This window comes from Prosopis cineraria, unplaced genomic scaffold (genome assembly GCF_029017545.1).
Source record: "Prosopis cineraria cultivar Desert tree isolate PC_DT_omini unplaced genomic scaffold, ASM2901754v1 PC8, whole genome shotgun sequence".
Classification (NCBI taxonomy): Eukaryota; Viridiplantae; Streptophyta; class Magnoliopsida; order Fabales; family Fabaceae; genus Prosopis; species Prosopis cineraria.
Genome location: NW_026555339.1, coordinates 21,178,743 through 21,250,831, shown reverse-complemented (window position 1 = coordinate 21,250,831; position 72,089 = coordinate 21,178,743). Strand labels below are relative to the sequence as shown.

Sequence of the window (72,089 nt, the reverse complement as noted above, 5' to 3'; positions counted from 1 at the left end):
TGCATATTATTTTGGAAATTCAATCCATGGCTCTATTTTGGTTTTTTCAAGTTAATTTATCAATATTTTGGTTTAGGGTATGTTGGGGGCATTTATGGAAATCAAGTGATGTATTAGGATGCATTAAGATGAAGAAATTAGGTGCAAAGGTGATTAATCATGTTGTATGGAAGAAGAGAGCAATATAGAGAAAAGTCATGACCAAAGTCACGACTTTGTTTGAAACTTTCACTACTAAAAACAAAGCATTGCATTTTATTTAGCTAAAAATATTAGGGTTTGATGTGTATGTGTTGCTTGCTCAACTCAAAACTCATTCTTCAAACTTTTGGAGTTAGAAGTACTTGGAACAAGGGAATGAAGATTTGAAGCTCCATTCTCTTAGTTTTTCGATATCTTCTCATTTTCTCTTTTCTAATATGATATTGGTTCAAATGTTTTGTGTATTTATAACTTATAGATGATTATAAGTAACTAAACACTTTGCTGTAAGATTATTTTGAACCCTTATACGCATTAACACAAAATTTCTCCTTTCTTTTTGTGATTAATGATATAAGTGTCTACTTTACTCTTCTTTTAATGTTTATAAGTGATTAGCCACCATTTAGATGTTTTTTCACTTAGGTGATGCTTGAGTGTAAAACTTGGGTAAAATAGTGCAAGAACTTGAAATTTGCATGATGAATGGATGATTTTGTTAGTAGAAGAGATATACTTACTAACCTTGCATCGCTACAATCGGGTTGGAGCTTAAAATTGGGTTTTATTAATTTAACAAGAGATTGAGCAATTTAATTAAAGTAAACACTTGTTCATGACTTGAGAGGGCTTGCTCAAATTTTTTTAGAACCCTAAGTTAGCACTTATTTTCATTAAAAATATTTATAAGAGGAGGTAATTTTAGTGCTATGAGAAGAAAGAGGGATAGATGATTCTAGGTCCTATTTTCACCTTGAAGTCTAAGAATAATTTTTTTTCTTTATTTTCTATTTTTAATATAATTTGCAAAATCAACTTGTCCAACTAATTTGTTTTCTTGAACTTAATTAAATTTGTGCAATCTTTTGCTTGACTATATTTTTAATACAAATCTTTGCAAGAATGATACTTTACTTATTTTGTATTACTTGTTATGATTCGTGCACTTGCAAAGCACAACACGTGTTATTTGAAGTTATTTTGTGTTTCAAAGTTAGTGACTTAGATGAAAATAAGATTGCATGTCTAAAGCATGATAGGCCCCATATATAGATTTATATGTTCAAAAGCTGTGCGAACACTTAAAATCATCAATAAAATTATGAAATATGTATCTTTAATTTTTATTCTATGTTTTGAAAACAATTTAATCTATATTAGCCTATTTATTTATTTTGTTATTTTGATGAATTGTACTTCTTGATAAATTAAGTTTAATAAAGGTTAACGATTTTTTTAACTTTTCATAAAAAAATTTAATTTTAAATAAAAACGAGCTTGTTTAAATGAAAATAAAGGACAATTCCCATTAATTACATATGGTTTTGAATTTCTATCAATCCCAAATGATATTGTGCAATTCAGATATATTTTTAATCAAGAAATTAAAGTTGGTGAATATTTGATATAACCTGTTAAATTAATTTGTAATACAAGTTTGAAAAGCTGTGGGTCGTTATCTAAATATTAAAATAAAATAATCAATTTTCCAATTCCTTGAGTAAGCATATATTCACTATATATACCTGTTTAAGGTTAATTAATACTCAAAAATAGTATCATCTATGTTTATAAATTTCTTGAATTTGAGAGATTATCTGTTTATTGTAAAGAAATACACTACAAAAAATAGTAGATTAGTGACAGAATTTTTATTTCATCACTAATTCAGTTGCTAAATTAGTAACAGAATTTAGCAACGGAAGTTTCTATCGCTAAAATTTTATCATTATTCCATCACGATAATAGAATTTACTGATGAAAAATTCCATTGCTAGTGGCTAGGATATCTTATTCTAATTTAGTGATGGAATTTGTGATGAAAAATTTCATCACAAAGCTCTTTGTCATAATTCTGTCACTAATTATTTTTAATTTAATTTTATTATTTATAATATATATTTATATATATTATTATGCTATAAATAAATAATTTAAAATAATAAAAATAATTTATTATTTTAAATTATTTGTATATTATTCATAATAATTTAAATTCTATACTTAATTATTCTTATTTAAAAATAAAATAGAATAAAATAATTATAAAATAAAAAATTAGAATATTATATATTATATAGATACAAATTGTAATATAATATATAATGATAATAAAATATTTTTAAATTTAATTTAAATTTATTATCAAAATAATTTTTTTTAAATAAAATATAATAGAAATAATTATTATATAAATTAATTTTTCCATATTCATAAATAATATAATGTTAAAAATTAAGTAAATTTAAATACTATATTTAATAATAATTTAAATAATATATTTATTAATATATGTGTGTGTGGTTAAGTATTATACATTTAATTTATCAATTAGGACTGAAGATTCCTTTCAGCTCAACTGGCAACAAGGTGGATGCAAAAATACATGAGAGTATGAGGTTGCAAGTTTGAACCTAGCCAAGACATAATTGAAAGTAATAATATTTGACATGACAGTGACAAATAACGTGGCGGTGATGTGCCACTAGTCCACAGGGTGACTAGGACGTGGTAGTGACATGGCATGAGGTGATATGGTCCATTAGGTGACTAGATAGTGGTGAGATGGCATTGATCCACCAGATGACGTGACAAAGATATTTTAGTCCACCTAATAAATTTGCGACGGAATAAGCCCGTTGGAAAATTAGCAACGGATTAGCGGTGGAATGTATTTCATCACAAAGTCAGAATAACTTTATCCTTATTTAGTGATGGAAAATTTTTGTCGCTATTTTGTCAGAAATTTGTGACAAAATTGCATTATGTCACTAATTTCATCTCTAATTAGCGACAAAATTACAAATTTTGTCACTAATGAATAAGTAACAGTGTTTTTACTGACAAAATATTCCGTTGCTAATCCATTTAGCGATAGAATTTTCATTGATTAGCGATAAAAAGCTGTTTTTTGTAGTGATAATCTTTTGCAATATGGTAAAAAACCAAAATAAAGTAACTCTATTGCTCATGCGTAAAATATCATATAATTAGCAAAAAATTAAGCAGAACTAGCCTTTAATATGATAAAAGTATATATACCTTCTAAGTTGTTGTTGTCTAGAAATAACTCTTGAAGCCTAGTGAACTTGCCAATGCCTCTTGGTATGTGACCAGACAATTGATTAGCACTTAAGTAAATGCTATTCAAATTTGTAAGATTACTTATTTCATTGGGAATATCTCCTGCAATATGACAACACAAATTTGTTGCATGAAACATTCTAATTCCACGCCTCTCACCTCCTGCAATTTTAGTTTATTTCAGAAACAAATTTGATCGAGTGTATTGAATTTCTTTTATGATTTAATATTTTGCAAAAAATAATTTTAATTTAAAATCATAAAACATGATGAACTCCTATGAATTTATTTAATGACTTTTAAGAATCACATAAAAAGAAGTTATGAAATTATAGTAGAGATTTAATTTGGGGCACATTTGTTTGATTTTTTTCCCATAAAAATCATTTATTTTTAAAAAATATATTTTTTTGAAATTTTATTATATTTGTTCAAATTTTTGAAAATATTCAGAATCAAAAAAATATTTCTAACTATTTTGAAACGTTTTTGAAAATAATCTGATGTGTTATATCAGAGAGAATTCCATGAAAAACAGAGATATATGAAATTATTATAAATTTTAAAATAGCTTAATAAAACTATATTTTTAGAAATGGATTTGCATGAAGATAACATAAAATATAAAAATAATTAAATGATAACATTTTTAAATATTATAACTAAGAAAAAATAATATATACTTTTTATAAAATTAGATATCTAAAAAAGAAATGGATTCTTATAAAATATGCATACTATCTAAAAATCACATAGTTTTTAATATTAAATAAACAGACCTTTGATTTATTTTGTAGGATAAACTTATGAAAAAGGTAGCTCTTAAATATAACCATAGAAAGTCAACATGACATATATTTGAAGGGATTCTTCTCTAAAAATTATAGCCACTCAAAAAAAAAAAGTCGTTTATGATGATGCTCGTTAAGAAATAAAAGAAAAAACAGTAGTTAAAAATTATGATTCGTTAAAAATGTACCTTGGAAGTTATTGCTTGCAAGATATAAATTTTCAAGCATGATCAATTTTCCAATTCTTGGTACTTGGCCTGACAACTTATTCATACCCATGTACATATTTTTCAGATTTGTAAGCTCATTCATTTCTTTGGGAATATGTCCTGCAATATGGCCAAAAAGAAAAATAACCTTGTACTTTTTCATGAGTTTCTGATAATAAAAAACAGTATTAACAAAAATTGAGTAGCACATGTAATTCTGGGAATGCATTATTGTTGTATCTCATATATGTATTCAGTAATTTGTTCTTTGGTCATTATTACTGACCAGTTAATAATTTTTATAAGAAAAATAAAAATTTCCCTTTTCTCATTACATGTTTTCTAAATAAATCTAAAAATAATTCATTAATTTTACCAAAAAAACCACAAATTCTCATGGTATCTTCACTATCATATAAATTTCATAACGAAAATAACTTGTCAAGTAAATTACAAACATAACAATTATTATTTAGAATATACAAGTCCTTGAATATGCAAGCTATTTATATTAAGACATGAAAACAACATTAGAGTAATAAATGAAAACTTAAGTCAATCTAATATGAGCCTCTTTTTTTTTTTTTAATATCTTTTCACGCAGCCTATTGGAGCACTTTCCACATAGTGCTCTAATAGGCTAGAATTTTTTGATGGAGATTATGTTCTTTTTTAAATTTTTTTGGTGTCCTACTAGAGCATTTCTCAAAAAAGTGCTCCCACAGAAGAAAGCACTCCAAAATGGACGCTCCCCTAAACTTTTTTGTAGTAGTGTGACAAATGCAAATGGAATTCCAAAAATTATATAGTGTAAAAAAAAGTGCCTAGCTGAAAGAGAATTCCAAATAACATTTAATTAACTTGTCTATTTTAAACAAAAATATTTTTTTGTTGGAGATAACTCATTCAACGAGTAATTTTTAAAGAATAGTCAAGTTTGTTCTGGTGATGATAGCTTAATTATAGAGGTGTAGCTAATTTGTTTCATGTAATTGTAAAATGTTTGAGAATTTTCAGTTCAAAGTCTAACTTTGAAAAGACATTAAATAGCATACCCCAAGTTAGATTGACATCAAGTATAAGACTGATATAAATGATTACAAAAAAAAGAAGAAGATAAATTCATCAATTTTGAAATAGAATAAATGTATCACAAATATATTATACAGGACATACCTTCTAAGAAGTTGAGAGACAATGAGATGTGTTCAAGTGATGATAAGTTAGAGATAGTTGGAGGTATCCTTCCTGAAAGCATGTTTCTAGAAATGCTTAAAAATTTTAGATGTTGAAGTCTTCCAATATCCACCGGAATAGATCCATTGATAGAATTAGACTTTAAATCCAAGGTCTCCAAGTTAGACAAATTGCATATACTTGGAGGAATGAGACCTCCAAAACTATTATTGCCAAGACTCAAGCGTTGAAGCATAAACAAGCTCCCAATCCAAGTTGGAATAGCTCCACTAAATGCATTATAACTCAAGTTTAGAATTTCTAGTTTGCGCAGTTGAAGCAACTCTTTTGGCAGCCGACCATGAAAGTTGTTGCTTTGTAGTTCAAGTTTCTCTAGGAAGGACAAATTTCCAATTTGTGATGGTAAGGTGCCCTCAAGACCCATCTCAGGAAGACTCAATATTCTCACTCTCTCATTGTTACATGTGACTCCAAACCAGTGGCAAAAGAAAGATGATGAGTTGGACCAACTTTTTAAGTGATTGTAGGGGTCCCTAATAGATGATTTGAAAGCAAAAAGTGTCAATCCATCGAGGGTAAAACTGGAATGACATAAAGATGGAAAAACCATGAGAAAGAGCATGGAGAAAATGGAGGAGAAGAAATGAAAGCATAGATTTGCCATGTTGGATAGGCTCAAAGCTTCTTAGGATGAAGAAAAAGGAGAAGAAAGGTTCACTATATATAACTTTGAGAGTTATTAACTGATCAGCTCTGAAATAAGAGCAAGGATAATATTGTAATTAACTGTTAGCTTATAATAGATAATTATAATGAACAAAATAATATGCACAAGGTTGTTATGGAAAAATATTGAGAAATTTTGACTGTCGCCGCATATGGTCAAATGTTTAGTGGTGACTTTTAAAATCTTCGTAAATTGTTTACTTTCATCAACAACTTTTTATTTGTCGTGACTAAAAGTCTATCTCTCTCTTTTCTTATAGTGGCTTCTTAGGTTGAAGAACAATAGGAGAAGAAAGATTCACTATATATACGTACTTTGAAAGTGATAGGCTGATTAAGGGTAATGATAACGTGTAATTAATTTGTTAGCGTAAAAATTATGGGGCGTAAATTACCTCATGATGTTGCTGGCAACGAATCTCCCAAACACTTCATCGTCTTCCTTCCCTCAAGATATTGCAGTGTCATGATACTCAGCATATAATAGGAATGTTCCTCTAAGCTTCTCGTGCCCAACTTCCAGCATATAACTACGGGCATTAAAAATCAAGTCTCGGGACTGATTCCAATTATGCAAGCTTTCTTATATCCATTTATTAGCCTTTTTTTTCTTATTATTTAATTCATAAACCAGTTAATCTTGTTGTTTTGAGGCAATTATGGCGGAGGAGGGAGTTGGATTCAAACCTCGAAGGTGATGAACATCAATAATCTAAGCGGCAGTGGAAATCAAGAGCTGTCAGTTCAATTTCGTTGCTGAAGGCTAGCTGCTGCTGAAAATCACGCAGATGGAGAAAACATGAAGGCTATCTGAAGAAGAAAGAGGTTAGAAAATCGAAATCCCTAAGTTTTTCCCTTTTTTTTTTGGTTTTGTAATCGTAAAATATGATAATTATAATGAACAAAATAGTATGCAAAAGCTATTTTGCAATGGAGAAAAATACTGGGAAATGTAAGATTGGTGAATTTACTTGACCCAAAAGCTTAAAAAGCGGAGCCCATTGAAATTTTCCTATTATAAAATATTAGCACTGTTGATTTAATGCTAATATATGTAGCAAATTTGTGTGTTTTCTGTTTTTTTTAAAATTAATTACACTTGAGGTAATAATAAACTGGCGCCTAATTACTATTGAATCCATAATTTTAAATAAATTATAAAACAAAAGATCAAAAGCTTGACTTAGACATGTTATAAAAAAAAATTCTAAACCAACCAAAAAAAAAAAAAAACTTTGTGGAATAAGAAGGCAATTGACTTGGCCAATTGGAAAATAAGACGACAACTGTGTGGAAAACACAGAATGGCAGTTGCAAGTCGCATTCACCAATTAAATTTCGCATTAGAAAAAGGACTGGTGGGATCCGCAATAATAATGTTGTTTGTAATTTTTATTTTTTGAGGTATCTCAATTTCAAAATTTATATTTGGCTAACCTAACACATATAAACTTAGCTCGAAAATCAATTGTCACTATTGCTGCGATAGATTACTGTCCAAGAGATCAAATCAAGTGATAAAATTTTTAATGTGAAATATATTCAAACTAAAATTTGAGCTTTTGACCTCTCACCTTTTAAATTTTAAATATTTTTTTATCAGTTAAATTAAAATGCACTTATAATTATTATATACAAAATTAAATATATATTATTTAACTACATACACATATATTAAATAATATATTATTAAAATATATACATATATTTTTATTTTATTTTCATTTATTGACATGCTAAAATAATTTCTATGAGTGTGTGTATATTATATTTACTAATAAAATATTATTTTTGTTATCAAAATAAACTTAAAATGAAATAATTTTTAAAAATTGAATAATTTTCTTATAAATATTTTTACCAATTTTAAATTTTATTTTTATTTTTTTAATGAAATTAATTAATTATATAATTTATTTATAAGTATGTATTATATTAGTTTATGTTAAATATCTTCTACTTTTTTTCCCATGTTTTTTCTCAAAAATTAATAAATAAATTATTAAACTTTTATCTTCTCCCAAGTTAAATGCTTCCCCTTCTTTTATTAAAAATAAATTTAATCTATAATTTTTTAATTATCTTAAAAAATATTTTATAAAAAATATTTTAGTCATATTAATTTTGTTAATAGCCATTTTGAATAATTATTTTTTATTATTTTTGAGATATAAAATGGGTGGACATGTGATAAACTAAAAGTATATGCTAAAAAAAATCTAAATTAAAAATCTAAGTGGATATTTCATAATTAAAATAAAAGAAATCTTTCCTTGACTCAATTTAGATTAGTTTGAATCTTCATTAAAGTCTCTTTAACATATTCAATATAAGGATAATAGGAAATACTTTTCAATAACCTTACAATTTAAAATAAATAAACTTTAATAAGTTTATACATAATTTCATCTATAACTTAAAAAAACCATCAAGTATTCTCTACCTATTTTGTTTGTTGCTTATTTAAAATAATCGTCAAATATGAAGCGTTTATTTAAATAATCCTATAATAGTGAAAAGTAGGGCTCAACAAATGGAGTAGACAACATATATATACTAAGACAATCATCAAGTGCGTAATATGTTAAGTACTTTGCAATGTTATTTATATATTACAACATCTATATAACTTTAATATTTTAATGCTATTTATATATATATATATATATGTAACTAAGTAAGTATTTATGTATAACTTTAACATTCCCATGTTATTTATTAATTATTTTTTCTATGAAAACACTATTGGTGATGATAGTTTGTCACTGTTAAAAAGTAATTACAGAAATTATTTTTTATGAAAATACTATTGGCGGTGACATTTTGTCACTACTAAAAATAATTACATAAATTACTTTTAATTTTTTAATTTTTTTTATAAAAATACCTTTGATTTGTTATTACTAAAAATAATTACATAAATTATTTTTTATTTTATAAATATTTTTTATAAAAATACTTTTGGCAGTGATTGTTTGTGACCACTTAAAGTAACTACATAAGTTTTTTTAATTTTTATTTTTTTTTTGAAAATACTTTTGGTGGCAACAGTTTGTCATTGTTAAAAATAATTATATAAATTATTTTTAATTTTTAATTATTTTTTATGAAAATACTTACTAAAATAATTACATAAATTATTTTTAATTTTTAAGTTTTTTTATGAAAATAATTTTGACAGTGACAATTTATCATTGTTAAAAGTAATTTTTGGCCACAACAATTAAAAATCACTGGTAAAATGTGGCCTTTCAAAAGTTTACTTTTGGAGGCAATTTTTAAATCGCCGCCAAAAGTAAACATTTCGTGATGAATTTTTTTATTGCCGCCAAAAATAATTTTTTTGTAGTATTGTTAGCTTAAAAAAATTCAAAAACCAAGAAAAAAAATGAAAATATTCAAATTCTTACTCAGAATTAAATATCAACTTCTTTAGCCTGACCATCATAGGAAAGAAACAAGAAATGTCAGATCGGCAGTTTTTTTTTTTTTACTGTGTGCATATATCTTTTATTTATTGCCTTCTTCACAATTTCACTATCAATATTTATATTACTCTTGTTTTTTTCTCTCATCGCTTGCTCTGATCTCTCACCAATTGAAGAACAAAAGTAAATTTGTCACTCAATCTTTTTTTTTTTTTAGCTTCAAACCTTTGTAAGTACTTGTAAAGCTGAAGGTCTGTTCTATTTTGGCGAGCCTACAAAATCCAACTCACATGTATTTTTCTTATAAATTAACAAAAATGAAATTCGAAATATATGGTTTTCAAAGTAAAAAGGAAGAGATTTTTTTAGTCTCTACCATGAGGGAAGAAAAAAATAGGGAGGCCATTTTATATTTTCCCTAATTCTTAAGTCAAGTCTATGCTTTCCTTTAATTTTTGTGGAAACATGGCACAATTATGTTGAGTCTCTAGACTAAGAATAGTTGAATAAAACAACTAAAGTTGGTGAGTGGTAGGGACTCCCAATAAAAGATATAATTTCCGTTATTACCGGAGCATAATTACTATTAAAAAATGAATTGATTGATAGGTTTTAAGGGATTCAATTCATGATTTGTTCAAGAAGTTATTTGTCGAAAATATCGATGATGACGGAATCAAGTATAGGGTAACTTTGTCACTCTTGTAAGTTCATAATTAACCAAAATAATTTTAGTTGTTATCAATGAAATAGCTAGACTTAATATATATTCATATAATTGAACAGTGATCAAAAAGTAAAATTATGCTTTTTTGACAAAAAATAAAATAAATTTGTACTTGTTTTGAAAATAATCAATCTTAATTCGATTATCTCTTCCCTCAGGTAATTCTTTTTTTCATCTTTAATATATTGGAGTAAGTACGAAATATATGCCACATTATTTATAATATAATTTGTTAATTTTTCAATTATTTATTGATTTTATATTGATATTTCGTTGACCAACATTGATTTTATAGGGAGAATGTTGATGAAGGACCCTAAAAGAATTACCAACAATTTGTTGTTGGTTTGAAAGGGTAGTCATCCTTAATTTGATGGGAAAATTGTGCATAGATTTCATAGAGCAAATTTATTTATATATAAGTCCCATAAAATTTAGAAACCACAACCAGATCCTTTGAAACTTGAGTGTAATTTAAAATTAGGATGAAAAGACATAAAAATACATTAAATTAATCAAATAATTTAAAACTACTTCGTTAGTAATTTACAACTATTATTTCAATTTTTTATAACAATAGCTTCATATATCTAATAGCAAAACAATCATGCATTGTTAAAAAATTTTAACACTAATTGTTTATAACTAATTTATCAATAATATACAACTATTATTTTAACTTTTTATGATGGTAACTTCACATATTTAATAGTTAAATTGATTATGCATTACTAATAAAGTTTAACACTAATTATTTACAAACTGGTCAAAAAAATTATTTACAACTATTTTATCACTAATTTACAAATATCACTTCAACTTTTTACAATTGTAATTTCATATATCCAATAGTTAAAATGTTTGAATTATTGATGTAAAAAGTTGAAGTTATAGTTGCAAAAAATTTAAGTGATAATTGTAAATTATTGATAAAGTAATTGTAAATTATTTAATTTACATAATCAATTTTTAATACGGGCATTATTGTCTCTATATCCTAATTTCAAATTACATTCAGGTTCTAAGGGACTTGATTATGTTTTCTAAATTTCATGAGACTTATTTATAAATAACTTTACTCCATGGAACCTATACATAATTTTCCCTAATTTGATTTTTTCCTTTTATTAAGTATTTCTATTTGAGAGATTAATTCAATCTAATATGGTGTTTCCAATTAATAACTATCTCTTGATTAAATTAAATTAATTAAAAACCTTGAGCGATGATGTTACTTTGAGTTGTCACAGTTATTTTAAGTTTAACTAGCTAGATTAATGATGGTTTTCTTCTTAGATCTAGAATCAACACATTTCACGTGCTAATTCTTCACTTAATTCCTATGATAAGATTATATGGCATTCAATGCATAATCTAGTACTAAGCACTTGGAGTATGAACAGAAAAGAGATCAGAGCTCCAATTGTTTTATAAAATATAAATTTTAAACCCAATAGCCAAATGTATATAATTCAAAAAAGCATTGTCCAAACTCTTAAGAGGCTTTCATTGATGGAAAAACTATTGAAGTTGTATAAATAAGATTTTCAAATCTTTTACTACTCATTGATGGGTCCAAAGAAATTACATTGGTATTTATTTCAATAATTTTCAAATATTTGGAACTTGGGGAAAATTTTTTTGGAGCTTCTTTGAATGATAAAAATTAATATTTTTGAAATTATGTGAATGCAGATGTTTTTACAACTATTCATATACTCCTCCAGTCCTCTAGGAACCTTCTAAAAAGATTATTTGATCCTTAATATATACAAGGCATATGGAGAGTTATTTATGACCATTTTCTAATTTTATCCTTGCTGTAAATTTAATTTTATAGTTTATCATATACTATGTATTTATCTGTTTTTTATTTTTAAAAGGGGTAAATTTAATTTTTTTAATATAAAAATTTTTATTTTTTTCATTTTAAGAGAATTTAATTAGTTAATTATCATTCTTTAGTAGAAAAGAAGTTAATAGTGTCTTATAATAGGAATTGAAGGACATATAGTTCATTCATATCATTAAAAGAAAACAAAATACCATTTATTTGGGTTCGAGTAATATCCTTCTCATCCACTTACTTTTATGAGGAGTGAATGATAAAGTGTCATTACTAGGATAAAAGTTATAGCTCTTAATCAAGGTATAATTATATTTTCTTATAGCTCTTAACTGTTAATCTGGCCTATGCAGAGTACATCTGGATGGTCAATATATATTAATTATAAAAAGTTTAGTATTAAATTAGACCCTCTAAATTAAATCTAGGCCATATTAAAAATAAAAAATTTATTAAAATTATTTTATAATTTTTATATATTTTTATTTTAATAAATATAATATATAATAATGTTTGAAATCTGGACCATCCAAATTAAAATCTGAATGGTCCAGATTTTACCATAGTGATGAGCACCGAACCATTCCTTCTCAACATTTAAAGCAAGTTGGGGTATTTTTTATTTTTATTATTATTATTATTTTCATCATCACGTACGTTATTTGTGTAAATATTAGCTAGCAAATATATAAAGTTTGAGATCCTCCTCAATTCGAAGAAAGTTCACTTTTTTTCCCCTTTACTTTTAACTGTAAGTTCAATTATATATAAGGATATATTTAATCATCATCTCCCTTTAACGTTGTATTTTCATTAACTATATTTTTAATCAATTTTTTTATATGTGTTATTAACCTAATAATTGATTTCCCCCCCCCCCCAAAAAAAAATCACATGTTGAAAATTGAATGTTTTCTTTAACTAGAGTAATATGAAATAGTGAAATTTTTTTATGTCGTCTTTGCTTTCCGTTCCCATTATGATTGTCAATCTCTATTTTCTCATCCATATATAATAAATGTGTGAACTCACAAAGCTAATTTAGCGCAAATCAGCTTGACTAGCAGCTGACTCAGATTCTGAATGGTAGCTAGAAGCTAAAAAAGAATAAAAGAAGAAAAAAAAAATTATTGCCTTTGCGAGCAATCAAAGACACAGAGCAATCACGTTGGGACCCCCCATTACATGAAACACTTCAATATATAACGCATCTATCTTCAAGCCCCATTCACACGCCTTCTCATCCGCATCTATAAATTTAAATTTATAGCTTATTATATACTATGTATTTTTTTTAAATTTTTAATAGGCGTAAATTTAATTTTTTTAAATATAAAAATTGGATTTTTTTTTCATTTTAAGAGAATTTAATTAATTAACTATTATTTCTTGACAGAGAAAAAGTTAATAGTGCTTTATAATAGGAACTGAAGAAAATATAATTCTTTCATGTCATTAAAAGAAAATAAAATTTCATTTATTTGGATCCCACCAACGTCTTTCTCATTCACCTACCTCTATTAGGAGTGAATGATAAAGGGCCATCACCATACTAAAATTATAGCTCTTAGTCAAGCTACAACTTTATTTCCTTGAACCTTCTTGCCGCTTTGCACCAATCACTGGTGGCACGAGTTGGAATGTTAAGTCCCTTCAATTATAGGAGAAAGTTTCATCAAACCTCCGCCAGGGGCAACTTTTCATATAAGAAAGATAAGGTGGGCTCCATTAGTTGTGGATGTATTCATGATGGATAACCCAACCCTCTTTTTTTTTTTTTTTTTTTGACCAAACAACCCTCCCCTCACGGCTGGAAAAATTGGAGTGGCAATATTATTCAATGTTTGGTAAGTAGAAAACTTTTTTAAAAAGAAAGAGAAAAATTCACCTATTTACTTTTCCCTTTTTCTTTTTAAAAAATTACTTTTTTATATATCAAACGAACACTTTTATTTATGCTTTTTCCATACGTTCAGGTTCAAGTCAATGCATGCCTTATAATTCTAATGGCACAATAGAACAAGACTGTATATCGAAATTCAGTGACTCAAGACATTAGTCTGTCCCTCTTCACTTATCAATGAGATAGCCATACGTATAAAAGAAGCAATTGATTCAGGATCAGAAGACAACTAGTACGTACTAAGGAAATAATTATTTTATTCCTTGACTTCTCCCTCATCCAATTTTACCAAGCGTTTGCACATGAGGAGCATCTCGTCAGCTTAAAAGCTTATTTGTATCCTTTATTTCATTCCAAAAAGATCTATACCATTCACTTTAAATATTTTAAATATTATATTTATTAAAAAAATTGTAAAAATTATAAAAAATGTAATATTAAATCTATACTATCCAAAGTGCATCTAGATTATTAATTTATAAAAATGATAAATTTTTTTATTAAATTAGATCATCTAAATTATGCTTGTACTATTCAAAGTATATTCAAATAGTCAATTTATAAAATTAAAAAATAATATTAAATTAGTTTGTCTAGACTAAATCTAGACTGACCAGATTGGTAATAAATAGATTTACTTAAAAAATTTTAAATTTTAAGTCTGATTGGAGGGATAGTGCGAGTTACTCAACATTTGATCGTGATAGTGGGATATATGATGTTGACCGTCTTGATGAAATGATTGATGTGATTGAAGAGGATCTTAGGGACTATCCTGAGATGTTTGAGAGATTGAAGAGTGATGCTGATAAACTATTATACCTCGGTTGTAAAAAATTCACAAAACTATCAGTTATTTTGAAACTATACAACCTAAAAGCAGCGAATGAATGGAGCGATAACAGTTTCATGAATTTGCTTGAACTCTTATATAAAATGTTATCTGAGTACAACGAGCTTCCACCTAATACTTACGAAGCTAAAAAAGTGTTGTATTCTATTAGGATGAGCTATGAGAAGATACATGCATGTCCAAATGATTGTGTCCTCTTTCAGAAAGAGTATTCAACCTTAGATAAGTATCCGAAATGTGATGCATCACGGTATAAAAGAAATGGATGTAGCCCAGCGAAGGCATTGTGGTATTTTCCAATCATACCAAGATTTAGACGCCTATACAGCATTGTAGAAGATGCTAAACACTTAACATGGCATGTTGATAAGAGAATTAAGGATAGCAAGCTACGGCACCCTGTAGATTCTCCTCAATGGAAAAAGTTTGATCTTATATACCCTGAGTTTGGGGTTGAGGATAGAAACTTATGCCTTGCACTAGCCACTGATGGAATGAACCCACATGGCATGCAAAGCAATACTCATAGTACATGGCTTGTTATTTTGATGATCTACAACCTCCCTCTAGCATTGTGCATGAAGCGCAAATTTATGATGCTGTCATTGTTGATTTTTGGGCCTCGACAACTAGGAAATGATATAGATGTGTACTTAGCTCCTTTGATTGAAGATCTGAAAATTTTATGGGAGACAGGTGTGGAAGTTTATGATGGGTATAGAGAAGAACACTTCATCCTGCGAGCAATATTGTTTGGCACCATAAATGACTTTCCTGCCTATGGCAATTTATCAGGATGCAGTATCAAAGGATGAGATACATGTCCAGTATGTGAAGAGCACACTTGTTCAGTACGGTTGGAACATTATAGGAAGAATGTCTTCATTGGTCATTGATGATTTTTGCCGCAAACACATCATTACCGACGACTAAAGAAGGCCTTTAATGGCCACCCGGAGAAGGGTAAAGTTCTTATGCCATTAACTGGTGAGCAGCTCTTTGAAAAGGTCAAAGATTTAAATATTGAATTTGAAAAACCATTTGCAAGTAAGATTGTTAAGAATGGTTGGAAAAGGAAGTCCATATTCTTTGAGCTACCATACTAGAAGACCTTAGATGTTAGGCATTTCCTGGATGTAATACACATTGAAAAGAATGTTTGCGATAGTCTTATTGGCATATTACTCCACATTTCAGGAAAGAGTAAAGACAGTATTAATACAAGGATGGATTTGATTAGCATGGGGTTAAGAGAAGAGTTAGTACCAGAGAGGAAGGGAAAACACACTTTTTTACCTCCAACAGCTCACACCTTGTCTAGAAAGGAAAAATTAGCTTTCTGTGAATCCTTGCATGAAGTTAAAGTGCCAGAAGGATATTCTTCGAATGTAAGTAGCCTTGTATCCATGAAAGACCTTAAACTAGTAGGTCGCAAGACTCATGATTGTCATATCATCATGGAAAATTTATTGCCGGTTGGTATACGATCCATTTTGCCGAAGAAGGTGCGAGCCACGATTACTAGATTTTGTTTCTTATTTAAGGCAATTTGTAGCAAGGTGATTGACCCAGAAAAATTGCCAAAGCTAGAACATGAAATAGCTAAGATTTTAAGCGAGCTGGAAATGTATTTTCCACCTTCGTTCATCGACATCATAATTCATTTATTATTTCACTTAGTTAGAGAGATAAAGTTGTGTGGCCTTGCTTATTTGAGATGGATGTACTCAGTAGAGCGTTACTTGAAAGTATTAAAAGGATATGTAAAAAATTGAAGTCGGCCTGAGGGATGTATTATTGAGAGGTACATCATGGAAGAAACAATTGAATTATGCACTGGATATCTCTCTAATGTGGATGCCATTGGGTTGCCAAAGTACACAAAAGAAACCATAGGTGAACAGGGTGGAATCATTAGGAAGAAACTTATTAGCATAGACAAGACACAATGGGAGCAAGTTCACTTGTATGTTTTACACAATACTGAGGAAGTTCAACCATATATCAACAAACACAAGGCAATAGTTAAGAGCCAGAATAAAGGTAAAAATGAAACATGGCTATCAACATATCACAACTGGCACTTTATATATTGGTTTAGAGCTCGCATCTCTGAGGAGTCTCACCCATCAGAAAGGTTGAGGTTTTTAGCTAGGGGTCCTGGATTTGAAGTACTTTCTTATACAGGTTATTTAATTAATGACTTTACATTTTATACGAAAAGCAAAGATGCTCGGAGCACTATGTAAAATAGTAGTGTAATGCTTAAAGCTCAATCAATGCATGTCTCTAGTTTTAAAGACAAGAACTTAATTTATGCAATGATGTCATATTTTGGGATTATAGAGCACATTTGGGAATTGGATTATATCAAGTTTTGTGAACCTGCCTTTTGTTGCACGTGGTTGACAAAAAAAATGGCTTTTGAATTAATGAGTTAGGTTTTATTCAAATAAATCTTAATAAGGTGGCTTATAAAGATGAACCATTCATTTTGGCATCACAACCTCGACAAGTGTTTTATGTGTCAGATCCAGCACATAAAAATTGGTCGATTGTTCTTTTAACAAATAAAATAGTGGGTAATGAAGAGGATGAAGATTTCAATGTTGAGGATGACCCTTTCATGGGAACATCACGGACATTTGATGTTTCAACAGGGGATAATGCCTTCTATATCAGAGAAGATCATGCTGAAGGGATTTAGATTGATGAAGGATATGTAGAACACACAAAAGAAAAAACAGAAAAAAAGAAAAAATAAATTTTAACACTTGTAAGTTCTTTATTTAAATTTTCTTTTAATTGTTAAAAATTTATTTTTAGTTGTTAAATTTTTTTTATTGCTAAATTTTTTAGGTATATGGCTACCTCACCTGAGAATAGTAGTGATGCTCCACCCACTGAAGAAGCATTCAAGGAGGTTAAACGGGGTAAAACTGTTATGAAAGCAGTAATACGGGCTCGAGCAGCTGGTCGTAAATTACCAGTAAATTGGAATGATAGGGGCTAATTAGTTAAGTCTCCTCAGTTAGCCAGTTACATAAGGGTCTTAGCTCGTCATTATGTTCCTTGTTACATTGCAGACTGGAGAAAGAAAAATGACCCACAGCTTGAAGAAGCAAAAAATAATATATGGGAAGATTTGTGTATATCTTTTGACCTAGATAGAGTCATAGGCATTATATCATGAGAAAAGCAGTATATGCTCATAGAAAGTTTCGAGCTACCCTCACAACATATTATCTAAAAGATGCAAATGAAGAATTCACTCCTCATCCTCCTAAAATGTATCCAGAGATCCAGCAAGAGCATTGGGATGAATTTATTAAAATGCGCCAACAGCCTGAATTTCAACAGATCAGCCAGGTCAATCGCTCTAGAGTTGTGAGTACTCCTTTTCAATATAGAGCAGGAAGAAAGAGCTATCCAGGTATTGAACATGGTTTGGTAAGTTTCAATTAATATCGTCTGTTGATATTACTTATATATATATATATATAAGGAAATATTTTTTAATTATCGCAATATCTTCTTTAAATAGAGGGAAGAAGTTGGACTTAATGCTCCAATTTCCCGAGCTCTTGTTTGGAGGACTGCTCGAGAAGATAAAGAAGGAAAATTACTTGATGAACGCACTTGAAAAGTCTGGGAGGATTGTGTGAGTATTAATATTTTAGTGTATTGCTTTATTTACATTATTTACTTAATAATTAGTTTACAATTTGTTCAACAGGAAGCATTATCACAATCAATATCACAAGATGATGTAGGGGAGCATGTGGATGTCCTTGGTAGGGCATTGGGAGCTCCAGAGGTCTCTGGTCGTGTTAGAGGAGTCGGATTTGGCATTTCTCAGGGCACCTACTTTGGACGTCGGTCTAAAATTTTTACTGAAGATGATTTTAATGCGAGGATGGCAGAAATGGAGGCGAGAATGGAAAAAAAATTTCAAGCTCAAATGGAAAAGAGATTTGAGCAAATGATTGGAGTTATAAATGTGCCACAAGGTAGCCTTAGTGATAAAGATAGTTGCTCCTTCCATACTAAAGAAGACTTTCCTAAGGTTATAATTTTTCTTTCTATTATCTTCTTTTTATTCACAAATTATGCTTCACATTTTTTTAAAATATTAATTTTTAATTTTAAGGTGAGTCTCAATGTCAATTATGGTTAGAATCACCACATTGTCGTGTTGTGGTACTCGGATCTGTGTATAATGACAACAGTGTTATTATACACTCCAGACCGTTGCCTGCTGATCACTTAAAGGTGACTATAACTATTCCAATAGAAAATGATGCTGAGTTGCCAGTGCAAATAGAAGATGAGGATATATTCACGATTTTTGATGCTGTTGGAACTTATGTGGCTTGGCCTTCAAAGCTCATTAAGTTACAGGTATAATAATTGATGGTTCTTTAAAATCATTCATATTTTTTTACAGCCTTACCAATCCATTTTACATCTTGTACTCCTCAAAATTTAAAAAAGTTGTAAAGAAGCCAATCAAAGCGAAAGGAAAGCGGTCGAAAGGATCTACCTCTGTGACTAAGGCAGGGAAGACCAGCACAAAATCTACTCAGTTGAAATATTCTCATCAAAATGAACATGAAGTGATTATGCCAACAACATTTAAAAATGAGATCTGTGAAGTAGAATTTGAAAAAGAGATTTATGGTGAAATAATTAGCGAAAAATTAACAGTTGAAAATATTAACGAGATTCTGACTAAGGATTGGCTACAAACTATACAAATTAGTTTATACATCAGGTACTTTCTCAATTTTATTACTTATTGTGGTATTTATTTAATTTTAGTTATGAATGATTCTATTTGTTTTCATTTTAGGTACTTATATCATACTTTTATGGTGCCGGGCTCATTGATAATAAAATTTTCATTTATTATCCTGCACAACACTAGTACCTACAGTGTTGAGTACCATTCTCAAACTATTACTGATGCATTCAAAGCCAAAGGCAAAAGAAACATGTTATTTTTAGCTCCTCACAATCCAGGGTAAATTGTTATTATTGTTTATTTTTAACTTTAGTTGATATTTTAGTTAATGAAATATTTTATTTTTTCATGCAACATTGGGTGCTTGTTTGTATCAATCCATTCGTTCCTGTGATTTATTATCTTGATTCATTAAGAGATAGTGACTTTAAGAACTACAAATCTATGAGAATATTATTTAATCAGTAAGTTTTTAGTTCTATATTCTTTATATATGTTTATTATAACAATTAATTTTTTACTTGATATGCTTAATCATTATATAATAGGGCTGTAGCACGTTATCGAGGAGGTGAAGGTCTCCCTCCAAACACCAAAAAACCTGATCTTGTTGAGTTTTATTCATGAAAAAGAATAAAGGTTTGTATTATTTTCTTAATAAAAAAAAGTTGGTACATATCTAAATGATTGTTTGATTGATATTTTATATTTTTTATTCTGAATATGTTATTCTGGATTGATGTAGAATTTTTGGAAAATTCTGGAACTTTCAAGTTATAGGAGAGACTCTGCCGGATTTTCAACAGCAAATACTTGTATCATTTATATAACTTCATCACTAAAGTATTTTAAATTAAGTTAGAATTTATTTCTACCATATTTTGATAATAACATCTTTTATTGTTTTATAGGTACCTACACAATTACAAGGTTGGGAGTGTGGATACTATGTTATGAAGTTTATGAGAGAAGTAATCACACAACAAGAGTTGATCATTCCTGAAAATGTAAGTCAAAAGTTTTGAAATTAAGTTAATATAATGTTAATTACTTATATATTGCTTTTATATCTTGTGTAGTATTTTGTTGGAGCAAGATATTCGCATTTTACTATGGAGCAAATAGAAGATTTAGTTGAAGAATGGTCAGAATATATTATTAGCTGTTTGTGATAGGAAGTTAGATTTCAATGTTAAAAAATAACAATAGTTTCATTTGTTAGGCTTGTTAGAAATTAAACTAGGTTAGTTAGAAAATTGAAATTGTTGTATCAGTTTCAAATTCTTTTCTTGTATATAAATTTTTATGTTGATATTATTTTTAAATTAGTTTTTGATATTATAATTTGCCATTGTTAAAGATATGTAAAAGGAGAAATTTAAAAAATTTGATTTAAAAAATTAAATATAATATACGGGAGCGCTCATTTAAAGAGCGCTCCTGTAAAGTAACTTACCAGAGCGCTCCTTAAGAGAGCGCTCCGGTAAGTTGTCAGCATACGGGGCGCTCTTTTTAAGAGCGCTCCCGTATGCCTCATTCAGGAGCGCTCTCTTAAAGGAGCGCTCTAGTAAGCATCATACAGGAGCACTCTTGTAGAGAGCGCTCCTGTATGCATCATACAGAAGCGCTCCTATAGAGAGCGCTCCCATACATAACGGTCCGGAGCTTTCTTACGGGAGCGCTTTTTTTAAGCGCTCCTATATATTTCAGAGCTCTCGATACGGGAGCGCTTTTAAAGCGCTCCCTAAGATAAAAAAAAGCGTTCCTGTAAGCTTATTTTGTAGTAGTAGTTTTCATTATAAGGGCTAACAGTGAAAGTTGGTGACACTAAGTAAAAGGTTTTTTAATTGATTAAAAATTATATAAATTGAAAATTAGCCTAGTGATGGCTAATAAATAATTTTGGTGGTTAAGTGATATTATGTAATGGTTGGTTTAATATATGGACCATTAGGATAGATTATGACTCATTGACCTAAGTTGTGTGGCATAGCTATAGTCTTCATTAATGCTATTTGTCATGATAAGTGATATGGATTACTTATATGTTGTAGGAATTGTTGGTAAAACTTATTGAGAAGTTAAGGAACAAGCCAAGTCTTATTTTATACAAGAGGGAACTCTTTTGGTATCAAAGTGTTGAGGTAACAGGGAAATTTATATTTCTTATTGCTTTGTTTAGCTATTTTTGAGTAGATAATATTATCTAGCATGTATTACATGTTTAAAATAATTGAATGCAAATAAAATGTGTTTTAAAAGGGATTATGGGGTATTGCTTTAATAATAATGCATCTATGTTTACTATCTATTTAGTGATGATGTTATTTATGGAAATAAGATTATTAGCATGCATTGTGATCATAAAAAAATTAAGACTTGTACTTAGGGAAGTGCAACTAGGTTTGGTATCTTAAATAGGCTAAGGAACCCCTTAAGAGATGAATTATGAGTGTTATACTACCTTGAGTGTTGGAGTGGTCAATATTCAGGAAAGGTAGAAAAAGGGTAGGAGGCATGATCTCGGTGGGAGTTCACTAATGGGGAGATGTGGTCTTGTGATATTCTATGACTCATTGTCAGTACTCAGTGTTGCCTTTCGTATTGTGGGCTCAGTACACCAAAGTGGTTAATGGATTGAGTGTTTGACACCTCTCAATGGGAGAGAAATCTGGCATATGAAGGGTGAGGTTGAGTGCCTAGGCCAAGGTAGCCCTCATATAGAGAGTAAGTCGGGCTGGGTCTGGGAGGGAATTAGATTTGACTGCTCAGGATTCACGTCAAAGGGGCACAGGCAGTTCGTTGGATTAAATCATGCCTTAGTTTATATATTGTGCCTGTGGAGTACGATGGGTACAAGGTTCACTTACAAGTTAAAGAGTGTCAGGGGGCATTCTATTGGTCAGGAAAAGCTATATCAGCCTATGTCATGCATTTAAGCATTTTAATTAGTTAATTATATATTTTTTGAATCTATTATTTATTTACTTGACCATAGCTTTCCTTATAATAAGGAATATCAATTTTTCTGTTACTGAGACTGTGGTTGTCTCACCCCTTTCTTTACAATATTTACAGCTCCAGACAAAGGATCCATTAGTGGATGAGGAAAAGAGCTAAGTTAGGGGTTTGCTTATGATTTGTAAAGAACTGCAACCCCTTTCTTTAGAGAAAATCTATTGTAATGTATTTAGAATTAGGGTGCCAGTAAGATGTGATTATGTATATGTGTGTGAGTGTGTGTGAGTATGTGTGAATTGTATGGCTTGTGTATAAATTTTTATTTGCTTGTAGACTTGTGGCCAGGAAACTTGGTTATGGTGTGTGGTTTTGATAGATTTATTTAGTAGACTAAGTTTTCACTACAAGCAAATATTTATTTTGGTATGGGCAAATGGTGTGTTATGGGCAAACATATACCTTGGACAGAGGGAGTGGGTGCGTGGGCCCCACAAAGATCTTTGAGCCAAGTGAAAATGTTTAGTGTGTGTATTCATATGTATATATGATATTTGGAATAGTTTTTAGCTACTCTTGTGTGATTTATGCATTTTGGAGGTTTAGGGTCCATTTTGGGAAATGGCACCCGGGTGGTCAAATTATGGTATAAAGGGTTTTTCTATCATTTAAATATTCTATCAGGTGTTTTTAGTCCTATTTGACGTGTCCAAGATGTTCCCACAGGTTTGTGACCATTAAGATGAGATTTGGACAATTTTGAAAATGGTGTTTACCAAAAAACTGCACTTTTGCATTCGAGTGTCCAAATCTTAATCCGACCGTTGGATTTCTCTAAAATTTGGGTCACAAGTAAAACCTTTTATAAGCTTCATGTGGAATTTGGAATCATATAGATTGGATATGGGATAGAAAAATGGCGCACTCTGGAATTTGATCTGGAGGAGCTGTCATGACAGCAAAAGTGCTGTCATCACAGCAACAGTGATGATGTTGTAACATGTACGAAATTCAATACATCCATTGGATCTTTCCAAAATTTGGTATGCTAATAGTACTATTTAAAGTGACATGTGGGCTTTGGAATCACTCCAATTAGAGGTCGGATGATGAAATGGTGCACTTCGAAGTTAGTCTGGAGGTGCTGTCATGACAACTTTCATGATAGCAAAAATGACTAAACTCTTAACATATCTAATTTTTAATCTGACTGTTGGATCTTTTTAAAATTTGGTACACTTATAGTACCCTTTGAATGTGACGTGTGAGCTTTAAAATTATTTCGATCGGGGATTGGATGGCAGAACGGCGCCTCCGAAAAGTTGACCCTGGAGGGCTGTCGTGATAGTAATTTAATACTATCATGACAGCATCTTTTTTCCCGCTTTCGCCTAGCTTGCTTCCGTACACTATAGGTAAAACCTATAAATTATTTATTTTAAAAAGGTTTTAAATGTTTATTTTGCAATCGTGTATTTACTTAGTGATTTAAATGGTTTGTTTCCTATGTTGGTTTTAGAATTAACTCCTTAACCACACTTAGTTTATTTGAATTGTGTGATTTTTGAATAACACTCAGGGCAAGTGTTACAACCTATAAGAAGATTGATCTCAAATCAATATTTTTAAATATTTTAATACTAGAACATAGAAGAAATAGTACTGAACTTATAAACTTTAATTGTGAAAAGATCCTAATTTGATATTAATTTTCTTTTCAGACACTTACTTGTCATTTACCCTTAATTAGAATTACTTATTCCTTTTGGTCCTATTTACAATATCATATCCATTGATTCTTAAAACAATAACCTTTACAAAATTTAATAAAACATTTATAACTCATTTTGAAAAATGTCCTTCTTGATGGATGCCCAAACCCTACAAGGTGAGCAATCAGTAAGCATTTTTATAAGCACTATTTGAGCCTAGAAGCATGCTTTATGTAATGATCCTAAATTTTAAATTAAACAAAATTTTCTTCAATAAATATTTTATTTAAATAAATTTTATAGCAAGTAAAAAAAAATTGACAGCTTATAGGAATTTAAGCAAGAAATTTTATTGAGGATCCAAAGTTCAAATTTTTTTAAGCAAAAAAAAATAGTTTTAAATTATAAAAAATTTTGTGTCCTTTTTTGTGATTTTTTTATGCTCTTTATTGAAAATTTTCCCAAAAGTTCTTCAATTAGGAAAACAGAGCACGTGTCCTTACCGCCATTTGAACTTCGTTGAACCTTCTAGAAATAGATTTATTTGTTTCTCTCCCGTCTGATTTCATGTTTTACATGAGCTAAGAGAGTATGACAGATCAAAGATTTGTGAACCTTCACCCTCAGCTCTTCTTGAATCCCACCGACATTCTCCACCCTTTCCCTTCAATCTTCAGCATCGTCGGTGTGGGTGTGTTAGAGTGCGCCGTTCGTTGCCATTGTTGAGAGCTATTCCTCTTTCTTGCTCTGCCTTTGTTCAATTCGACCCCTGCACGTGCGTCTGTGTTGGTTGCTGTCCGTCTGCCAGTCATCTCGCTGTCATCGACAGGTGTGATGGCTCTGTTTCCCTCACTAGTGTGAAGTTCCACTGTGAGTTTTCTCCCCTGGTCATCTTTGTTCGCTGTTTATGTGTGTGCCACAGTTTGTTCTTCTTCCTTTTTGATTCTTTCCATCAGAAACTATGATCTCCTGTCTAAGCTGATATGGTTTAGTGTACCAAGCTCCTTTCCTCATCGTCACTTTATGTGTGTTTCCGAGAGACGTCCATCGGCTACAGCAAGGAACTTAGAAAAAGTCACAATCTCTTCCTCCCTGTTCCTGCATTATAGTCGATCTATCCTCCACCCTACCTTTGCATCGTTGCTGTGCTCGTGAGTATGACAAGATTCTTCATCCTCCTCCCCTGTTCTCCCTTGTTCGTGCATTGGGCCCTTCCCCCTGGTCATGCTTTGAGACATTCAAACCTCTCCTTCTTCTCTATTCTTGCCAAGGTGCGTTACAGACCTTTCTCTTCCTTGATGTTGTGTCGTACTGTACTAGTGCAGTAGAGGGAGTTTTGACTTCTTTCCCTTCATTTCTCCTATGCTCTTAGGGTGCATATTGTTCCATTTTATTTCCTCTACCTTGGAGGACTTGTGTATGTGTGTGGGTATTAGTAGTATGAAATTTCTAAAATTTTTCTTCTTAGTTCCGTTGTTGTTCGTGAATGTAAAGAGGTGAGGATTCAGTTAGGCTAAATACTCATGTTTTGAAGAGCACATCATTAATATGTGATTTGATTTGAAAACTCTGATTACTATAAGAGGAAAATGAGTTGATTTTCTTCAAGCTTGAATTAGTTTTTCTTGGAGATAGAGATTGATTTTATTTTAGGAATAGAACTCAAGAAGCTGAATGATTCTAATAATTAAATTGGAGAATTTTTGAAAAGGAAATTTAAGAGAGAGAAAATTAGTATTATAAATGAGTATTAATACCTGTAGGAAGAGTTTTGTTTAGTTATGTATTTTTTAAAATCGCATTAAATATCCTAAAATATATATATATAATTAGCTCGGGTGCTACTATTTGTGTATTAAGCTTGCCATCGTGAAGAAATTGGATTATGTAACTATTTAGTTTGGATACTATTTAAGTCTGAATATAATTTGATTTTTATAAGAAATTTGTTAATAAGGTTGCTAGTGTGTAATTAGTTAGATTCTTGAGAGTCCTATGGTTGGGTAGATGTGGGTATATAAAATATTGAAAGGATTGAAGAATTTGAGAGCTAGTTGATTTAATTATGAGAAAGTCTGACTGATTATGGTGTTGTCAATATTGAAAGATAATTCATTTAACTAGAATAAGACCACTAAACCTTCCTTTTATATTGGGTAGTGTATTTAGAGGAAGGAAGAGTTTATTGGAGTTGTAAGAAGTGAATTACGAATCTTGAGAATACTATTACTAAGTGGATAGCGTCTCAATTAAATTTTTTTTTTCAATCAAAATTTTCTTTACTAAAATATTACATTTTTTTGGAAATCATTTTAATAGCATTAATGCGATTATTGAATATTTGTTTATTAACATTTCTTTATTTTGAAAAATTAGCTTTACCAAATTTAAATGTTATTTGATCAATTAAGTCAGGTTGGACTTTGATTAGGAGATTTTTATTTTATCAAATATTGGATTGATACAGAGAATGATTCATGTGAGTTCGACGTTGAAATTTTTTTTATTTAATAAATGCAAGCATGAGCATTGGATATGAAATTTGATTCTGGAAAGTTTTAATGCTTAAAAGTATTCATGTGAGTTTGATTTTGAGAATGAGAACTATATCTTAAAAGTGATGATTTTCTTGCATGTTTGAAAATGGTTTTGAAAAGGGACTTTATATAGAACACTGGTCGCTAATAGCAGTTTTGTTAAGCCCTCTAGCAGAGTGTTTATAGGAGGTGCTAGCCCCATGCGATGACCAATGCACGTGGAATGGAGGGATGGTTATTCGTGAGCATCGTACTCACGTTTGTTTCATGGCTTCGACTGCGTTTGGTTACTTACCCTCATAGACCATGTGTCCACATTTGTTTCATGGTTTCAGCTATGCTTGGTTACTTACGCTCGTGGATTGTGTGTCCATGTTTGTATTCGTGTCATAAGCCGCGTTCGGTTATTTATTCTCATGGATTTTGTGTCCACGTTTGTTAATTATTCTGATAAGTTTCTATAATATAAATTTGATTATTTGATGATTTTACATTCCATTGGTTTTTAATTAGTGAATTATTTATAATTATTTATTTTATTTATTTACTTTCTTGTAATCAAGTGATAATAATATTTGATATGATATTTTAATAGTTCAAGATTTTATTTAAACTTTATAAAATTATTTTATTTTTGAAGTTTATTAAATTTTTTATGAAAATTGTTGCCTCTTTGAATTGCATAATTATTTCAAGTTTTCCTTTTATTCATGTTCAATTATGTATTGTTAGGATGTTATTCACTGGAAAGGATATTTTGGTCTCAGATGGTATAGTTGAACTCGTGACTCGAGATATCCACTGAGGAGTTTTATTGCTGAATTGAAGCAGAAGAATTATTTTAGTTAAATCTTAATTTGATAAAAATTTGAACTTTATACCTACGTTGGCGTCTGGCCTTAGGTGCTTTACGTAGACTATAGGTAGGATCCTCACATTTTTTTAAAATTGAATATCTGATTTAATATTGTAATAATTTTAATTACTCTATTAGTGTGTTTAACGTATTAATTTTAGAGTTTTTCTGATCACGGCTTATAGGATGTGAGTTTTGAGCCCATATCCCGTGCCGGTCACACTTGATTTTTGGGGTGTGACACTTTAGTCTTGGTAAACTTTTAGGACCAAGCTCACCTAAATTTTTTGTCAGAAAAAAAATGTCCTTGTCTCTTTAACTCTTAGCTTAATTGATAGTTTTTCCATCCTTTCTTCCTTCCCTAATGAGCTATAATATATCAATTAAAGGGTGATTTTGAAAAATTGTAAAAAGAAAAATTACATTAAACTAATGGGAACTAATTTTCTTAATCTTATGGAATTAATTAATAGGGTCATTTCAAATAGACCAGAACGTGCATTGAAATCCAAATTTTGAATTACAACTTGTTTAAGTCTTCAATGACATCAGTAGTGAGGATAGCTTTAGAATTGTGACAATATAGAAGGCCACTCCTTCAGACATGCTTTCTACACTTAGAGTATATACACTCCCTCTATGTCATGCTCCAAAAATAGAGGGTGACCGGCATGGGTGTGAACTACATCGTGCATTCTCGAAAGACTTAAATTGAAGAAAATATTTTCCTTTTAGTAGAAATTATAATGTATTGAAAAAAATCATCATAATAAATTATTTAATATTTTTATAGAAATTTCGACAGAACCTTCCCTATAAATAGGATCTCCTAAAAATTCTACAACACAATATTTTACATAAATTATAATATCAATTAAGAACTCAGCTATTTTTGGTTAGCAGACAACATATATCAAAATAGATACCTATCTATAGGCTATGTGGAGCATCTAACCTTACTTCTAAAATAAAATATGAAATCAAATATTTATTCCAAAGGAGATAATGCTAAGCAAAATTTTACCCAAAACAGTTGTATACCCTTTAGAGGTCAGTAATGAGATCAGTATTAGCTAATTAATCTAAGATCAAAATAAATTTTTAGTGAATAGCAGCCCAACAACAAATAATTAAATTTGTGTAAAAGAAAAATATAGAATAATTATAAATGCTAAAGATGACAATTTTTGCAACCAAAATATTTAATAAAATTGGGCATAATTGGATTCTATATAACGTTAAATAAAATCCTGATTCATTAAAGCATAAGATCAAATGTCATTATCATTTATTTTTAATAAAGCAAATAATTTCATAAAAAATAATAATATGTCATTAATCAAAACTAAAAAAAAGATTAATCAAATAATTAAAATCTCATAATTATGGGAATTTATCAGAAAAAGTAACAAACATGGACACACAGTCCACGAGGGTAAATTACCAAACGTGGCTTATGCCACAAAATCGAATATGGGCACACAGTCCACAAGAGTAAGTAATCAAATATAGTCGAAACCACAAAATAAATGTGGACACACAGTTCATAAGGGTAATGCTAACCAAATGCAGCTTGAAGCCAAGAAACAAACTTGGACACACAGTCCACAAGGGTAAGTAACCAAATGCGGCTCGAAGCCACAAAACAAATGTGAGTACGAGACTCACGAACAACAAATGTGAGAATAGAGCTCATGAAATTCAAACTAGCTAGTTATTAACCAAGGAGCACAAAGGCCTAACAAAACTGCCGTTAGCAACCAGTGTCCTGTATAAAATCTCTATCAATCCATTTTCAAATATGCGAGAAAATTATCGTTATAAAATACAGTTTTCATTCTCAAAGTCAAACTCGTATGAATAATTTGAGCATTAAAACTTGCCAGGATAAAATTTCATAACTGAAGTCCATGTTTGACATTTATTGTATAATTCTAAATAACCGGAGTTGATAAAAATAAGTTCATTAAGTTTTGAAATTATTTATCGTAAGAAAACGAAAACACATACGCATACCATAACTCAATTATCTTTCAACACCTCTTTATAATTTCCCAATATAAGAATTTAAATGACAAAATATTCAATACTTAACTTAGCTGTTGTTGAAATGATTTACATGAATATAATACTTCAAAAAATAATTTATGGTAAAGAAATTGGGACGTTATTCACTTACCTGAAATATTCTCGAGTACTAAAATTCACTTCTTAGAACCTAGTCAAACCTTCTTTCATCTAAATGCCCTATCTAATGTAAAAATAAAATTCAATGGCATATTCAAGTTTGATAAACTCTTTTCAACTCTTGTCAAGTGTAAGCAACAAAACATAATAAATGTTATATATACACAGACTATAATTAATCACTCTAAATTTCAAGTTCTCATATCACCCCTGTTTTTAAAGCAATTCAAAGGTATTCACAATCAAATCTTTAAACATTATCATTTATAATTATCATCCATACAATTTCATAGAATGTAGTTTGTCTCACCAATCATAATCAAAATTCTTGATATAATTCAAGTTAAATTCATGAATAATTAATACCTAAACTGAGTATGTCCCCACAAGAACTAATGAAATTTTTAAAAGAAATCATAATCAAACAAAACTCTTTATAATATGTGTTTTAACAAACATCTTACAAGTACTATTATTTAAACCATAATTCCAATTCTCTTCCAATATCTTCATAATAAATAATAAAATTTTATTAAATTTCCTTCTAACCTTGCCACAACTTGGTCGATCCAAATGATTTAAAGTTTTTTTTTAACATCCTCAATTACATCACAAAGTTTTCTCAGATTACTTGACCCAAAGCTAAATTATTTAATAGAAATAAGATCCTCTCTTAGACCTTTCAACAAACACCTAATGGGCATCAATTCCTAATCATTCAATGAAGCTTTTTAATCTTAACCACTTGTCTACTTTTTTTTAGCATTGATAATTATATCAAATTAAAATAAAGATCAGAGCTAAACCATCATCCCCTTGTTCTCTATAGTTTCAGCTTCAATCAAGGTCCTTTCAAACTTGATATACACGACAGTACAGGGAAGGAAAAATAAAACTCAACCTTAATTCATCTCAGCAAACACACGCACAGAATAGCAAGAAGAAAAATTTAAAGCTACTCATCTAAATCAATAACAATAGAGAAGAAAGACCAAGTGACTGCCACAGAATAGGAGAGAAGAAGACAAGATTACAGCTAGACGAGGGAAAAATAACTCGATGCACAAGAAAGGAAGCAAACAAAATTAACAGCACTAGACCAAGCAATAAAAAAAAAGAGCTCACAACCAAAGTCACCAGATCTAGAGACTAATTTCTTCACACATTACAAGCGACTAGATCGTGAACAGCAGAATAGAGTAGCAGTATGAAAAATAATCAAAAGATGGGAAGGATGATGGAGAACCTGGTGTTGCATAACAGAGCAAGCACTATGGCCACCTTAGATGCGAAGAATAGGGGAGGAGTGCAATGGCAGTGGAGAACCAGAGTGCTCATATTGGTGAGGGGAAGGAAAGAAATAAGCTGGACTGATGCTCTGTTTTGCGCTACACATATAAATTCTGAAGCAACAAGGATAATTGGGAAAACTACAAGAAATGCTCCAAGGAAAAATTACAAGAAAAGGCACAAATTTTTTTCATAATTTGAATAAAAATAAAACCATACTTTTCAGTAAAATTCAAAGTATGGACCTTCAAAAAATAGTAGATAAGTTCCTCTAAACTACCACTATCCACTTGCTGTAAAACTAATCTAAATAAAATATCAATTAGGAAAAAATTAATTTACGTTAATTTAGAAAAAATTTGGGTTATTACACTCTAGACCATAGCATAACATATCAATAACAAGGGTGATTTAGTTCATTTTTATATTAATTTTTTCAATCAATTACATTTCGTTCTATTCTAATAACCAAATAGGACCTAATTGTTTTTTCAGTATATAGAAAAAGGAAAATGCATATACATACATTTTTCTTTTCCTTTCTAGAAAACACTTTTCTACCTACCAAACAATTAATAATATTGCCACCCAATTTTTCTAGTCACTCCCTTTCTTTTTCTTTCATCACGGGTAGTTTGTCCATCATGAAGGCTTCCACAACTGATAGGGCCCATACCTAGTTGGTGCCTACAACCTAGATGAGTTTCATTGTGTCTTTCTCAAAGGAGAAGTTGCCCCTTGTTGAGGTTTGGTCAAAGTCTCTCCTATAATTCAATGGACTTAACATTCCAACTTATGACACTGATGATTGGTGTGAGCTTAAGGTTCAAGGAAATAGAGTTGTGCTTTGATTAATAGCTATAATGTCTATCCTAGTGATGGCACTATTTCATTTACCCCTCAGAGAAGTAGGTGGATAAGAAGGACACTGGTGGGCTCCAAATAATTGGAATTTTTTTTCTTTTGACCACATGAATGAATTATATTCTTTCTAGTTTCTATAATAAGATGTTTTTAACTATGTCCTAGGAATCAACGAATGCTAGTTAACTAACAAAATTATCTTAAAATGAAAAAAAATTCAACTTTATCCCTATTAAACAAAGGAAGAAAGAAATACATAGTATATGATGAGCCATAAAATTAAATTTACATTAGGAATAACATTGAAAAATAGTTATAAATAACTCTTAACGTGGATCTTTCTAGAAGGTGCCCAATTGGACTAAAGGAGTATATGAACAGATGTAAAAACATCTACATTTATATAATTTCAGTAATATTAATTTTTATCATTCAAAGGAGCTGAAAATATGTCCAAATTATTGAAAAAATAGCAATTTCTTTGGACCCATCAAGGGACAATGAGTAGTAAAAGATTTTAAGATCTCATTATACAACGTCAATAGTTTTGTTATCATTGAAAGCATATTAACGCTTTCTTGAATTTTACATAGAGTAAAATAACAATTTGGTCCTTGAACACCCAAGAGCACCAATAATCCTAAACTAATTTTTTATTCATTTTCACTCAAAAAAAATTAAAATCATGGCAATCTTCCCCTTGCTGTTAACTTTAGTTGTTAGTTGATTAGAAAATTATGGAAAAGAACCAAAAGAATGATGGAAATAACCAAAAAAATTACAAATTTTATCCTTTTGTCATTTTCTATAATTTTTGGTTCCATTTTCTACAATTCTTTTGGTCCTTTTCTGATATTTTATAGTCAAGTAATGGTCAAAGTTAATAGCAAGGGGAGATTGTACAATTTTAAATGTTTAGGGTTGAAAATGAACTAAAAATGAATTCAGGGCTGTAGATGCTCTTAAGCCTATCGTTTAAGAGAAAACTTATCATTTTACCCTTTTATATATTTGGCTATTGGATTTAAAATTTATATTTTATAAAATAATTGGAACTATAAACTCTTTATTTTTTATCTTCCATGTTGTTAATACTAGATTGTGTGTTTCATGATTAATGTGTTTACTCAATTTAATTTAATCAATAGATAATTATTAATTAGAAACACCATATTAGGTTGAATTAATCTCTCAAATAATATTAGGATTTTAATTTAATTGGAATTATTAGGTCATTGGAAATTGGAAATGGGAAGTAATTTAATTTAATCAATAGATCATTATTAATTAAATGATGTTCTTCATATAAATACTTTACATAAGTGTCTTACTAATGAGAAGTGAAATTTCAATTCATTGTCTTTAAAAAAATAGTATAAATGAAGTTGGTATATAATTAAAAAAATAATTTTAAAAATTATCTAATGCTTTATATTATAAACAAAACAAGGCTCCTAGAAAATACCATATATTGTGGTCTGGAGGGACATATATATATATATATATATAATGCAAGCCAATAGTCTTATAGCCTTGTGATATATAAGCTCCCTTATAAATAGGAAGTTGCAAGTTGGATCCCATTGATAACATTGAGGATTAGGGTTCATTTTTATCCTTGAAAATTATTTTCAAGAAGTGTTGAGCACTTTGTATTGATAAGTAGGACAATTGTTTTTCTAAACCATTTTTTTACGAGCAACCCCTTTTTTAGTCACTTATTTATTTATCCTGATAGGAACTAAACCATGATAAATACTCATGCAAACTTCTCTCCTTCACTCTTAGCATATTTGGTGATATCATTCTAGACTTATCTTTTTTATTATGCATTATTTGTCAAATTTTTGTTAAGCATAATTCAAACCCCTCTTGAGCTCTTTTACAATTAGCATTAAAGCCTGACAACTCTTTGTTAGACTTAATTATTTGAGTAAAAGGTCCTATTAATGAAAAATTTTGCAAATGACAACCTCGAAGAAGGACTCTCAACAATCAAATCTATAATAACCCTAAATTTTAAATTAGTTTTATAGTAAGTGGAGAGTGGTATATTATTAGAACTTATGATGGTAATTTTCTTGAAGCTTGAGAGTTTGAATTCTACTAAGAAAAAAGTTTAGTTTTATTTTGTTTTAAATTATAGAAAAAAATCCATGCCATTTCTTGTAATTTTTTTGTGCTCTATCTTGTAATTTTTCTTGTGCTCTTTCTTGTAATTTTTAAAAATTTTCATTTAGCAAATTTTTATCTTCCTCCTTCCCATCATATCTTGCATTTTTGCCATTAGTTGAGACAACTAGAGAGTTTGTCCAGAACCCATCACCACTACTCTTTAGTCTCTGATCTCTCCTCCATTTGTACCGATCATCATCATCGAAGTGGTGGTAGGCAGGTGCTATTCTACCCAACTTGAATCTTCTTCTTCTTTCTTTGCTTAAAACTGCCAAGATATCCCTCTCCATTTTTTTTTCTCTTTTATTCTTCTTTCTATTGGTGGAATGCTCCAAAAATCATAGAGAAATGGGGAGCTCTTCAATTTTCCTTCCTTCTCTGTCTTCTTTCTTCTCCAGTGTGACTGTCTCCAGCAGCCTCAACCTTTTTCGTTCCTTGTGCTAGCTCATATCTGAACCATGTTGAAGTAAGAGGAGTTTTGTCTTTAGAATCTTCAAACCTTTGGCTAGCAACTTCGTATGCCACTAATGACTAAAGAACTATTGGAAACCTTCTCCTCCAATAAAGTTGGGGCTGATTTGCATTAGATTTTCTCACCCTTATTCAGTTGAGGTTCTATTTTCTTCTCCTCTTTATGCATCGTGGGTTCATAAAAAATGAGTAGCCTTTAAATGATGATGTCACTATTATATTTTTGTTATGAAGGATGATGTCATTATTATATTTCTATTATATAATAGCCATGTATATAGCTTAGATGTTATAAAATATAGATAGATATAGTATCTTTGATTTTATATAGATTATAGTGACTCTTGTAACTGCATGTATGTGTATATATAACTGCTATAAATATGAATAAAACAACTTCACCTTCCATTAGTATTTCCTTCTCTATATGGTATCAAAGCAAGGTTTTGACCTGCAATTTTAATATTCAACCTCATCCATGCATAGAAACTAAGAGCAACAATGAGCAAAAAGATGGCATCAAATAGTGTTGATGCTTCCCCCTTATACTTCTTTCATTCGTTTGATAGCCCTGGACATGTGTATGTTAGAGAACACCTCACTGAGGGAAATTATTTTGAATGGGCCAGTGACATGGCAAGTATACTTTATGTGAAGAATAAGATATGCTTCATAAATGGGTTGTTGTATATGCTAGAAGTAAATATCTAGACTTAAAGCCATAGATGTGGTGTAATGCCCTAGTGAAGGGCTGGCTAAAAAATGCAATGGACAATGACATTCTTTCAAGCATAAGGTACATAAAGACTACTAAGGATATTTAGGTTGATCTTGAAGGAAGGTTTGGAAAAGGAAGCAAGTCGAGAGATTATGAGTTGCAGCAGGTTATCGTAATGCTTTAGAAAGAGAATTCTATCATACCTACTTATTACACGAAACTTAAAGGTCTACGGGATGAGATTTAAACAATCATGCCATAGCCAAAATGTGTATGTGGGAACTGCAAGTGGAATGTCAAAAAGCAATTGGTGGAGATGAAAGAGAAAGAACAGCTACATGACTTTCTTATAGGTTTAGATGAGTCCTTCAATACCATTAAAACCTAGATATTGAGTATGAAGCCAGCTCCTCGATTAGGTTAAGCATAACACTTAGTAGTAGAAGATGAGCAACAATGACAAATTTTGACAATATGCAAACCAGTGGCTAAAGTGGCAGCATTCCAAGTCCAAGGAAGCCCAGGAAATAGAAAAGATAGGAGAAAGGAAATGCCAAAATGTAACCATTGTTAGAAACTCAATCACATAAAAGACCAATGCTATGAACTCATGGGTTACCCAGTTGACTGGCCCAAATCAAATAGTGATAAGAAAGAATGTGACCGTGGCAATACATAGCAGAATAGATATGCTGCACAGGTGGCAACAAATAACAGTCTCATTCTAGGATTGATATTTGAACTATTTGACATAATTATGAAGTAAATTGATTATAAGTCTGGGCCATCCAAGCATATCGATCAACCTCATGATAATATGGTAGGTATGATTAACTTTAATGATGAGTGTGTTATAGATACAGGTGCCATAGAAGACATATCTTGCAATCCCAACATCCTTAAAAGAATAATGAAGATAACGAACCAATTACCAATAAAGGTTCCTAATGGTCAGAGTGTTCTTGTAATAGGGGTTAGTCGAACCAAGCTCAATAACAGCTTCCATCTTGACAAAGTTATTTATATACAAAATTTTCAATGCAATCTTATTTCCATTAGTAGATTATTGAGACAATATCATAACTACTATGTAATTCTTGTGGAAACTTATGCTTGCTACAAGATTACAGGTTGAGGAAGTTGATTAGGACAACTGAGGAACGTGATGGGTTACATGTCTTTGGGTTGAGGCTTAAGCATGATAAGGTGATGTTGGTCAAACATTTAAAGGCATTATAGACTTGGTCATCCTCTCAAAGAAAAGATGAAACAAATAGAGTATTTTTTGGTATTTTTCAAGATAAACAATTAGGTCATTATGATTCTTGTGTTAGAGCCAAACAGACTAGGCTTGTTTTTATTGAAAGTTCGATAAAGACTTCTTATTTTTTTGACTTAATTCACTTGACATATGGGGAGATTACAAGACACCTTTATTACTAGGTACATTGTAATACTTACCCCGAGTGTTGTCTAAAAATCACACAATTCAAATAAACTAAGTGTGATTAAGGAGTTGATCATAAAACTAACTTAGGAAACAAATCATTTAAATCACTAAATAGATACACGATTGCAAAATAAACATTTAAAACCTTTAAAAAAATTTATAGGTTTTACCTATAGCGCATGGAAGCAAGTTAGGTGAAAGTGGGGTAAAAAGATACTGTCATGACAGCAATATTGCTGTCATGACAACCCTCCTGGGCTAACTTCCAGGAGGCTGCATTCTGTCATCCAGTTCCCAATCAAAATAAATTTTAAAGCTCACACATCCTTCTTAATGATTACTAGTAGTGCACCAAATTTCAAAAAGATCTAACGGTCAGATTAAAAATTAAACATGTTACAAGTTTGTTCATTTTTGCTGTCATGACAGCAGCTCCGGACTAACTTTTGGATTGAACCATTTCATCATCCAACCTCGGATCAGAGCAATTCTAGAGCTCACATGTCACATTCAAAGGGTACTATAAGTATACCAAATTTCAAAAAGATCCAACAGTTGGAACAAAATTCATGCATGTCCTAACATCACACTGTTGCTGTCATGATAGCACCTCTGGATCAAATTCTGGAGTGCGCCATTTCTCCGTCCGATATCCGATTGATATGATTCCAAAGCTCACATGAAGCTTATAAAATTTTTTACTTGTGACCCAAATTTTATAGAAATTCAACTGTGAGATTAAGATTTGGACACCTAGATGCAAAAGTATAGGTTTTTGGTAAAAACCATTTTCAAAATTGTCCAAATCTCATCCTAATGGTCACAAACCTGTGAGAATACTTTGAACATGTCAAATAGGATTAAAAAAACCTGATAGAATATTTAAATGATAGAAAAATCCTTTATACCAAAATTTTACCACTCGGGTGCCATTTCCCAAAATGGACCCTAAATCCCCAGAATTCAACAATTACACAATAATGGTTAAAAATGATTCTAAATATCATATACACATATGAATACACACGCTAAATATTTTCACTTGGCTCAGAGATCTCCATGGGGCCCATGTACCCACTCTCTCTATCTAAGGTATATGTTTGCCCATAGCACACCATTTGCAATGCAACCACTTTGCATTTACTTATAGAATCACATATATATCAAAATAAATATCTGCTTGTAGTAGAAACTTAGTCTACTAAATAAATCCATGAAAACCACACACCATAACCAAGTTTTCTAGCCACAAGTCTACAAGAAGATAACAATTCACACACAAGTCATACAATCCACACATATTCACACACATATTTACATAATCACATCCTATTGGCACCCTAATCCTAAATAAATTACAATAGATTTGCTCAAAAGAAAGAGGTTGTAGTTCTTTACAATCTACAAACAACCCCTAACTCTGCTCTTTTCCTCGTCCACCACTGGTTCCTTTGCTTGGACTTGAAAATATTAAAAAGAAAGGGGTAAGACAACTACAGTCTCAGTAACAGAGAAATCTACATTGATTATTACAAAGTAAGCCATAATTGAATAAACAAATAATAAATTCAACGTAATATATAATTTAGTCATTTAAAATGCATGAATGCATGACATAGGTCGGTATGACCTTTCATGACCAATAGAATGCCCCCTGGCACTCTTTAACTTGCAAGTAAACCTTATACCCACTTGTACCTCTATAGGCACAAAACATAATCTAAAGCATGATTTAATCCACCGAACCACCTATGCCCTTTCGACGTGAATCTTGAGCAGTCAAAGTTAACTCCCTCCTAAAGCTAGCTCGGCTTACTCTCCACATAAGGACTACCTTGGCCTAGGCACTCAATCTCATACTTTATATGTCAGATTTCCTCCCCCACTGAGAGGTGTCGAACACTCAATACACTGACTACTTTAGTGCACTAAGCCCACAATACATAAGGCAACACTGAGTACTGGCAGTGTGCCATAGAATATTACAAGTCCACACCTTCTCATTGGTGACTACCACCGAGATCATGCCTTTTTACTCTTGTCTATCTTTTTTGAGTATTGACCACTTCAACACTCTAAGGTAGTATAACATTTATAAATCTCCCTTAAATGATTCCTTAGCCTATATAAGGTATCTAACTTAGTTACACTTCCTTAGCCTATATGATTCCTTCACCACTTCTATTCTTTATGATTACAATACATGCAAACAAATCTCATTTTCATAAAAACATTGTTGTTAAATAATTAGAAAACATATTTGCACTATAATCAAAGTAGTACCCCATAACTCCTTATAAAGCACATTTAATCTTTTAAAACATGTAATGCATGATAGCTAGTAATATTTATTCAAAAATAGCTAAACAAAGTAATAAGAAATATAAATTCCCCTGTTACCTTAACCCTTTGGTACCAAAAGGGTTCCTCTTGTACAAAATAGGACTTGGCTTGTTCCTTAACTTCTCAATAAGTTCCACCAATAATTCCCTACAACATATGAGTAATCCATATCACTTTTTATGGCAAATAGCATTAGTGAAGACTATAACTCATACCACACAACTTGGGTCAATGAGCAATAATTCATCCCAATGGTCCATATATTAAACTAACCATTCATATAATACCACCTAACTACCAAAACCATTTATTAGCCACCACTAGGCTGATTTCTAATTTATATAATTTTTAATCAATTTAAAACTTTCATTTAGTGTCACAAACTTTTACTATTAGCCCTTATAATGAAAACCTAACCTTATTTTAAATCTTATAGTTTCAAATAGAAAAATTATAACTAAATCAATAGGCTTAAACCATTGAGGAGTAAACCCCAAGCTCTTAAGGTTTGACTTTTGCCCTAAAACTTCATTTTTTTATCCAAATGCCTACTTAAAACATTAAGGCATCATGTAGAAACTCAAAACAACCTCCTAAGGACCCAAAGAAACTAAAGCTTACAAGAATAAATCTTTTTGGATCAAATTTTAGAAATTTTCTCTTCTAAAAATTGAAGAAAACCAAGAAGGAAGGAAGAGGATTGAAATAGGAAGTTTACCTATTGTGTAGCTGAGTTCATAATGATTGTAAAGCCTCCTAGATCCAAATCTAACTCTCTCTCTTCCTCCTCTCTTCTTCCTCTCACTCTCTCATTTTCTTTCTCTTTATTTCTTTGCTTTCATTATTTCATTTCTGCGTGAAATGGCTCGTAAAGAATTGATCCAAAAACTTTAGAAAAAGTTACAAGGAAGGGCCCAATATTTCTTACGTATAGCACAAAAGTACAGGTCAACTTTAGTAATTTTTTCCATAGTTAAAAATAAAATAAAACCCTACTTTTGCTTAGTAAAATTCAAACTCGAGACCTCTATCATACTATTCTTAATTTTAATTTAATTATACATATTTTATTTATATTTTTTTATAAATTTGAGTCTTAAAATTTTAGGATTTTACATATATGTTATTTTCTTATGATAGAAGATGATTTTAATAGAGGTGTCTGGGTCTAACTTATGAAAAATAAATATGATGTTAAGACTTGTCTTTCAATGTTTTTGTCTATGATTGGAAATCAATTTGCACTGAAGGTTAAGAAAATTTAAATAGATAATGTATTAAAATTTCAATCAAGCCATTTACTAAATTTATATGAAGAACGCATTATCTTGTAGACTAACTATCCCTATACTCCTTAAAAAAATGGAGTAATCGAATGTCGACACTATTTTGTCCTTGAAACTGCACAGGCATTATAATTTCAGGCTAGCTTACTAACTAAATTTTGGGGAAAATGTGTTTTAACAGCAGTTTATCTCATAAACTGTCTACCATCATGATCTACTGCTCATAAAACTCCCTATAAAATGTTAATAGGAAAGAAACCAACTTATGAACATCTCCTAGCTTTTAGGTATTTGGCTTGCATGTACAATGCCAAACCTAATGACAAATTTGATGAATGAGGCAAAGCATGTCTTTTCATTAGGTATCTAAATAACCAAAAGGGGTACAAACCATATGATATGAAGACATGTGAATTCATGTCTTAAGAAATGTTGTTTTCATTGAGGATGATTTTCCTCTTTGCCATACTCACAATGAAGACCCATGCTACTTGAGCCTTCTAAATGGCACATGGTATGATGATATTGATGTCCCTATTACTGATGTCATACTATCTAATAAGACCAATAGCTCTCTTTTTCATGCTCTCAACCCACAATCCATTGAATCTAACACAACTCAATAGCCCAAAATGCACTGAAGCAAGCGACCAAAGCAACTACCTTAATGATTTGAAGAGTTTGAAGTTGAGCTACCATCTTCATTAACCCATTCACGTTCAACCAGTCCCACAGCTTCAAGTAACTCAACTCAACACCCCTTCTCCAATTTTGTTTCTTATGCTAGATTTTCCCTAACACAAAAAGCTTTCTTAATGGCTATTAGCTCCCATCATGAGCCTAATAGTTTTACAGAATTAAATAAATATCCCCATTAATGTGATGCCATGCATAAAGAATTTGAAGGTGACCTTGAACATATCAGTAGATAGGCCATTAAGACCCTTCCACTAGGGAAGTAAGCCATTGACTCAAAATAGGTCTTCAAAGTCAAATATAAACCATCTGGGAAGTCAATAAGTACAACGCATGTCTTTTTGTGAAAGGTTACACATAGTGTGAAAGGGTGGACTACCATGAGACATTTGCTCTGATGGCAAAACTTGTCACTATTCACTGTTATGCCCTAAAAATTGAAGGTGACCGGCATGGGATGTGAACCACATCACACATCCCTCAAGAGATTTTTCAATTAATAAAACATAATTATATTTTATATTAATTTATAACATGCATGACCATTTTCATCTTAATAAAAGTTTCAATATTTTTGTGGAAATTTGGTTGAACCTTTCCTGTAAATAGGATCTCCCAAAAACTCTACAACACAATCTTTTACATAAAAGATCATTTTAATCAGGAGCTCAGCTCCTTCTAGTTAGCAGATAGAATATGCAACAAAATAAAGAACTTAATTATAGACTATGTGGAGCACCTAGATATAAATTTACAAAATAAAATTTCATAACTCAAATTTTACATAAAAAAATTCAACCTCAAGTCCTTCAATTCTGATCAATAATAAATCCCCTTAATAATCTTCAGAAGGAGGTTTAACATTGACTACACTATCTGAACCAAAATCATTTTCAGTGAATAACATCCCAATAACAAATAATTACACATGAATAAAAAAAAGTTAAAATAATTATGTAACTTAAAAAGACAACGATCTCCACAAAAATTCAAATAAATTCAGAATAAAAGATTCTATATAACTTTAAATGAAATCTTGAACCATTAAATTATCATATCAAATATTGTTGTCATTCAATTTTAAGGAAGCAAATAAATGAAATAAGTAATTAAAAACATATTATTAATTAAAACTAATAGGATATAAAATCATTATATAATCAAATTCACATTTATAGGAATGTCACGCCCCGAAAACAGAGGGTGACCAGTATGGGAGTGAACCACTTCACACATTCTCGTAAGCCTAAAAATGAAAATTCATTCCATTTAAAAATAATACTAACAATCAAATTGTATGAAAATTATACCACTTTTGATATTAATTTTCATAACAAAGCTTTAATGCTTTTATAGAAATTTTGACAGAACCTCACCTATAAATAAAGTCTCCTGAAATTTCTAAAATATACTGATTTAGTCAAAACATCAACTAAATTAGGAGCTCAGCTCCTTCTAGCAAGCAAATAATATATAAATCAAAATAAATTTCTAACAAAAATCTATGCGGAGCAACAAATTTTTCTTTTAAATTAAAATATATAAGATTTAAATTTACATAAAAAATAATAGTACCAAACAAAATTTCCACCTAATATAGCTATATTACCCTTTGGAGGTTAGTAATAGGATTAGCATCAAATAATAAATTTGAGGCCAAAATAAATTTTTCTAATGAATAGCATCCCCGAAGATAGAATTTAAAATAATAACTTCAATCAATTTGTGCATTCGTTGGAAGGATGAGAATTTAATATAATGTACTCAATAACTTTATAAATTCTTAAGTATAATTATCAAAATGAGATTAAATTGAAAACAATGAAAAGACTTTATATCATCATAGTAGAAGAAAAATTTTTTTAGATACATGGATCAAAATACCATACTAGCAATTGAAACCATTAAAATTTTAAATGCATAAATTTGTCCAAATTTAGGATTGTGAGGACTTAACAAAATAGATAACAAATATGGACATACAGTCCATGAGGGTAAAATAACCAAACGTGGCTCATGGCCATGAGGATAAACGTGGACACACAGTCCACAAGGGTAAGTAACCAAACGCATCTGAAGCCACAAAATAAATATGGACACACAGTCCAGAGGGTAATGCTAAGCAAACACAAGTGAAGCCATAAAACAAATGTCGATACATAGTCCACAAGGATAATACTAACCAAACGCGGCTCAAGGCCATGAAATCAAATGTTAGTATAAAGCTCATGAATAACAAACATGAGAACAAAACCCACAAGACAAACTAGCTAGTTTTTAACCACAGCACTTCAGGCTAATAGAACTGCATTAGCAGCAGTGTTTTGTATAGAGTCTCTCTTATAATCACATTTCAAACATGTGAGAGAAATAATTATTTTTGAAATAAAATTTTTATTTTCAATATCAAACTCTCATGAATTGTTTCAAATATATAAAATTTGCCAAATTAATACATCAAAGCGAATATGCAAACTTGCATTAATTTTGTAATCAAGAAATTCCAAAATTCAATAAACAAGGATGCCTTTATCAATATTAGAAATATATCTCTTAAGGAAGAATAAAATGCACATATCACCATCTACTTATCCATCATAAATATTCCATAATTTCTAAAACTAATGTAATTCATAAGAGTAAAATATTTTAGAAAAAGTCTTTTAAAATAAATTAAAGGGAATGCTATTCTCTTACTCGTCGGAGTTCCAAATTCTCAAAGATATTCTTCCTTTAATTCTTTTCAGGGTACTGTTTTTCCACACACCCTATAAGGATATAAATAAATATACTTTTAATGAATTTTTTAATTTAGTACATAATCTCAACCAACACCACCATTTAAAGGGAATGCTATTATTATTCATATCATTAGTCTCCTCCAACTTATTTTAACTATGCCAATCTATTTCCTTGAGACATAATTTTCTCTCAAGCTTTGCACCAAATGCCTTAGGTGCATTACTTCTACCAATTCGATTTAAAACATCCAACAATTTACTAATAACCTTACAATTCCTAAGAATTTAAATGGTTTCATACAAATTCATATTTAGATTCTTTTGCAATCTCTAAGTCAATTTGTAGATCTAAAATTTTTCATACTAGCATACTTCTCACAAAGACTAATTAAATTTCAAAAATGCAAATCCAAGCCAACTCTCTTCTTGGGAATTTTATCAAACACTATATGAGCATAAGTTATCAAGCTAATATTAACATTTTCTTCCAAAATTTTAGCTTCCTTAAACCTTACAATATCACTAATTCAATCATTTTTAATTATAGGGCTTAAGAAAAAAAATAAAATTGCAATATCAACTCCATCCCTTCACCATCTCACACAAGTAGAACTTTCTAAGGAGAAGAGATCAAAGATTATCACCTTCGATAAACCAACAATACGCAAACAAAGGGGAGGAAGAGAATGTTCATCTGCATAGTGAAGGAGAGGAAGATCGCTGTTGGGCATAGAGAAGAAATGAGTAAACTAATGATTGACAGAGCAAGCAGAACAAAAGAAGCAAGTTCTCCTATTCACCTGCACAGCTACGCTAATGATGAAGAAGGAAGGGACTAATTTGAAACAGAGGAGGAGGAAGACGTCACATTTTTGTTGATTAAGGGTGAACAAGACAACAACAATAGCAAGCACACCGGCGAGCTCACAGCTAAAAGCTATAGACGGCCCATTTATGCTTTCCCACGTAAGATTCTGACATTTATGGAGTCACCAATGACTAGTAGAATGATAAAGCTGATGATAGAGGACAAAAGTCTGGACGATGGTTCAAAGATTCTAGAAAATCCTCAAGCTCTCTCTCCATCGACCAGCACGCATAGATTTGATGAAGAAAAAATAAGAAGAGGAATATATCAGATTTGAAAAGGGGTAGTTTGGTAATTTTATAGAGTCAAAAATTGCAAAAATAATTCTCCTTTTTAGCCTCTATCAATTCAAACTTAGGACCAAATGAGTGCATTACATGCACACTTCCATTACACTAACTTTCCTTCTTGTCAAAATTATCCCAAAATTAATAGAACTACAATTATAATACAATACTATATATTAACTTTTTAATAGAATTTTTATTTAAAATTCTTGAGTTATTACAAGGGACTTGTCAGAACAATTAACAAACGTAGACACACAGTCTACAGGGTAAGTAATCAGACGCAGCCAATGCCACGAACTAGACATGGACATGCAGTCCACAAGAATAAGTAACCAGACATGGTCGAAGCCACAAAACAGACGTAGGTATAAGGCCAATAAATATCAAACGTGAGAACAGAGCTCACAAAAATCGAACTAGCTAGTCATTGACCATGGCTTGCCAAGGGCTAACAGAACTGCCATTAGCAACTAGTGTTTTATACATAGTCCCTTTCTAAATTCACTTTCTAACATGTGAGAAATTCATCACTTTTAAAATATAATTTCTCTTCTCAATATCAATGTAACATCCTGAAAATTTTAAGACTCAGATTTAATTTAAAAATAAAATATTCATAATTAAATTAAAATTAAGGATAATTTGATAGAGGTCTAGTGTTCAAATTTTACTCAGCAAAAGTTTAGTTTTATTTTTTTTAACTATATGAAAATTACTAAAGTTGACTCGGGCTTTTGTATTATAATAAAAAGATTTGGGCCCTTTCTTGTAATTTTCCCCAAGTTGTTTAAATCAGTTTTTAAAAAGGAAAACCAAACGCAGAAGCTGAAAATAAAAACAAAGGAAAAGAAATGAACGGACAAGAGAGTGAGAGTAAGAAGAGAAGAGGAAGAAAGGGAGTGAGGTTCAGATCCAGGAGGCTTCGCGGGCATTGCGAGCTCGACTATGCAATAGATAAACTCCCTACTTCAATCCTCTTCCTTCCCTCTTAGTTTTCTTCAATTTTTAGAAGAGGAAATTTCAAGAATTTGATCTAAAAGACTTTATTCTTATAAGCTTTAGTTTCCCTGGTCCTTGGGAGGTTGTTTTGAGTTTCTATATAATGCCCTAATGTTTTGAGTAGGCATTTGGATGAAAAATAAAGTTTAGGGCAAAAGTCAAATCCCAAAAGGTGGTTTTGCTACTCAATGGTTTAAGCCTATTGATTTAGTTATAATTTTGCTATTTAAGCCCAATAAGATTTAAATTAAGATTTGGTTTTATTATAAAGGCTAATGGTAAAGTTGGTGACACTAAGTGAAGGTTTTTAATTGAGTAAAAATTATATGAATTGGAAATTGATTTAGTGGTGGCGAATAAATGGTTTTAGTGGTTAAGTGGCATTATGTGAATGGTTGCTTTAATATATGAACTATTGGGATGGATTATGGCTCATTGACCCAAGTTGTGTGGTATGAGTTATAGTCTTCATTAACACTATTTGCCATAAAAAGTGATATAGATTACTTATATATTGTAGAGAATTATTGGTGGAACTTATTGAGAAGTTAAGGAATAAGCCAAATCCTATTTTGTATAAGAGAAACTTTTTTGGTACTCAACGGGTTGAGGTAATAGGAGAATTTATATTTCATATTGCTTTGTTGAGCTCTTTTGGAATACACTACTACAAAATAAGCTTACAGGAGTGCTTTTTATTGAGTGCTCTAGAATGTACAGGTGTGCTTAAAAAAAGTGCTCCTGTATGTATGCTATATAAGAGCACTTTCTAAAAAGCACTCCCGTATATAAGGGCACATATGGGAGTGCTTCTACAAGAGTGCTCCCATATGCCACCATACTGAAGCGCTCTCTAGAAGAGCACTCTTATATATGACTTTAGCAAAGCACTCTTGTATGCCACCATATCATAACGCTTTTAATCAGAGCACTCCCGTATGTTACTCTACAAGAGCACTCTTCAAATGAACTGTCTCATTTATTGCTTTTATTTTTTTTAAATCAAATTTTTTGAAATTTTTCCTTTTACGTCCCTTTAACAATGGCAAATCATAATATCAAAAACTAATTTAAAAATAAAATCAACATAAAAATTTATATACAAGAAAAGAATTTGAAACTAATACAATAATTTCAATTTCTTAACTAACCTAGTTTAATTTCTAACAAGCCTAACAAATGAAACTATTGTTATTTTTCTACATTGAAATCTAACTTCCTATCACAAACAGCCAATAATATATTCTGACCACACTTTAAATAAATCTTCTATTTGCTCCATAATAAAATGCGAAGATCTTGCTCTAATAAAATAATACACAAGATATGAAAGCAATATGTAAGTAATTAACATTATATTAACTTAATTTCAAAGCTTTTGACTTACATTTTCAGGAATGATCAACTCTTGTTATGTGATTACTTCTCTCATAAACTTCATAACATAGTATCCATACTCCCAACCTTGTAATTGTGTAGGTACCTATAAAACAATAAACAATGTTATTATCAGAATATGGTAGAAATAAATTCTAACTTAATTTAAAATACTTCAAGGATGAAGTTATATATATGATACAAGTATTTGCTGTTGAAAATCCGGTAAAGTCTTCCCTATAACTTAGATGTTCTAGAATTTTTCAAAAATTCTACATCAATCTAGAATAACATATTCAGAATAACAAATATAAAATATTAATCAAACAATCATTTAGATATGTACCAACTTGTTTTATTAAGAAAATAATACAAACCTTTATTCTTTTTCATGAATAAAACTCAACAGGATCAGGTCTTTTGGTGTTTGAAGGGAGATCTTCTCCACTTTGATAACGTGCTGTAGCCCTATTATATAATGATAAGTATACCAAGTAAAAACTAATTGTTACAATAAACATATCTAAAGAATATAGAACTAAAAACTTGTTGATTAAATTATATCCTCATAAATTTGTAGTTCTTAAAGTCACTATCTCTTAATGAATTAAGATAATAAATCACAAGGACGAATGGATTGAAACAAACAAGCACCTAATGTTGCCTGAAAAAATAAAATATTTTATTAGCTAAAATATCAACTAAAGTTAAAAATAAACAATAATAACAATTTACCCAAGATTGTGAGGAGCTAAAAATAACATGTTTCTTTTGCCTTTAGCTTTGAATGTATTAGTAATCTTTTGAGAATGGTACTCCACATTGTAGATACTAGTGTTGTGAGGGCTAAGAAATGAAAATTTTGTTATCAATGATCCCGGCACCATAAAAGTATGATACAAGTATCTAAAATGAAAAAAATAGAATCATTCACAACTAAAATTAAATAAATACCACAATGAACAATACAATTTAGAAAGTACCTGATGTATAAACTAATTTGTGTGGTTTGTAGTCAATCCTTAGTCAGAATCTCATTATTTTCAGCTGCTAATTTTTTGCTAATCATTTCACCATAAATCTTCTTTTTAAATTCTACTTCACGGATCTTATTTTAAAATGTTGTCCGTATAATCACTTTAAATGCATTTTGATGAGGATATTTCAACTGAGTAGATTCTATGCTAGTCTTCCATGCCTTAGTCACAGAGGTAGATCCTTTCAATGGCTTTCCTTTTACTTTGATTGGCTTCTTTACAACTTCTTTAGATTTTGAGGACTACAAGATATAAAATGGATTGGTAAGGCTGTAAGAAAACATGAATGATTTTAAAGAACTATCAATTATTATACTTGTAACTTAATGAGCTTTGTAGGCCAAGCCACACAAGTTCCAATGGCATCAAAAATTGTGAATATATCCTCATCTTCTATTTGCACTAGCAACTCAGTATCATTTTCTATTGGAATAGTTATAGTCACCTTTAAGTGATCAGCAGGCAATGGTCTGGAGTGTATAGTAACACTATTGTCATTATACATAGATTCGAGTGCCACAACATGACAATGTGGTAATTCTAACTATAATTGACATTAAGACTTACCTTAAAAATTAAAAATTAATATTTTAAGAAAATGTGAAACATAATTTGTGAATAAAGAGAAGATAATATAAAGAAAAATTATAACATTAGGAAAGTCTTCTTTAGTATGGAATGAGGAACTATCTTTATCACTGGGGCTATCTTGTTGCATATTTACAACTCCAATCATTTGATTAAATCTCTTTTCCATTTGAGTTTGAATTTTTTTTTCCATTCTCGCCTCTATTTCTACCATCCTTGCATTAAAATCATCTTTAGTAAAAATTTTAGATCGACATCCAAAGTAGGTGCCCTAAGAAATGCCAAATCCAACTCCTCTAACATGACCAAAGACCTTGGAGCTCCCAATGCCTTACCAAGGACATCCACATGTTCACCCACATCATCTTGTGATATTGATTGTGATAATACTTTCTGTTGAACAAATTGTAAACTGATTATTAAGTAAATAATGTAAATAAAGTAATATACTAAAATATTAATACTCACACAATCCTCCCAGACTTTTCGAGTACGTTCATTAGGTAATTTGCCTTCTTTATCTTCTCGAGCAGTCTTCCAAACAAGAGCTTGAGAAATTGGAGCATTAGGTCTAACCTCTTCCCTCTATTTAAAGAAGATATTAGAATGATTAAAAAACATTTCCTTATATATATAAGTAATATCAACAGACGATATTAATCAAACCATGCTCAATATTAGATAGCTCTTTCTTCCTGCTCTATATTAAAAAGGAGTACTTGTGGCTCTAGAGCGATTGACTTGGCTAATCTGTTAAAATTCAGGCTACTAACATATTTTAATAAATTCATCCCAATGTTCTTATTGGATCTCTAGATACATTTTAGGAGGATGAGTATTGAATTCTTCATTTGCATCTTTTAGATGATATGTTGTGAGAGTAGCTCGAAACTTTCTATGAGCATATGTTGCTTTTCTCATGATGTAATGCCTATGACTCTCATCCAGGTCAAAAGATATACACAGATCTTCCCATATATTATTTTTTGCTTCTTCAAACTGTGGGTCATTTTTCTTTCTCCAGTTTGTAATGCAACAGGGAACATAGTGATGAGCTAAGACCCCTATGTAACTAACCAACTGAGGAGACTTAACTAATTGGCCCCTATCATTCCAATTTACTAGTAATTTATGACCATCTGCTCGAGCCCATCTCACTACTTTCATAACAGTTTTACCTCATTTAACCTCCTTGAATGCTTTTTCTTCAATGGGTGAAGCATCACCATTCTTCTTAAGTGGGGTAGCCATATACTTGAAAGAAAAAAAGTAAATATTTAGCAACAAAAAGAAAATTTTTAACAACTAAAAGTAAATTTGTAATAACTAAAAGGAAATTTAAATAAAGAACTTGCAAGTATTAAAATTTATTTTTTCTTTTCTGTGTTCTACATATCCCTCATCAATCCAAATCCCTTTCACGTGATCTTCTCTAATATAGAAGGCATTATCCCCAGTTGAAACATCAAATGTCCGTGATGTTCCTATGAAAGGATCATCCTTAACATTGAAATCTTCATCTTCTTCATCACCCACTATTTTATTTATTAAAAGAACAATTGACCAATTTTTATGTACTGATCTGACACATAAAACACTTGTCGAGCTTGTGATGCCAAAATGAATGGTTCATCTTTATGAGCCACCTTATTAAGATCTACTTGAATAAAACCTAACTCATCAATTCGAAAGCCATTTTTATTGTCAACCTACGTGTAATAAAAGACAAGTTCGCGAAACTTGATATAATCCAATTCACAAATGTGCTCTATAATCCCAAAATATGACATCATCGCATAGATTGGGTTCTTGTCTTTAAAACTAGAGACATGCATTAATTGAATTATAAGCATTACACCACTATTTTGTACAGTGCTCTGAGCATCTTGGCTTTTCATATAAAATGTAAAGTCATTAATTACATAACATGTATAAGAAAATACTTCAAATCTAAGACCCATAGCCAAAAACAACAACCTTTATGATGGGTGGGACTCCTCAGAGATGCGAGCTCTAAAACAATATATAAAATTCCAGTTGTGATATGCTACTAGCCAATTTTCATTTTTACCTTTATTCTGACTCTTAACTATTGCCTTGTGTTCGTTGATATATGGTTAAACTTCCTCAGTGTTGTGTAAAAGATACAAGTGAACTTGCTCCCATTGTGTCTTGTCTATGCTAATGAGTTTCTTCCCAATGATTCTACCCTGTTCACCTGTGGTGTCCTTTGTCTACTTTGGCAACCCAATGGCATCCATATTAGAGAGATATCCAGTGAATAATTCAACTACTTCTTCCATGATGTACCTCTCAATAATACACCCCTCGGGCTGACTTTAATTTTTTACATATCCTTTTAATACTTTCAAGTAACATTATACTGGGTACATCTATATCAAATAAGCAGGCCACACAACTTTATATCTCTAACTAAGTGAAATATAAATGAACCATAATGTCAAAGAACATTTCAAGCTCGCTTAAAATCTTAGCTATTTCATGTTCTACCTTTGGCAATTTTTTCGAGTCAATGACCTCACTACAAATTGCCTTAAAGAAGAAACAAAATCTAGTAATCGTGGCTCGCACCTTCTTCGGCAAAATGGATCATATACCTACTGGCAACAAATTTTCCATAGTGATATGACAATCATGAGTCTTAAGACCTACTAGTTTGAGGTCTTTCATGGATACGATGCTACTTTCATTTGAAGAATATTCTTCTGGCACTTTAACTTCATGCAAGAATTCACAAAAAGCTAATTTTTCCTTTTTAGATAAGGTGTGAGCTGCTAGAGGTAAAAAAGTGCATTTTCCCTTCCTCTCTGGTGCTAACTCTTCTCTTAACTCCATGCTAATCAAATCCATCCTTACATTAATACCGTCCTTTCTCTTTCCTGAAATGTAGAGTAACGTGCCAACAAGACTGTCGTACACGTTCTTTTCAATGTGCATTACATCCAGGAAATGCCTAACATTTAGGGTCTTCTAATATGGTAGCTCAAAGAATATGGACTTTTTTTCCAACCATTCTTAACAAATCTTACTTGCAAATGGTTTTCCAAATTCAATATTTAAATCTTTAACCTTTTCAAAGAGCTACTCACTGGTTAATGGCATAGAAACTCAACCCTTCTCTAGATGGCCATTAAAGGCCTTCTTTATCCATTGGTAATGATATGTTTATAGCAAAAATCATTGATGATGAATGAAGACATTCTTCCTACAATGTTCCAATCGTACTGAACAAGTATGTTCCCTAAAAATTGGACATGCATCTTGTCCTTTGATACTGTATCTTGATAAATTACCATAGGTAGGAAAGTCATTTATGGTGCAAAACAACATTGCTTGTAGGATGAAATGTTCTTCTCTATACCTATCATAAACTTGCACACCTGTCTCCCACAAAATCTTTAGATCTTCAATCAAAGGAGCTAAGTATACATCTATATCATTTCCTAATTGTCAAGGCCTAGAAATCAACAATGACAACATCATAAATTTATGCTTCATGCACAATATTGGAGCAAGGTTATAGATCATCAAAATAACCAGCCATGTACTATAGTACTACTTTGCATGCCATATGGGTTCATTCTATTAATGGCTAGTACAAGGCGTAAGTTTCTATTTTCAACCCCAAACTCAGGGTACGTAAGATCAAACTTTTTTCATTAAGGAGAATTTATAGGGTGCCATAACTTGCCATCCTTAATTATCTCATTAGCATGCCATGTTAAGTGTTTAGCATCTTCTGCAATGCTATATAGGCATCTAAATCTTGGTATGATTGGAAAATACCACAATTCCTTCACTGGGCTACATCCATTTCTCTTGTATTGTGATACATCACATTTTGGACACTTATCTAAGATTGAATACTCTTTTTGAAAGAGGACACAATCATTTACACATGCATGTATCTTCTCATAACTCATCCTAATATAACAAAGCACTTTTTTAGCCTCGTAAGTATTAGTTAGAAGCTCATTATACTTAGGTAACATCTCATATAATAGCTCAAGTAAATCTGTGAAACTCTTATCACTCCATCCATTCATTGCTTATAGGTTGTATAATTTCAAAATAACTAATAGTTTTGTGAATTTTTTACAACTGAAGTATAATGGTTTATTAGCATTACTCTTCAACCTCTCAAACATCTTAGGATAGCCCTTAAGATCCTCTTCAATTATATCAATCATTTCATCAAGATGGTCAATATCATATGTTCCCACTATCACGATCAAATGTTGAGTAGCTTGCACTATCCCTCTAATCATTTGCATTATTCCGTGTCTCCCCATGTATGGTCCAACAAGTATAAGTTGGATTAATTCCATTACATATTAAATGATCTTTCAATTCTATTGGCTTTACTCTTTTTCCATAGCAACATTTCAAATAAGGACATATGACTTCATGGGGATCTTGATCATGACAAAATGTAAATTCAATGAATTCATCTACACCATCCCAATATTCTCTAGATAGTCAATTAGCTGACATCTACTTATGATCCATATCACTAATATGATTATCAAAATTTAAGAAGCAAAAGACTTAGATTTCTATAAAAAAAAAATTCAACAACATCTTCCTTAAAAGAAGAACCTCCTAAATGATCAAACAATCAAATTCAACAACATAATACATTTAAACTAAAAAAATCAATTCATCCAAATAAAAATTTAGTAGCATAATGCATCTAAATTCTGTCAATCAATTGTAATTTAATTAATAACAATAATCTCCCTTAAAAGAATATTTCATAAATAAAATAAAAATGTTCAAGTAGTTTCCTTAACTTTAATCTAACTTATCAACTACAAATACTCCATAATTCTAATATAAATAACTTCAATTCATATATTATCCATAATATAGATTATTAAAAAAATATATGAAATTTATTCTCAAATATATATAAATATATCAATATATTACATTATAAATTAATTATTAAAAAAATACTTTCACAGTGTAGTCTTCACGGTGAAAAACAGTGGTATTCATAATAGCAGCGGAGATCTTTGCGACACCGCTTCCTCTGTTGTATAGCAGCGATGTATGGTGGTAATGGAGGTCTTCACGACGTCGCTTCCTCTAGTATACAATAATGATGCAAATCTGGAATAGCAATGTAGATCTAGAATAGAGATGCAGATCTGGAATAGTGATATAGGAGACTTTGCGATGTGATGCAGAAACGCAGAGATAGTGATGAAACAAAGATGGCGGTGATGGCGATGCAAAAACAGAGAAGGCATAACACAAAAACAGATGCACAAAACAGAGAAGGCATGACACAAAAATAGAGATGGTGAGATGCAGAAATGAATGATGAACAGCAGTAGACAATAGAATGATGGATGATAGACTAATATAATGATAGATGGACTGCTTTAATGATGAATATGGAACTCGTTAGGAATGCACGACCACAGAAAATGAGAGAGAGGTGTGAAAGAAACTAAATGAGGAAAAGAAAGCTAACAGGAGAAGGAAAAATAAAGAGCCACTTTTCTGGAGCGCTCGTACAAGAGCGCTTTGGAAGAAGCTCTTTCAAAGCACTTGGGAAGACTTAATCTTTCGGAGCGCTCATTATAGAGCGCTCCAAAAGTGTGTTCTTCTAGGGCACTTATCCAAGAATGCTCCAGTATATCTGATCTTCAGGAGCGCAAGGTCCTTTTAAATTTTTTACAATATTTTATTAATATTAATTAAGAGCGTTATGTTCTTGATAAGCCTTGACATCCACAAGCACTTATTTAGAAAAGCACTCCGATAAATTTTACTTCACATTTTAGAGCACTTTTTAAAGAAGCACTACTAAATACCCGCTCCTAAAGATATATTCTGTAGTAGTGATAAATATTACTAGCTATCATACATTACATATTTTAAATGATTAAATGCAATTAATTGTGTTTTATAAAGACTTATAGGGAATTACTTGGATAATAGTGTATATATGTTTTCTATTCATTTAACAATATTGTTTTTATAGAAATAAGGTTGTTTGCATGCATTGAAATTATAGAAAATGGAAGTTACACTTAAGAAAATGTAATTAGCTAGGTTAGGTACCTTAGAGAGGCTAAGGAACTGCTTAAAGGAGGAGTGATATTTGTTATACTACCTCAGAGTGTTGAAGTGGTCAATACTCGGGAAAGGTAGACAAGAGTAAAAGGCATGATCTCAGTAAGAGTTCACTAATGGGACATATGAACTTGTGATATTCTATGGCACACTACTAATACTCAGTGTTGCCTTTTATATTGTGGGCTGAGTGCACTAAAGTAGTTAGTGGATTGAGTATTCAACACCTATTAGTGGAGGAGGGAATCCAACATATGAAATATGAGGTTGCGTGCCTAGGCTAAGGTAGCCCTCATATGGAGAGTAAGTTGAGCTGGCTTTGAAAGGGAGTTAGCTTTGACTGCTTATAATTCACATTGAAGGAGCATAGGCGGTTAGGTAGATTCGATCATGCCTTAGATTTGTTTTATGCCTGTAGAGGTACAATTGGGTATAAGGTTTACCTATAAGCTAAAGAGTGTCAGGGGGCATTCTGTTGATCAGGAAAGGCCATACTGGCCTATGTCATGCATTCATGCATTTGAAATGGCTAAATTATATACTATGTTGCATCTATTATTCATTTATTCGATTATAGCTTACTTGGTAATAATTAATGTAGATTTCTCTGTTACTAAGACTGTGGTTATCTCACCCCTTTCTTTTTAATATTTTTAGGTCCAAATGAAAGAACCAGTAGTGGATGGGGAAAGGAGTAGAGCTAGGGGTTGTTTGTGAATTGTAAAAAACTGAAACCCCTTTCTTTTGAGCAAATCTATTATTATGTATTTAGGATTATGGTATTAGTAGGATGCGATTATGTATATATGTGTGTGAATATGTGTGGATTGTATGTCTTGTGTATGAATTTTTGTCTGCTTGTAGACTTATGGCTAGGAAACTTAGTTATAATGTGTGATTTTGATGGATTTATTTAATAGACTAAGTTTCTACTATAAGCAGATACTTATTTGATATATATGTGATTCTACAAGCAAATGCAAAGTAGTTACATTACAAATAGTGTGCTATAGGTAAACATACACCTTGGATAGAGATAGTGGGTGTGTGGGCCCTATGGAGATCTCTAAGTCAAGTAAAAATGTTTAGCATGTGTATTCATATGTGTATATGATATATGGAATAGTTTTTTGCCACTCTTGTGTGATTTGTAAATTTTGAAGGCATAGAGTCCATTTTGAGAAATGGCACTCGGGTGGTCAAATTTTGATATGAGAGGTTTTTTTTATTATTTAAATATTCTATCAGGTACTCCTAGTCCTATTTGACATGTCCAAAGTGTTCTCACAGGTTTGAGACCATTAGGATGAGATTTGGACAATTTTGAAAATGGTTTTTACCAAAAAACTGCACTTTTGCATCTGGATGTTCAAATCTCAATCCGACCATTAGATTTCTCTAAACTTTGGATTACAAGTAAAAATTTTTATAAGTTTTGTATGGCCTTTAGAATCACGTCGATCGGACACTAGATAGAGAAACGACACGCTCTAGAATTTAGTCCGGAGGTGTTGTCTTAATAGTAATAGTGTTGATGTGGGACATGCACGAATTTTGATCTAACCGTTGGATCTTTTTAAAATTTGTTACACTTATAGTACCCTTTGAATATGACATATGAGCTTTAAAATTTCTTTGATCGGGGATCGGATGAGATAACTGTGCCTCTCAAAAGTTAGTTTTGGAGGGCTGTCGTGACAGCAATTTAATGCTGTTATGATAGCATCTTTTTACCCCGCTTTTGCCTAGCTTGCTTCTGTGCACTATAGGTAAAACCTATAATTTTTTTAAAATTTTTTTGAATGTTTATTTTACTATGGTGTATTTGTTTAGTGATTTAAATTATTTGGTTTCTAAGTTGGTTTTAGAATCAACTCCTTAACCACACTTAGTTCATTTAAATTGTGTGATTTTTGGATAACACTCAGGAAAGTGTTACAATCAAACTCGCATGAAACATATAAAAACATCAATCTTTCTAAATATGAAAATTCATAACTAATATCACATAAATTGTTCACCAATTTTCATGGTTGGCTTTATCAAATAAAGGGCTACTAGAATTTGTAAAAATATTTTTATCAATCTGAAAAGTATAAGTCATGACCCCAAAAATAAAACAATTTAATTTACAAAAGTATCTAATGCAAAAGAAATATATAAACATCTGTAAATTGTTAAAGCAATATTTTGATAAAGAATTTTTTTTAACATATATAAATTGATTGGGACAATATCCACTTATATAAAATACTCTCTAAAATTCAAAAATTTACCTGTCAACTTTAATTACATTTCTCCTCTTCCAAACACCTTATAAATTATATAAAAATTTTAATAAACTTGTAGTAAATTTAATAATTTACTTCCAACAGTTCACCACTAAAATTTAGCTATAATAACTTGAAAATTGAAGATTAAGGCTTTACACATGAATATCCCTCAAAAATCATAACTTGATACTTTATTAAAATACAATCTCCCACTAAACTTTTTGTTTAACTACTAAATGTTTATTACTTTCAAATCTCACAGTACAAGTACGTCCATGAATCTTCACTTGTAACCATGTAGTTTACTTAATAATGTGCAATAGAATCTATGAACATATTACTACAAGATTATTGCCCTCTTTTAACTCAACAGATCAAGCAGAATAACAACTTCATTAGGCTCACAATGAAAGTTAACTATTGAAGTCATCTCTCAAGAAAAACACTAAGTTAAAAGGATCAAATTCTAAGACCAATTAGGACCCACATACTTAAAACAGGAGTTATAAATTCCCCACACAACATTATGGTCCAATAAATATGTCAAGCTAAAATCATATTTATATGTACATCATAGCACTACAAGTCTTCCTCATGAAGAACATAATAAAAAAGAAATCACCTTTCAAACTAGATCCAAACCATTGTGTTCATGAAAGTTCATAGCCATGTGATCCTTTTGAAAACTTGAAATCCAACTCACACATGTAGTAACTAGTTCCAAACTATAGGTGTAAAATGATAATTTGAAATTTCAATATCATGTAGCTATGTCAATTAATAAATCCACCCATTTAGAGCCTTAGGTGAGCAAAATCATTTGCACATGCTACTTTCATGACTTTGAGATATAATCATCATACACACAGTGCTTAAGATAGTTCTTGCTTGCAAAAGAAAAGTTTATATAAAAGATACTTTTAAGATATTTATACTTTATCAACTATCAAAACCATAATTTGTTTTATGCTCAAATAGACTCAAGTAGACATTCATTTAGGCTCATAATAGAACTCATGCATTTAGAATAGAGCCACTTTCTAACACAATTAATAAAAAAAATCATATCAGCTTGAAATAAAACTAAGGGATTAGCATATCATATTATACCATCTAATGATAAGGAAAATATCACTAGAGTGGAAACTAGGATTAAGAAATTCCCTAGTGTGTAGTAATTATTTTATGAAATTTGGTTAAGGTATATTAATTTATTGAAATGATGTTCTGGATACTGTTTTCTTCATTCTATGTAATATTTGGTATTTTATAGACAAGAAAGATGAGAACAGAGGTATAAACTTATAGAAACATTAAACATGAACAGGTGATAGAAATCAATCTCTTTATGTAATAAGAGGAAAAGAGAATCAAGGAAGTGTTGATATTAAAGCTAGCATCATGCTTATGATAAAAAGAATGGATTTCCTAATAAAAGCAATCATAACAACTAAGGTATATATCAAAACTTTATTACTAGCAACTCTTGCATTTTTTTTAGCTTAATTAGGTCTCCTCCTCTTTACCTAGTCACGGGCAATAGTAGATCACAGGAAAAATTTAAAACTTCAACAAAATTACATCACACACTCACATGCATAGTAGAACTAATAATGACAGGAAATTTACCAGCAAAAAAAAACATGAACAGAGGAGGAGAAAGAAAGGGTTGACAGAATAGGGGAGAAGATGATAGCCACAAATAAGCCTCCTTTTCATAATCGGACCTTTAAAACTCTTAGACTAGCTCCTTATGTGATCATGATTCTTGAATGGAAAGAATAGAGGAGGAGAAAAAGGGTTCGACAATACTCACGACTGAAACGATCTGAACAGTAGAGATGAAATAGGATCCCTAGACCTACTACACAAACCTCAGCACTTGGTCACACGGCTGGTGACTTGAACAATAACAAAAAGGACTAAGAAGCCAAATATTGGATGAGCACACTCTCTCTTACTGAATCTAGAATTTTCGACGATAGAGGAGAAGAGATATGTCAGTGAAAAGAAAAAGAGATGCTATTACCCTCTATTTTCTGCATGAAAGAGAGAAGAAAATATGAATATAAGAATAATTGGAAAAATTACAAGAAAAGGCACAGGAAAAATTACAAAATGAGGCACAAAAACAAAATAAAATTGAACTTTTTCTTTGTAGAATTCAAATTTTAGAGTTTCAAGAAAATTACTAACATAAGTTCCAACAATTTACCTCTCCACTTGCTATAAAACTAATTTAAAATTTATGATCATTACATTCACTATCTCTTAACAATACTAACAAAAGAATGATGGCACGTACACCAACTCGACATCAATAATGCATTCCTTCATGGAGACCTAGATGAGGAAGTGTACATGAAGATTCCCCAAGGCCTTAAATATTATGGGATAGACAAAGTATGTTGGCTACAAAAATAATTATATGGCTTGAAGCAAGCATCACATAATTGGTATTACAAATTCAAAAAATGCCTTAGTCGTGTATGGTTTTCAACCCTTTAGAGCAAATCACTCATTATTTAGGTATAGATATGGGGAGACTTTTACTACTATACTCATCTATGTTGATGATGTTCTCTTAGCCAGTAATAATATTTCCCATATGTAACCAGTGAAAGGCCATTTACATCGAAATTTTAACATTAAGGACCTCAATCCAGTCATCAATTTGGGTAGTTCCACTATTTCATGGAGAACAAAACATCAAAGCATCATCTCCAAGGCATCTAATGAAGTAAAGTATCGGGAGATAGCTAGCATAATTATCAAGGAAATTTGGCTTCAATAGTTGTTAAAAGAATTTGGCATCTCCTGCTCAAAGCCCATACCTCTTCATTGTGACAATCAAGCCACTCTCCATATAGCAGCCAATCACATCTTTCACGAGCAGATGAAACATGTTGAAATATATTGTTATTTTGTTTGTAAACGGGTGCAATCAAAGAAATCTCTCCTCAAAAAATCTGAACTAAGTCTCAACTCGTAGATATGTTTAGTATACCTCTGGGTGGTTATTGTTTGAGAGCTCACGAGCAAGTTAGGCATTTAGGATCTACATGTACCATGCACCAACTTGAGGGGAAGTAAAAGATAACATCACTATTATAATTCTGTTATAAAGGATGATGTCATTATTATATTTCTCTTATAGAATAACGATGTATATAGCTTAGGTATTATAAATTATAAATAGTTATAGCATCATTGATTTTACGTAGATTATGGTGATTCTCATATCTGCATATATATGTATATAGATGCTGTAGATATGAATAAAACAACTTCACCTACAATCAGTATTTCTTTTTCTATAACCTTCATCTCTTTTTTTTTCCTTGATTGATTAGTGTATATGAGGTATGATGTAACATTGTTGAAATTGTACATTTTTCTTCTTAGGTTTGCCACTGCCTATGCTGTTTAGGTAGAAAAATATTCAATCTTGTGACAAGCACAAGCCTAAAAGAAGAGTCCATCCTAAAAGACTAGCCTGTTAGGAGGGAGAGCTCCTTGAACTTATAAACCCTACACTGCTTGTCAGGCTCCTTAATGTGGGACTCATGACAATGCCATCCCGTCAAGAGCCGACGACGCCAGTAGCTTCACTCCATGGCACTTCACACGACATTTTTCTAGTCAGAACCCTCTATGAGTAGCCCTTTTCGTGACACTGGCTTCTCAACGAAAGCACCAATATGACAAGCACAAGCCCAAAGAAAGAGCTCATCCCAAAAGATTAGCTTATTGAGTGGGAGAGCCCCTCATGCTTATACACCCCACAATACTTGTGAGCCACCTGATGTATGACTCATGACAAATTTGAGCTAGAAATTCATCTTGAAGTCTGATAATTATATATATATATATATATGGGTCATGATTTTTGAGTTAAATTTTAATTTTGTTTGGATTTGTTGAAGTTAAAGAATTGTTTCACTGAAATTGAAAGAGAATAATTTATTTATAAAACTTGAATATTTGTGCCCTTAAAGTGTTCGGTAAAATGCCTATTAGGTGAGTTTTACTTGAATTTGAATTTACTAAAACTTCATTAAATTCCTTGAAAGATATAAATGGCTAGTATGTTAACATCCTGTGAATTGAACTTGCGTTGTAAAGAAGTTATGTTATGAAGTTATTAGTAAATTAGTTGAATTATTGCAAATTACATGTGTGTGACAATTATATCTAGGTTATATTTTTATGAGCATTTTATCTATGTATGGGCTAGTTGTTGTTGGAGGAAGTCTAATATGAAATGAATTGCTCTTTAAATTTAACATATTCTTGGAGGAGTTGAATTTTGAAAGTATGATAAATCTAATTATGATTGTTTAGAGATTGTTTGGTAAAAGATTCATTGATTAAAAAGCTTTATTGACTGGATTGGAAATCACGTGCATGAAGTGTTTGACATAAAGTCTAAGTGGAAATCATGTTCGAAATTGAGGAAACGAATTATGGCTAAACTAATATGGTAGGACTATGGGGTGCAAATTCTAGTATCTTGAAAACTTATAGTTTTTGGTAGTAATTTTCAATTAGTGTAAATGATGATGTCTGTGGAACTTTAAATCATTAAAATTAACTATCATTTTATTGGTGTTGAAAACGAAATATGGAACTTGTAGGAAGTTTATTAAAATTTTATTATAATTTTATAGGGTGTTCAGAAGAAGAAAAATTCGATTGAAGTGGTAAGAGAGAAACTTTAAATTTTGGAAATACTTCAGGTAATTAAATAATGTCCCAATAAATTTATTAGCAATTTTTTAATCAAGTTATATTATTTTAAATAATTTATATGTATTAATATATATTTCTAGTACCGACTACCTTTGTTAATTAAATTACCCCATCTCTTGAAGTCATAACATATACTTTTAAGGTTGATAGAAATGCTTTTTACAAGTTCTCATAATCCTTTATTTGATAAAGATAACCATGGAAATTGGTGAAAGAGTTTATGAGATATTAATTATGAATTTTCATATTTTAAAGATTGATTATTTTAATTGATTCACACAAGTTTGATGTTGAGAAGATGAATGTATATTTTGAAATTGATTATTTTTCTCACATGTTTGTGTAATAACCTAATAATTTAATTTATATGATTTCCCTTTCTTATTGAGATTTTATTTAATCATTTTAGTTAGAACATATGAGGAGTATTAACCTATTAACATTTATATTGGTTATTTATGTGGAGATCTAGGGTTCGGATCTTATTTAAGTCAAAGGTTAGTTTATTTTTGTATGGAGAAGTACTAAAGTACCCTTGTCTCATATTATAAAAAGATGATGATGATGATGATGATGAATCTAAAAAAAAAAATCTAACGAGGTTTGGGTTCTTTCTTGTAATATTCCCAACCCACTTATATGCCTTATATTTTTCCTCTTTCCATGTCAGTCAAAATGTAGAATAGAGTGAGTGAGAGAGAGGTGTGCGTTATTTGTCTTTCTTCTTCTTGTCGCGTTTGTTTTAGTCTCGCCGGGTGTGTGTTTGTTTCCGCACGCCAAAAATCCATTCTTTCATTGTGCCTCTATTGCTCATCCATTCTTGCACAACTGAGAGGTTGAATTTCCTTCCTTGTTGCTACTCTATTTCATGACTAAAGAGGTGTGTACATGTGTTCAACCTTTCTCTTTTCTTCCTCCTTAGCTGCTGATAATTTTGTGTTTGAGTAAGGTAGCTTGATTATTTTCTTTGGCTGGTTGAAATCTCTAGTTTTTCTCCTTTTATTTGTGTAGAAGACCGAAGCTCTTCTTTTCTCCATCTTCCACACAGGCCATATACTGATTTGTTGCTATTATCACTATGTTTGTTGAGGTGATTGGTGTTTTCCTTCCTTTTTGGTTTCTATAACAACACCAAATGATATTTTCCCTTCTCTTGCTGAATTATGACATTCTAATCCTTATTGTTACTGTTTTGAAGTTTTAGAGTAAATTGGAGGTGTAGTTTTGGTTCATGTTGGATGTTATTCCACTATAATGCTGAACAAATTTGGTTAATGAAAGTAAAAGCTTGGAAATTATTAAAATTGTTTGGTTACTCATCTCATAATTTTGCCAATGATAAGTGCATTCAAGGTATTTGTTAAATTGTATGAAAGAAGTATTTGGTGGATGGAATGTTGTTAAGTTCTATATGATAGTTTGGAGAAGTATATGTAAGTTTTGGCTCAAGTTATTAACTAAAATTTTTAAAATACTAAAGTGGGAGAAAGAATTACAGTGGAGATTCTATCAAAATGTTTACAAAATGGTTAAGACTTTACAAATTTTAATTTAAACATAAATTATTTTTCATTATCTCGAATTAATTTTCTAGCAAATTAAGGCTTAAGGAATGTGAGTTTATCTCATACTCTGTGTCGATCACACCCTTAGTATGGGGTATGACAGTTTGAAAATTAATTTTGAAGGGTCTATATATAGAACAATGGTCACTAATGGCAGCTCTATTAGCCCTTAGTGCGTCATGGTCAATGACTAGCTAGTTTGATTTTTGTGAGCTCTATTCTCACATCTGTTATTCATGGTTCTCATATCTGCGTCTGTTTCATGGCTTTGACCATGTTTGGATAGCTACCCTTGTGGATTGTATATCCACATGTGTTTTTGGCTTTGACCACATTTGGTCAGTTACTCTCGTGGACTGTGTATCCATGTCTGTTTCGTGGCTTTGATCATGTTTGGTTAGTTATTCTCATGAACTATATATCTACATCTATTTTATAGCTTTCACTATGTTTGGTCAATTACTCTTGTGGATTGTGTATCCACGTCTGTTTCATAGCTTTGACCACGTCTGGTTAGTTATCCTCATGGACTATGTATCCACATCTATTTCGTGGCTTTGACTATGTTTGATCAATTACCATTGTGGACTATGTATTCACATTTGTCTTTATAGCATAAGTCGCGTTTGGTTATTTATTCTCATGAATTGTGTGTCAATATTTTTTAATTAATTGTTCTGATAAGTCCCTAGATTCATGATTTTTTAAATTATTTGGTGATTACATACTCTATTGGTTTAATTAGTAAATGCTACTATATTTATTTATTTATTCTATTTATTTGTCTTCTTGAGATCAAGCAATAAGGATATTTGATATTATAAATTTAATGGTTAAGATTTTATTTATGGCTATATAAAATTTCTTAATTTCAAAGTTTTTGAAATACTTTATATAAAGTTATTGTCTCTTTAAATTTTATAATCATTGTCATTTATTCATTTATCCTTTTAAACTTCATAAATTTTTTAGACATTATTTACTAGAAATAATTTAGTCTTAAATAGTGTAGCTGACGCTGAACGACCTACTGAACATTGAGGAGTCTATTACTAACTAGAAGTAGGGGAGCTAAGGATTAAGCTTTCTTTTGATCTAAAGTTTTAATTATGAAATTTGATTTTGTAAACTTAATTTTAGGTGCTCCACATAGTTTATAGCTAGGTCCTTTATTTTGTTATAGACTTTATTTACTGGTTGGAAGAAGCTTTGCTCTTTATTAATTTGATATTTTGATTGAAACAGTATATTGTAGAATTTTTAAGAGGTCCTATTTACGGAAGAGGTTTTGTTGAAATTTCTACAAAAAGATACTGAAACTTTATTTATAGGTGAACATTATTAATGATGTTAAAAATTTCAATATAAATCGAATTATGTTTTATAAATAGATATTAATATTATATTAACATTTCCTCCACCACGGTTGAAGAGATGTATGTTTGTACATATATTTTGTACCAATCATGTTTAATTTTTAGGACGTGACAAAATCCCTTGCATTCAAAGGGAAGATTATCCTTTTTGGAAGAGTCAGATAATGATGTATTTAGACATTCTAGACATAGAGATGCTGGACATAGTTGCCATAAAAATTAAGGATATAAGCTTCTCTAGCAATTTAGGAATCTCACTGGACAAATTAGTTTAGGAGAGGTGAGAAGTCTAGCTTTACTAAGCTTGAAAAATTCCCAAGTGATTATGGAATCTTTCCTTGCAATTTGTTGTGTGTTAAGGAGAGATTTTGCAAGCTACCTATTGTTGTTGAAATGATGCCTAAAATGTGATTTCTTGAAAAATTTAATAGAATAAGAGCACAAGTGTATCTAAAGAGCACGAGTAATGATAAGTGTAAAGTAAAAAATTAAGGTACATCCTTGACCTCTTTCTATCATTCCTCAAGTATTAAAACGGATGGAATGTTGCCCTTCAATTTAACCTCTATTATTTTGACAGTTAAGTTGATAGGAAATATTATAGAAAAGATGTCAAGAATTAATGTTGGAGTAAGAAAAGTATTAGTCTCTTGATATTTATTTATAATTTTGGAGACTTATAAGAAAAATCAAAATACATCTTTGACTAGTCATTTTAACTTATAGGTGACCGACTACTTTACTAGAGACAACAAACAAAAAGTACCCTAAAAGTTAGAATGGCTCTTAGGGACTTTATCAAAAAAAAAATTGTTGGAGCCAAATTATAAATGCATTTAATAATTAAAACTTAGAAATGAGTCCTTTAAAGTCCAATGGAGTCCAAGATAGGTGATGTAAAACAATAAAGAGGAAAAGGGAAAGAGATAGGAAAGAAAGGGAGAGGAGAGAAAGAAAAGAAGGGGGAAGGCCAAAACTATAATTAAAGCTTAATATAAATGAAAACCTAACTTTATTTATAGAGCTCTAAAAATAATAAAATAATAAAATAATAAAAATTCAAATTCAAATCCTAAATTCTAAATTTAAATATAATCTTAAAGATACTGATATCTAAAATAATAATAAATAAATAATAAATTTTGATTCTAATGGATAAATATCCTTATTTAAATATCATTAATGGATAATTCTAATATCTTGGATAAATCCTAATTATTCTAAGTAACCATTATCCCATATTCCATCATTTCTCGCATGCTTGAAAAACTCATCTGGAAGCACAAAGTTGGGGAGAGACAAGCAAGATAAAATTTCATTCATGCGCATAGATTTGAAATCCTTTCCAATAAGTAAGGTAGTGACAAATTGCATCAAGTGAAGGACAACATTGAATATTTAGAATCTTTGAAAAGCCTTTCCAACAAACAGATATTGTTGAAGTTTCCTATTAAGTGACAAGACACTCTTCGTAGGTACAACTTGTGGATAAGGTGAATAAGTAGTAAGGGGAGGTTGGTTTTGGAAATGTGCCACTTACACTAGAAGTAGAGGAGTCTCCATTAGAGTTTTTTAATGTAGCTTGTAATGAAAAAGGTATTGGAATGGACATACCACTCTTATGATTGGTTCTATAAGAGTTACTATAGACTCCTTTGAATTTAAGTTAGGAGTTTTAACTTCTTCTAACTTGATTGCTTGTTTCTCTAGATTTAGAGATTTTATAATTTGTTGGAGACTCTTTATTATTCTTTTTTTCAATTAGGTGTGTACCTTCTTGAATTTGATGCTCCAATTCAATGTTGGATGCATCATTATGGTGTTTGACTTTAGCTATTTATTTTTCTAATTTAGCATCAAATCTCTCATCTTAAACCATGTGCCTGTCATATTAGCTAAACAACTGCTTCATAATAATCCCGTTGGTTGTATGCATACCAATAATTATGTTGATCTTTAATAGTTGTTAGGTGGTAGCCTTTGATATTGTGAAAGCTAAACAAGTCGAGGTGGGGTGCTATAATGCTTTCAACACTCCTTACATAGGTAGTCATGAAAATAAAACACAATAAATTATGATATATATATATATATATATAAAAAGTTATCCCTTAGATATTATTCTCTTGATTATCTATAGCTTCAAGGAAAGTCTAGGTATTTTGTGGATTTTAAATAAGTAGAATAACACAAACAAGGGAAGTGGGAACCTAACTCTGATACCAAATTGATATGAAGCAAGATAAGGAAGGGGGAAGAGAGAGAAGAGAAAAGGGGAGGAGAGTGTCATGCCTAAAAAATAAACGGTAACCGATAAGGGATATATTACAAACACACCTTCCTTAAGCCTTAAATCACGAATTCTTTCAATTATTAAAACATAATTATATTGTTACTAATTTATAACATACATGACCATTTTCTTATTAATAAAAAATTTAATATATTTGTAGAAATTTTGGCAAAACCTTCCCTATAAATTGAATCTCCCAAAACTCTACAACACAATATTTTACATAAAGATCATTTCAATTGGGAGCTCAGGTCCTTCCAACTAGTAGACAAGATATAGAACAAAATAAATGACCTAATTATAAACTATGTAGAGCATAAAAATAAGTTTTACAAAAAAAATTCAAAATTAAACTTTACATCAAAATGAAATTTCACCCTTAACTCCTCCAATTCTAATTAGCAATAAACCCCTCAAAATTCTGTAGAAGGTTCGGTGTCGGCTACATTATCTAAGACCAAAATTATTTCCAATGAATAACGTTCCCAAAATAAATAGGTTCAAATAATTATAAATAAATAAAAAAAAATCCTTCAATGTAATATGACCACCAAACTTGAGGTTTTTAAAAATTATACAGAGCCTGAACCATTAGATGTATAAATAAAATGAAGCAGTCTTATCATTTGCCTCTGAGAAATCAATAATTTAAACAAACAAATAAAAAATAGAATCATTTACTATATAAAATCAATGAATATAAAGTTCACAAACTTAATAACAAGTTGAGGACTTTACAGCTAACAAGTTGAGGACTTTACAAAACAAATAACAAATGTGGACACACAGTCCACGAGGATAAATAATTAAATGCAATTTATACCATGAAGATAGACATAGACACACAGTCCATGAGGGTAACTAACCAGACATGGTTGAAGCCACAAAATAGACGTGGATACATAGTCCACGAGGGTAATTAACCAAACATAGTTGAAATTATGAAACATATGTGAGAACAGGGCTCATGAAATTCAAACTAGCTAGTCTTTGACCACGGCGTGCTAAGGGCTAATAGAACTATCATTAGCAACCAATGTTCTGCTTATAGTCCTCTAAAAATCTCTTTTCAAACATGTGAGAAAATAACCACTTATTAAAATACCATTTTCTCTTTTCAATAACAAACTTGCATGAATTGATTAAAAATTTAATTCTTTTTTTAAATATAAAAATTCACAACTAATATTTCATAAACTCCTTCACCAATTTCTATTATTATTTTTATCGAATGAAGAAGCACTAAACTCATAAAAGCATTTTCATTAATTTCGTAAGCATATGCTATGATTTTAAATGCTAAAGAATTTTAATTAGTAAGAATAACCAGTGCTAAAGAAAAATATATACATAATTGAAAATTGTTGAAAATAATATTTTTATAAAAGGAAATTTGAAAATAAATAAATTGATTTGGAACATTATCTACTTACCTAATAAGTCTTCCCAACTTCTCTAGCTTACTCCTTGCCACCTTTACAATTATTCTTTTCCTCTAAACACCCTATATGAATATATTTATATACATACCAAAATTTAAATCAATAAAGATGACCTCAAGCAACTACAATAGTAAATATTCAAAAACACCAATATCTATATCTTAAAAGTTTCTCTAATTTTATGATTACCTCTTATAGATACTCCCCTTATCTAATATATTAAGTATACTTCTATTTCAAATTCTATAACACACACATCCAAAAATTATAATCATATATATATATATATATATATATTACACTTAATCTCTCAATAACAGAGATAAGTTTCTTCACAATATTTGATTCAAATTCACAAATGAACAACACCCAAACTAATTCATGTTTCTTGCAAGATCCAACAAAGTTACAAAAAAATACCCACTCATATATCTCCTTTCACCATTTCCAAATTAAATTCATAAGATAATAGCATCCCCATCAATTATGTCTTCCAAAGAATTTAATGATATTTTAGTAAATACACAATCAAATAACTCCCTCTCTCAAGCATTTTACCTAACATCTTATGAGCACTAGCCTCCAAATTCCATGTCCAAGTTTTTCTATCTCCAACTCATCATAATTAATTATTTAACATCATGTAATTCAAACAACATTACTTTAACTCAACAAATCTGACCATACTTATCATAATCATACCTTCAATTCATAAATTTCAGTTTAATTCCATTCTCCTTACCCTCAATAGTCATGGATAGCAGCAAAAATTAGAAGAAACAAAATTGTGATTTCAATCATCCAGTCAAATACTCTCTCTTGCATGAAATTATCAAAGAAAGTTCAAGAATCCTCACTTTAAACACCAACAGCAATAGAGATGGGAAAGACCAAGAAGAAACTGACAGAACAGGGATGAAGGAATTAGGACTTACAGCTCACTAGAGGATGAATTTCTCGTATGACACACGAAAGGGGAAGAGCAGCAAAGATAATAGAACTAGATCTAGAAACAATAGGCTTACGAGTAGCGCCCTAAATTCTAGGATTTAGCTCTCACGCCCACCTACTGCATGAGCACAAACAACAACTAGTAGAGATAGAGGAAAACAAAAGAATGGCATAAGACCTGAATGTTGCAAGGCAGCAACCATCATCCTCCTTCACTGAGACAGATAGAAACAAAAGGGAAGGGCAGAGAAAGGGAAGAATGAAAGAAAAATCATAGTCTCACTCACTCTCTTTGTAATACCTAGAAAGTATAATATAAATAAATAAATTTAAAATTTATGATAAGGCATGCTAAATATATTTTATATACTTTTGGGGTAAGTTTATCAAGGAAAACTGATGGTCCAATGGTAAGTATATGTGACATTAAAGTCAAGGTTCCAAGTTCGAATCCTTTAGAAGCAAAAGTAAGATTTTTTTTTTTTTTACTTTCCAACCTTGATAAATTACCATTAAGTCCCTGACACTACTAGATTTTTTTTTGTTCCCTTCACCAACACAAATCCACATTTTCATGTGAGCTAAGAGAAGTAGAGAGATTAGAGAATCCAGAACCTTCAACCTTAGCTCTTCTTAGGTTCCACCGACATTCTCCATCCATCATTCCTCTTCAATCTTCAATATCATCAATGTGAATGTGCTAGAGAGCATCATCCGTCACTGCTGCCGTGAGGTTCTCCTCTTCCTTGCTCTGTCATCATTTAGTTCAACCCCTACACATGTGCTTGAGTTGGTTGCTATCAATTCCTCTTCTTTCTTTTTTGCCAGTTAGCTTGCTGTTGTCAACAGGTGCGATAGCTCTATCCATCATTGTTGTGAAGTTCTACTATGAGTTTTCTTCCCCTGGTTGTCTCTATTCGTTGTTCATGTGTGCCATTGTTCTTTCTTCTTCTTCCTTGATTCTGGCTACCGAAAATAGTTCTCTTCTGTCTGAGCTAATGTGATTCATCGTACAAGGTTCCTTTCATCTTTGTCTGTTCAACGTGACAGATTTGTCCTTGCCATTTTCCTGCTCTGCCATGTTTAATATAAGGTGGGGAGATTCCAATCCTTCACTTCTTCACTGTTCTTTTTATGCTATTTGGTTGTTTGTGATTTTTTATTGTTTTCATTGCTGCTGTGCGAGTTATGAGGGGACAAATGCATTTGATCCACAGCTTGAGTTTTTGAATTTGATTTTCAATAGATAAATCCACTCATGCCAAAATTAGAAAAAGGAGGAATTAGATTTAATTTTTCTTTAAAGAGCAACTGATATTTTTTTCTATTAAAGGATTGGAATTGGGTTTGGTTGATTAATTTCAAGATCAATATTGTAATTTGTGGGAGATGAGATGAAAAGGGAAGAGGCTTGGTATTAGTTTAAGAATTAATGCATGATAAGAGTTCAATAAAATGCTTGTTAGGAGAAGATTGTTTGAATATGTATTTTCGAAGATTTTATTGATTCTTATGAGAAATTTGTTTAGTTTGCATGTTATTGATCCATGAACTTGAACCTTGCAAAGGAATTAGATTATGAAGTTAATATGTAAGTTAAATTCTTAGGAATGGTATAATTATTGATAAATTACTAAACAAGAGATTTAAGGTTAGAAAGTTTTAATTGAATAATTGGAAGTAATGCACTTGAGGTGCTTGAGGCAAGCCTAAGAGATAATCATATTTGAAGTGAATAGATTGGTTTGGTTTGAGCAAGATTGAAGAAATTATAGGTATAAATGATGATAACTAGATAAATTTTAGGAGATGAATTTTGATTTATGGATTTTGAATGGTTGTAGTTGATTGGGATTGTGTTAGAAGTGAAAAGAAGTTTTTATAAATTATGGGGAATTAATTAAAGTTTCAATTATTCATATTCTTATAGGATGGGTGAAAAAAAAGGGGTCTTGATAGGAGTTAAAAAGGCAAAAACTTTTGGAATTTGGGAACATTGCAGATAAGTGGATAGCATCCTAACTAATTTATCAATTAATTTTTCTTATTAAAATTTATTTTGTTACATTGATTATTTTAATAATAATTATGTTGATTAGTGGAAACTTTGTTAACTAAATTTCTTCATTTTAAGTTTTAAGATGGTGGTGAAAAACGATTCATCATAGCAGATGAAT

The 72,089-nt window shown here is 30.7% G+C and overlaps 1 protein-coding gene and 2 long non-coding RNA genes across 3 annotated transcripts in view; 1 reads left to right on the top strand and 2 right to left on the bottom strand.

Moving 5' to 3' along the window:
- The window catches only part of LOC129317453 (LRR receptor-like serine/threonine-protein kinase GSO1), a 7,202-nt gene extending 1,045 nt beyond the window's left edge, over nt 1–6,157 (bottom strand). The window contains exons 1-3 of the mRNA XM_054961778.1: nt 5,462–6,157; nt 4,265–4,405; nt 3,244–3,387 (exon numbers count right to left, since the gene is read on the bottom strand). Coding sequence (XP_054817753.1) covers nt 3,244–3,387; nt 4,265–4,405; nt 5,462–6,146 — 970 coding nt within the window. The 5' untranslated portion in view covers nt 6,147–6,157. The remainder of the gene's footprint in view (nt 1–3,243; nt 3,388–4,264; nt 4,406–5,461) is intronic.
- Nucleotides 6,158–24,774: 18,617 nt separating this feature from the next.
- Nucleotides 24,775–25,623, bottom strand: LOC129318862 (uncharacterized). The gene is made up of 2 exons (XR_008595334.1): nt 25,510–25,623; nt 24,775–25,430 (listed from the first exon to the last, which is right to left on the bottom strand). It is a non-coding gene; the product is annotated as an uncharacterized LOC129318862 (long non-coding RNA).
- LOC129318861 (uncharacterized) lies at nt 25,518–27,402 on the top strand. The gene is made up of 2 exons (XR_008595333.1): nt 25,518–25,650; nt 27,092–27,402. It is a non-coding gene; the product is annotated as an uncharacterized LOC129318861 (long non-coding RNA).
- Nucleotides 27,403–72,089: the final 44,687 nt, after the last annotated feature.